The 68,961-nt window shown below is 34.3% G+C and overlaps 6 protein-coding genes and 1 pseudogene across 8 annotated transcripts; 3 read left to right on the top strand and 4 right to left on the bottom strand.

Annotated features, from left to right (window-relative positions):
- The first annotated feature begins 11,404 nt into the window (after positions 1-11,404).
- LOC132055432 (protein NRT1/ PTR FAMILY 1.1-like) lies at positions 11,405-15,613 on the top strand. Its single transcript, XM_059447241.1, has 3 exons — positions 11,405-11,763; positions 12,064-12,281; positions 14,088-15,613. Exons 1-3 carry the CDS (start codon positions 11,619-11,621, stop codon positions 15,552-15,554), a joined length of 1,830 nt encoding a protein of 609 aa, XP_059303224.1. The 5' UTR covers positions 11,405-11,618; the 3' UTR covers positions 15,555-15,613.
- Positions 15,614-16,023: 410 nt separating this feature from the next.
- LOC132055431 (probable CoA ligase CCL8) lies at positions 16,024-23,580 on the bottom strand (annotated as a pseudogene).
- Positions 23,581-24,828: 1,248 nt separating this feature from the next.
- LOC132058081 (protein PLANT CADMIUM RESISTANCE 8-like) lies at positions 24,829-26,566 on the bottom strand. The gene is made up of 4 exons (XM_059450645.1): positions 26,355-26,566; positions 25,879-25,950; positions 25,571-25,783; positions 24,829-25,171 (listed from the first exon to the last, which is right to left on the bottom strand). Exons 1-4 carry the CDS (start codon positions 26,497-26,499, stop codon positions 25,089-25,091), a joined length of 513 nt encoding a protein of 170 aa, XP_059306628.1. The 5' UTR covers positions 26,500-26,566; the 3' UTR covers positions 24,829-25,088.
- A 594-nt stretch (positions 26,567-27,160) lies between these two features.
- LOC132055430 (cytochrome c-type biogenesis CcmH-like mitochondrial protein) lies at positions 27,161-30,430 on the bottom strand. Of its 3 annotated transcripts, none has more exons than XM_059447239.1 (4): positions 30,335-30,430; positions 29,441-29,592; positions 27,635-27,766; positions 27,161-27,540 (listed from the first exon to the last, which is right to left on the bottom strand). In XM_059447239.1, the coding sequence occupies exons 2-4, from the start codon at positions 29,582-29,584 to the stop codon at positions 27,340-27,342; spliced, it is 477 nt and encodes a 158-aa protein (XP_059303222.1). In that variant the 5' UTR covers positions 29,585-29,592; positions 30,335-30,430; the 3' UTR covers positions 27,161-27,339. The 3 variants fall into 3 exon arrangements, with proteins under 3 accessions (XP_059303222.1, XP_059303223.1, XP_059303221.1); XM_059447240.1 differs by having other exon boundaries at positions 29,441-29,610; positions 30,335-30,402; XM_059447238.1 differs by lacking the exon at positions 30,335-30,430 and having other exon boundaries at positions 29,441-30,269.
- A 17,419-nt stretch (positions 30,431-47,849) lies between these two features.
- Positions 47,850-57,940, top strand: LOC132055428 (homeobox-leucine zipper protein GLABRA 2). The gene is given in 12 exon segments (XM_059447235.1): positions 47,850-48,073; positions 48,075-48,107; positions 48,898-49,196; positions 49,869-49,986; positions 50,196-50,393; positions 51,498-51,881; positions 52,631-52,735; positions 53,345-53,554; positions 54,715-54,889; positions 54,980-55,254; positions 57,161-57,247; positions 57,349-57,940. Coding segments are annotated over 12 exon segments (2,322 nt in total). The 5' UTR covers positions 47,850-48,019; the 3' UTR covers positions 57,733-57,940.
- Positions 57,941-59,725: 1,785 nt separating this feature from the next.
- Positions 59,726-60,549, bottom strand: LOC132055429 (small ribosomal subunit protein uS17c). The gene has a single exon (XM_059447236.1). It carries the CDS (start codon positions 60,473-60,475, stop codon positions 59,999-60,001), a length of 477 nt encoding a protein of 158 aa, XP_059303219.1. The 5' UTR covers positions 60,476-60,549; the 3' UTR covers positions 59,726-59,998.
- A 1,746-nt stretch (positions 60,550-62,295) lies between these two features.
- On the top strand, positions 62,296-65,159 carry LOC132055186 (peroxidase 29-like). The gene is made up of 6 exons (XM_059446893.1): positions 62,296-62,389; positions 62,749-62,924; positions 63,484-63,672; positions 63,834-64,103; positions 64,191-64,606; positions 65,105-65,159. Exons 1-6 carry the CDS (start codon positions 62,296-62,298, stop codon positions 65,157-65,159), a joined length of 1,200 nt encoding a protein of 399 aa, XP_059302876.1.
- Positions 65,160-68,961: the final 3,802 nt, after the last annotated feature.

Genomic DNA, 68,961 nt, shown 5'->3' with positions numbered 1-68,961 from the left:
AATGTGAAATAAAAAGTCAATAGTACTAAAGCAAATAATTTAAAGTCGAAAATATAACTTAAATTCAAAAGAATCCAAAAGAATTTTTTTTAACATAATACTCTTATGCCAAATTTCAACATTACATAAGTAAGTTCCAACGTAACATAAGTAAATACTCCTATAATTCAAAAGAAAGGGAAAAATATAAGTCTATAACACATTCACAACAAAATTCTACTTAATAACGTCACTCATTGTATGCCAAGTTTGTTAATGACTCATTCTTTCTAATATTAAGAGATGTAGTTTCCAAAATTAGAATAATAATATTTATTATGCTAAATGAATAAAATAAATAAAATAAAAAATACGAGCAATTACATGGAACCACAAAAGTAAAGGTTGGGAATGAGAAGAAAGGAAATGAAATATAAATAATATAAAAAGAAAAATATATTTATAAAAATAATTAAAAAGTAAAAATAAAAAATTAATTAATTAATAGAAATAAAAAATAAATTAGAAAAGCAAAGAAAAAAAATAAATTAGAAAAGCAAAGAAATTAAAAAAAAAAAAATATAAATTAAAATAAAATAAAAAAAAAATAAAATAAAATAAAAAAAAAATAAAAAAAAAGTAACTGTAATTACGGGGGTGTAATTACACACCAATTCTCGGCCCCCTTGAGAATTGGAGAGTGTAATTACACCTGTCAATTACACCGAATTCCCACCTAATCGTGTAATTACGATCAAACAAACAAAGCAACCGTGTAATTACACCAATTACATCCGATTCAATTACTGGCGTGGCTTTCCAAATAGGCCCTAACTGTGCATTTCTTACACTAGAGAACTTGGTCAACAATAAAAACTAATACTTCCTCCGTTCACTTTTACTTATCTCGATAGCCAGATTATATGGACTTTGATCAATATTTTAATCTAAAGCCTGGACCGCTAACAGAGCATACTTACTAATTTTGTTCAAAGATATACTACTAATTGTTCTATTGACACTTACAAACGATCCAGTGTTGAATTTATGGGTTCCGTAACAATTTATGACACGTAACTTGGAATTTGACATGTTCATTAAAAAAGTGAGCTTATAAGGCGTGCGTTTGTGCCATATTTTTATGCAGAAGTTTTTTGAAAAGAAAAGGTTTCATTATTTTTAAAAAAAATGGTGTTTATTCAATTGTTCTGTCAAGTTGATTTTTTTTATAAAAGAAAGTTGGATAAGCTATTAACGTGTTTACAAACGAGTTCGACGTCGACTAGCTTTGTGAACTAACTCAACTTGAGCTAGGACATTATCATAAAATGATTTAACTTTGATCGATACGTTTGAACATACGCATCATAAAATGCATGAGAATGAGAATATTGCTTCCTTTAGATGTTTCTGCGTCAATTGGTCAGTTAAATGGCCATAAACTATGGGTCATGAATTATTGGAGTTCTCACAATTATTTTGTGAGGAACAATTTCAGCTTGACAGTTGAACTACTTATTTTTCAACTTAATTAGACAACTGAGCAGATTTCACACGTCGTTTTCTACATATCCATTTTTTATGACTTGTAGAAGACTTGCCAAAAGCATCCTTATAAATTAAAATTTGACAAATCATTTCATTACCGCAAAGTAATTTCATTTTGTCCGCTTCTATATGGTTCTATATGCTTGATTTTTCTAGCAAAATGTCCACCATCATTTTATAATGACGTTGACAGGGCCCTCCTTTAATCATCGAAAAATTCCAACTTGAAAAAAGAGTGAGAAGGTGATAAACTGCTGTTTTTTATCCTTATAAAGTTCCATACATTTAATATATAAGTAGTTTTTCCTTTTCATTTTGGTAATTGAAGAAACTTCTTTGATTAAAGTGGTTCGCCACCAATTCGTTATTCAGTGGTAGATAAGTTTCTTAAGCCAAAAATTCAACTGTATTGATGCACAGCAGATGATATTAGCAACATTTAATAAGGTATTCAGACATAAGGTAAAATGTTAAAATGAAAGGGTAATTGTAAGACACGACCACGTGTCCCGCCAACCAAGAATTTCTTTATTCTCCTCAAATGTGGGTGTCATGTGACTAAAGTGATGATTAATTAACTTACATAAATAATAATTGCACTCGTTATTCCTATAGGCTATAACGTTAGCTTCTGATATGATTATTATATTCCATAATGATGAATGAGTTTGAGCGCTGTATGATATGTAGTATGGTTATAAATGGAATCTATAAATTGATGCTTACGGTATTTCACAAATTTGTACTTTATTTCAATTTCAACTTATTAGAGAAAACTCGAAGTTAAAATAATTAAGTCCCTCACGTTACTTTCTTCACCACGATTGGAGTAGTAAACATAACAGTCAAGAAGTTCCCATTTCATTCATGCATTGTCCGAATGAGAAGTGAAAGAAAGAAAAATCGTTCCAGTTTCTCAAGTTCCAAGGAAACTACAGAATACAGATGACAACACAAGTCACCACTCATCAGTTGTCAAGTCAAATGTCACCTCTGAATAAACCTAACATATATTATCAATGTGTCACGCTTCTTCCATATCTACTACTGTTGATAGTTGGTACAAGATAAATTAGGAGTCCTCTATTAGAAAGAATAAGAAGAAATATTTCCCTAACGTTCTTTTAATACGAAAATGGCATGAGTTGAGTTTAAACAGGAAGTATGATAAGTAAGAATCAATATAATTAGCAGTGAAATTATAGAGGTGGAAGGGGGTTTGGGCCAAAAAATATATCATACTGTAAAAAAATCTTTATAATACATGTATACTTATGTAGTAATAGTAGATATTGAATCTAACAATTCTTTTTATCTGTACAACTATTAATTGAACTGACCCCAATTTGTTTAAGCTTGAGACGTTGTTATAATAATATTATAATCTAATGGTTATAAAAAGGAATTATTTTTTCTAGAATTATTTCGTATGGTTTACTATTTTTTGAGAAGAAAGGTTCTAGTTTAGACTAACCCATACGTCATTATTCATGCAGAGACATTTTATTATTTTACTCATTACTGGGGTATTAAGAGTTCTCTTTATTTTGTCACACCATCAAAAAACATCATTACAAAAGTTTGATAAAATTTAATTTTCTTGTAAATCATCGACGCCAACTGTGTTATACTTTTAGAGGTAAACAGCGGAATATTAGAGAAAAACATAAGTTAAGTATCTTTAATTAGCAGATAAAAAGTTAAATGTATAAAGATTAATTTCAAAAGGTGAGTTGACTGAATTAGAACATAAACAACTTCCACAACCATTTTATTAGAACATGAACATGATCATGATGTAAAAAGAGGTGACCGTTTCTACGTAGTTGGCGTAGCAGATACAAAATTAAATGCTTAAGGGTGTGTTCGGTATGAAGGAAAACATTTTTCAATTTTTTCATGTTCGTTTGGTCAAAATTTTCAAAAAACAAGTTCCTTAAAAATGAAAAAAATGACTTTTTTAATCAAAATGGGAAAAACAAGTCCACAATTGACCACTAACTACCCTATCACCACGCAACCCAACCCCAACAATTCTCACAACCCCACGCACCACTATCCACGCAACCCCCCCACCCCCACCCCACCCTAATTTTTTTTAAGTTTTTAAATTTATTCACCCCTCTCCCGCGTCCCTCCCCGCGCCCCCCAAATATTATATTTTATTAAAAAAAGGTTTAAAAAGATTTTTTTGTTTGGTTTTTTTAAGTCACCCACCGCACGACACCCCCTCCAAAAAAAATTAATTTTTTTTAAAAGAAAAAGTTTTGAAAAGTTTTTTTTATTTTATTTTGATTTTCTACAACACCCCACCTCCCCTCCCCCTTACCCCCTCCCGAATTTTCTACTTCATATTTAATTTTACCCTTAATTTCTTTATTATAAAAATGAAAAATTTGCATGGTTAAATTTGTTGTGGTGTGGGGTGTTTGGGGGGGGGGGGTGGATAAGAAAAAAATTTCCATTTTTTATAAAAGTTAAATAATATATATGAAATAGAAAATTTGGGAGGGGGTAGGCGGGTGTGGGTGGGATTTGGTTGGGGGTGGAGGGTGGGTGGTGGGTGTGGTATAGTGGTGGGGCATGAGTAGTATTTTTTGAAAAATGTTTTCTACGTACCAACCAACCAAATATGAGAAAATAAATAATAAATTCACTTATTTTTCACTATCTAACCGAACGTGAGAAAATAAGTACAAATTCACTTATGTTTTCAAAAACACATTTCTAGGAAAACATTTTCCTTCATACCGAACACACCCTAAAGCGTAATTTCAAAAGGTAAATTGACTGCACATAGAAAATTAAATGTTTTAAGACTAATTTCAAAGGGTAAGTAGACTGCATTAGACGATAAACAACATCTCCAACCATTTTATTAGAACATGAACATATGTAAACAGAGCTAACTGTTTTGTACGTAATCGGTGTAGCAGGTAGAAAATTAAATGATTAAAGCTTAATTTCAAAAGGAGAGTTGACTGAATTTTGAATTATAAAAATTCCTTAATCACGTGTCCAACTCACCAGGTCAAAATAATGATGATTAACTATTGTAAGATCCTTTTAGAACACAATCATCTTTAAAATGCCTTTATATAATGATAATATTTTAAGCTTAATCTCAAGGACCCCGTTTCTTTTCCCACGAGAGGAAGTGTAATTTTCGTGGTGACTCTACGGCAATTACTTATTGAACTGAAATTGACTGAAGAGGAAAACTAAAACAAAAGAAGAATGCGTTTGAGACATGCATATTATTTGCAAATCAATTGTTATTTTCCAATTTGTTTGTAATTTTATTCATTATTTCAATTTTAATTTAAAATGAATAATTTATGACTATCGAATTCTCACCTACTCTACGTGCTACGTGAGAGTTGGATTGATATAATTAACATAAAAGTGCTGACAGAAAAAATAATTTTCCTATATATTTTAATTTACGCCTCTTACTTTTTTTACTCTGTTTTTTCTAAAAAAATATTTCTTATAATTTAAACCTCTTACCTTTTTTTACTCTTCTTAAAAAAAAATAAAAAAAAATTCTTACATTTAGTACTAATTTTTTAACTCCAACATTCTAAATTACATATTTAAGGACTATTTGGTATATTCGATACATTTTTATAAGACCACAAAATTTAATTCTTTTTCCTTGTACTCACTGTCAATTTAAAGTGTGTCATTTGCCATCCACGTTAGGAGCATTATTTCTCTAGTTACTCATTTGAGTAAATGGATGAATGTGGACATAAGTTCCTTTGAAATTTTCATAACCACTGTTCATTACTCCTACACGTTGATGGCTAGTAATAGTCACTTTATTTGCTTTGTAACCTTCTAGTCATTATTCTCCATTAACTCAATATTCATGCATATTCTTCTTGTAACCTCTAAATAATAATTCTTCCATTTATCTACCTCCTTTACTATCCTATTCATATCAAATTAATTCAAGGATGATTTTCCTAGCTATAAATAGTTAGTCCTCCTTAACTTGTGGGGTGTAGAGAAAAATATATATTTTGGAGAGTTAGTAAAAAGTGAGGAAAATAAAAGAGAGTTTATTAGTTGAAGAAAGGTGTTCTTCTTTTTTGTGAAGCTTTGGACTCAACATTTTTGTCGCAGTTTGTTGAGTTGTATGACGTGATCGGTCATTGTATCTGGAGGGGACAAGTCGAAAGATTAACGCTGGACCGGTAGATTTCTTTGCGGTGGGCTTGAATCTCCTTAAAGAAAGCGAGATATCCGCGCCTGCATCGAAGATATTTTTATTTCTTCATTTTATTTTTCAATTGTAATTGTAATTTCATTGTATTATCACCAACAATTTTAAGGAGATTCAAATGGCTACAATTGAAAAATCCGATGATGTCAAAGTGGGAGATCTTAATAAGCCATTTCGGTTCAACGATGCTAGATTTTAAGAGATGGAAGGGTAAAAACTTTTCTACTTAAGTCTTCTCAATGTTTCTTATGTGTTAGCGAGAAGAATCCAAATAAAGTAGACAACTCTTCCATGAATGATGAAGAACTTATTTTCTTCAAGAAAAAATTAAAAAAAGTACGATGAAGATTCATACAAGTGTCGGTATTAATTACTTAATTGTCTATCAGATAATTTTTATGATTATTATGATAGAACTTGCTCTACTGCAAAGAAAATTTGGAAAGCGTTGCAGAGTAAATATGACAGGAGGCTAGAGCGAAAAAATATCTGCTAGTAGATTTTTTGTTTCCAAATAATGGACAACAAATCGATGGTAGATTAAGCTCAAGACTTTATAATGATTGTTGGAGAGCTTAGGTCCGAGGAGATCAAAATTGGAGATAACCTTGTTGTTTGTGGCATAATAGATAAACTTCCACCTTCGTGGAAGGAATTTCAAAAACTATGCGCGCACTCAAAAGGAAACCTCTCTTGAGACGTTGATTATGCGAATCCGCACGGAGGAAGAGGCAAAGGGCCAAGATGCACTTTTGCAAACGGAAGAGAACTTACAACCCGTCACAAATAAGGTAAATTTAATTACTTCAAATAATGTCGCTCCTAATGCTAACAAAAATACCTACATGAAGCCTAAGAAGAAAATATTCAAGAAAAATAATGGTGTAGACCTCCCAAGAAAAATAATGGTGGTAACAACCAAGCACAAAATCAATAAGCACAAATGGAGGACCATGCTTTGTCTGCAAGAGTGGGCATATTGCTCGATTTTGCAAGTTTCGAAACGTGGTCCTACACCCGAGGCGAATGTTATTTTTAAGAGCCACTTGTGGCGGTGATAACGAACATAAATATAGTTGAAAATGTTGATGGGTGGTGGGCTGATTGTGCAAACCATCATGTCTGCTATAACAAAGATTGGTTCAAAGTGTATACTCCGTTTGAGGAGCAAACCATCATGCTTGGTGATTCTCACACTACTCAAGTGCTTTGGAAAGGGAGATGTCGGAGTTGAGCTTTACCTCGGGAAGGGTGTCAACTTTAAAAGATGTACTTATACTCCTTCCATGAGAAAAATTTGATGTCACTGTTTTCTTCTTAATAAAGCAAAGCTTCAAAAAAATTATTGAGTACGATCAATATGTAATAGTGAAAAAAGGTATTTTTGTGGGAAAGGTATGCTTGTGATGGGATGTTTAAGTTGAATGTTAAGATGAATAAAGTTACTAGTCAATTTTTACATGCTTTCTTCCACTAATTTTTGGCATGCTCGTTTGTGTCATATTAATAATCGTTATGTGGGAATCATGAGTAGTTTAGGATTAATCCCAATGATTAAAAAGGATTTTGAAAAATGTGAAGCTTGTAGTAAAGCCAAAATCACAAAAAGGCCTCATTTTCAAGTTGACAGAAAAACCGAATTATTAGAGTTAATTCATACGATATTTGTGAACTTGGAGGAATTTTAACTTTAAGTGGAGAAAATAGATATTTTATTACTTTTATTGATGATTTTTCTAAGTATACATATGTTTTCTTGATGAAAAATAAAAGTGATGCTTTTGAAAATTTTAAAATTTATCTCCATGAAGTTGAAAATCGATTTGGTAGAAAAATAAAAAAAGAATTAGAAGTGATAGAGGCCGTGAATATGAGTCTAATGAGTTTAATTCTTTTGTTAGATCATTGGGAATAATTCATGAAACTACTCCACCTTATTCTCCTGCGTCTAATGGTGTAGCGGAGAGAAAAAATAGAACTTTGGTTGAGTTGACTAATGTCATGCTTATTGAGTCTAGTTCACCTCTAAATTTTTGGAGGTGAAGCTATTTTAACTACTTGTTATGTGTTGAATCGTGTGCCTCATAAAAAGACAAAATTAACGCCATTTGAATTGTGGAAAGGTCGAAAACCAAATTTGGGATATCTAAGAGTTTGGGGTTATGTCTAGCTTATGTAAGGCTAATGGATCCCAAAATAAGTAAATTGGGTAAAAAAGTTACTACTTGTGCTTTTCTTGGTTATGTTTCAAATAGTACAGCCTATAGATTTTTTAGTCTTGAAGATAATATAATAATAGAATCGAGGTGATGTTATTTTTCATGAAAATAAATTTTCATTTGATTCTAAAAATAGTGGGGGTCATAGGACTAACGAAAATATTTTGTCACTACCTAGTTCTTCTACTTACATTTTGAAAAATAAAAAAAAGTGATGATTTTGAGTTAAGAAGAAGTAAAAGAGCTAGAATAGAAAAATATTTTGATCTTTGATTTTTATGTTTTTAATGTTGGAAATGACCCTCTCGGTTTACGAAAGCTTTATCTTCACATGATGCTATTTTTTTGGAAAGAGGTTTGTAAATGATGAAATGGCATCACTTATTCCAATAAAACTTGGAAGTTAGTTGATTTACCACCGGGTTGTAAAACAATTGGGTGTAAATGGGTCCTTAGAAAAAAAGTTAAAACCGGATGGCTCTGTTGATAAATATAAGGCTAGACTAGTTGCTAAAGGTTTTAAACAACCAGAAGGCCTAGAATTTTTTTATACTTTTTCTCCGGTAACTAGAATTACATCCATAAGGCTTTTAATTGCTATTCTTTGCAATTTTTGATTTGCATATTCACCAAATGGATGTAAAAACTGCTTTTTTAAATGGGGACCTAAATGAGAAAATTTATATGGAACAACCCGAAGGTTTTATTGAAGCAAGCCAAGAAAACCAAGTGTGTAAACTTACCAAATCCCTAAATGGCTTGAAACAGGCACCAAAGCAATGTCATGAGAAATTTGATTCCTGCATGATTGAAAATGGTTTTAAAACAAACGAGTGTGATAAGTGCATCTATCATAAGTCTTGGAATAATTCACGTATTATTGTTTGCCTCTATGTTGATGATTTATTGATCTTTGGCTCTAACATGAATAGTATTGGTGAAACTAAAAATATTCTTAGAAGCCATTTTGACATGAAAGATCTTGGTGAGGCAAATTTAATTCTTGGAATAAAAATTACTAAAACATGTGATGGAATATTCCTTGACCAGTCACATTATGTTGAGAAAATTTTGAAAAAATATAACTTTCTTGATTGCAAGCATGTTGTAACTCCTTCGATTCAAGTATTCACTTGTTTCTGTTCAAAGTGAAAATGATGTGATAAATCAAAAAGAATATGCTAGCTTAATTGGAAGTTTGAGATATGTGACCGATTGCACTAGGCACGATATTGCGTATGCAGTGGAGTACTTAGCGCAGCTTTACAAGCAAACCGTGTAATGAACATTGGCATGCCATAACGAGAGTTATGAAATATTTAGTTGGTACAAAAACCTATGGCTTGTTTTATAAAAAATATCACTGCTTTGTATTTGAAGGCTTTTTACGATGCAGATTGGAACACTTTATCCGGTGATTCTGTTCTACCACGGTTATATTTTTACGTTGGCAGGTGGTGCTATTTGTTGGAAATCAAAAAAGCAAACTATTATTGTTAACTCTACCATGGAGAAATTTGAACTAATTGCTTTAACTTCAGCTAGTAAAGAAGCGAATTGGTTAAGAGATTTATTATTTCAAATTCCTTATTTTGAAAAATCAATTCCTCTTATTTTAATTCATTGTGATAGCACCGCTGCAATTGGTAGAGTTCAAAACCATTATTATAACGGTAAATCCAGACCTATAAGGAGAAAACACGAGATCCTGTGAGATCATATTTGACAAGTGGTACCATTAACGTTGATTATGTCAAATCTTGTGATAATCTTGCAGATCCACTAACCAAGGCCTTGGCAAGAGAAAAGGTCTGGAGCACATCGAGGGGGATGGGATTGAAGCCCATAAATTCATGAGTCGTATATGAGGAAACCCAACCTGGGGACTAGAGATCCTATAACTAGGTTCAATGGGAAAAATATGGGAAAAACGAATCATATGATGACTTTTTGAGAAAATGCACTATTTTATTTATTCCCTCCCTATGGTGTGGGTGCATTATTCTGTAATTGTGGAGGTTGAGTTTATAAACTCTTAATGAAATTCTCGTAGCTTGTATGAGTGGGGTGTTAAGTTACGAAGCACCCTTGTGATTTCACCTATGTGAGTGTGTGAAGTAGGCCGCTTACGAGAGTTGGGCTCTTTCTCAAAAGCACTCGTGCCGTAATGTCTTTGGGCCGTGAAAGCTCATGTCAACACCTTGATTATTATGTGTGAGCAATAATTCTTTTCCCTTAAGCGGTCATAGTTCAAGTCCGAGACCACTACGGCTGTGGAGTAAAGATTATTGTTTTACTAATTGGAGGTTCAATGCAGAGCACACCTTCATTATGCATAATAATCTACCTTCAGCTGGTAAACTCTCTTATATTAATATTAAAATGAGTGGGGGATTGAAGGACATTTATAGCATTTTAATATTATTAAAGTGTGTCATTTGCTTCCTTGTCCACTATCTTTGCATTGACCATCCACGTTAGGAGCATTATTTCTCTAGTTACTCATTTGAGTAAATGGATGAATGTGGACATAAGTTCCTTTGAAATTTTCATAACCACTGTTCATTACTCCTACACGTTGATGGCTAGTAATAGTCACTTTATTTCCTTTGTAACCTTCTAGTCATTATTCTCCATTAACTTAATATTCATGCACATTCTTCTTGTAACCTCTAAATAATAATTCTTCCATTTATCTACCTCTTTTACGGTCCTATTCATATCAAATTAATTCAAGGATGATTTTTCTAGCTATAAATAGTTAGTCATCCTTAACTTGTGGGGTGTAGAGAAAAATATATATTTTGGAGAGTTAGTAAAAAGTGAGGAAAATAAAAGAGAGTTTATTAGTTGAAGAAAGGTGTTCTTCTTTTTGGTGGAGCTTTGGATTCAACATCTTGTCCAGAGTTTGTTGAGTTGTACGACGTGATCGGGTCATTGTATCCTGGAGGGACAAGTCGGAAAAGATGCTATCACGGACAGAGATTTGCAAGTGGGCTTGAATCTCTCTTAAAGAGAAGCGAGATATCCGCGCCCTCCAAGATATTTTTATTTCTTCATTTTATTTTTCAATTGTAATTGTAATTTCATTGTATTATCACCAACAATTTTAAGGAGATTCAAATGGTAGGAAGCGTTTTTCTTCGAATGGGCCTTATGCGGCGCGAATCCTAATATAGTCGGGGGTGAGAAAAAAAAAATTAAACTAATACATATAAAATGAAATGGAGAGACTAATTTTAATCCACAAAAAAATTAATTTTTTAAACTAAAAAAGGAGGGAGTAATTTTTAGTGGGACCAGTATCCCATAGTGATGGTCCACTGGAAAGAGGATGCAACCTTTCACACGTAATCACAAACGAAATCCCCTTTACCAGCCTGTCTGGACCAAGACACAGACCAAAATTATTTCACTCTCATTCATATTTTTGTTATGTATAAATAGGAAGAGATATGGGAAAAAGTGATGATGAGTCATTACTTTTCTTGCATTTGCACAAAAGCAACTGCATCCACCTCCCATCATGCTTGTCTGACTGTAGATCCACCTTTCAAATTCTTCCTTTTTTAATCTTTCACTTCAGCCAAACACTCTCTACTTCTTCTTCTTCTTCATTCTTTGCTTAATCTAAGTAGTTAATGGAACAAGAGATGACAGAGCTACTTTCTTTAGATCATTCAACTAAAATGGAGGATTCAGAGAAGCAAACTTCTCCTCATTCTTCTTCAATTCCAATTAAAAGTAGAAAAAAAGGTGGCCTAATTACCATGCCTTTTATTATAGGTAAGTCTCTTTTTTGGTTTGCTTCTTTCTTTTTTAGTTAATTGTCAAAAACACATCTGAACTCCATTTTTTCGCGAGTTTTACACCCCAATTATCAGTTGTTCTTTTTTTTCTTATCTGAACTATCACGGTATCACCATCTATATGTTAAAACACACCTCGAGTTAGGCACGTATTAAAACACACTTCGTCTAGTTGATGATAGTTCAGGTAGAAAAAAGAAACAATCGATAGTTGGCTCATGTGTGTTTTGGATGTGCAACTAATTAAGTTTATTTTTGTTTGTGTTAATTGTTGCAGCAAATGAGGCACTGGAGAAAGTGGCGAGCTATGGGCTATTACCAAATATGACATTTTATCTAATGAGAGAATACAAGATGGAGATAACTAGTGCTCAAAATTTACTGTTTTTCTGGTCAGCAGCTACTAATTTCTTGCCTTTAGTTGGAGCTTTTGTTGCTGATTCATATCTAGGTCGATTCCTTGCCATTGGCGTTGGGTCCATCTTCAGTTTCCTGGTAATTAGCTTAATTTAAATATCATCTGTTAATTACTTAGTTCCCGTTTGGCCATAGATTTTGATGCTGAAACTTAAACATTTGAGTTTTTGAAGTTCTGATATTTGGAACTTGAAGTTGTGTTTAGACGTGCATTTTACTTGAAAAAAATTGAAGTTTTGTGGGGGAGTGAAATTTCTCCCAAAAACTGGCCACTTTCCAAATCTGATCAAATTCCATGGCCAAACGGATATTTGAAGATAAATTTGATCCAAAATTTATGGCCAAATGCTAGCTTAATTAGTGATTTAGAGTTTCGGATTTCATCTTGTTCTTGTCATTTGGGTCGAGGGAGAGCTTGATCTGATAGCGACCCACTCATTTTTTATTTAATTATTGGTGTTTACTTTGATATTTGTGAACATTTACGAGTACATCTAAGTGTTAACTTTTATGTTAGCCTAATAGTTAATACGTTTATCAGTTAAAGACACTTCCTTTTTTGGGTTTAACACTTTAACCTTAAGCGGTGGTTATGAGACCGATGTTAAGTTTGGCAAGTGCTTTTTTAAAAAAATATTATGGCACCACCGTTTGTCTACTTTAATTAAAATAAAAATTTAGAAGATGTGTAAGTTTTGTCACTTAGACTGACATTTTTTCGTTTTTTCTCTTCGTGTCTTTTTCTACTGTGAATGGAATTTATTATATTTCCGAAGAAAGTGCTAATACTTACTACTACTGCAGAACCTCTTAATCCTGACAACATATTATAGTTTTCAGCTTTGGTTGTTACAGTCGGAGGATCCAATGCAGTATAAACTTTTGAAAATTACCGTCCTTACTATTCTAATTTGCTGCTACGAATATTCAATTTTTAGGTAACAACAACTAATTTACTCACCATTCTTTCTTTTAATTTGTAAAGGGGAGACTTGAGCAATGGTAAAGTTGTCTGTGTGTGACTATAGATTACAACAACTAATTTACGTTCTATTCTTTTAATTAGTAATTGGGAGACTTGGAGAAATGGTATAGTTGTCTGTGCGTGACCTATAGGTCACGGGTTCGAGTCGTGAAATCCACTGGTGTTTGCGTCAGAGTAGACTGCTTATATTACACCCCTTGGGGTCAGTGGCGGAGCCAGGATTTCCGTCGAGGAATTCAAAATATAAAAAAGTAAACATACGAAAAGCCTAAGGAGGTTCAACATCTAGTATATATACATAAAAAATAATTTTAACGTTATAAAAACAGTGTTTTTTTCCGCCGAGGGGGTTCGGATGAACACCTCGGCAGGGCATAGTGTGGCTCCGCCATTGCTTGGGGTGCGGCCCTTTCCCCACCCTGAGTAAATGCAGAATGCTTTATGAGTAAATGCAGAATGCTTTATGAGTAAATGCAGAATGCTTTATGCAACAAACTGCCTTTTTAGTAAAATTCTATTGCTGTAAAAGCCAATTTACTTACCGTATCTTAGGCTATAACTACGAATTCTATGTTATTTATGCAGCATTGTAACTTCTTCTCTTTTTGTTAACTACTCTACTGTTAGCAAAATGAAAAGATGTGGCCACCCATACGCAGAGGCTGATCCCAAACCTTCTAAAACTTTATGTTCTCACCACGTAACTCAATGTACTTTTGCAATTGTGGGTTTAGATATTTAATGTCTGATGAAATTTTAGTGATTTTTCTCGAGGCGAACGTGAAATATGGGTTCAATTGAACCTGTTGATGATACATTATATTCGGCTATGCCTGTAAGACAAGATGATTGTAGTTAACTTGCCAACTTTTAACACTTAATTGTCCTCTTTGTCGCAGGGAAACACTGTGTTGTGGTTAACAGCAATGATTCCGAAAGCAAGGCCTCCGCCTTGCAATCAATTAGGAGGACAGGTTTGTAGATCTGCAACGACATCACAATACGTGCTTTTGGTTTTCTCATTTCTGCTCATGTCAATCGGTGCTGGTGGTATAAGGCCGTGTTCTTTGGCCTTTGGTGCTAACCAGTTTGACAAGGGAGATAATCCCAACAAGCAAAGGGTGTTGGAGAGCTTCTTTGCCTGGTATTATACTTCATCCATAGTTTCTGTTCTGATTGCCCTGACGGGTATCGTTTACCTTCAAGACAGAATGGGCTGGAAAATAGGTTTTGGAGTTCCAGCAATCCTTATGTTCTTATCTGCGCTGTTTTTCTTCCTTGCTTCTCCGTTTTATATCAAGCAAAAGGTTCGCTCAAACTTGTTTGCCAGCTTTGTACAAGTAATTGTGGTTGCCTACAAGAATAGGAAACTCCCATACCCCAATCAGAACTCTGATTACCATCACAAGAATGGTTCAGGACCTCAAGTGCCAACAGATAAATTGAGATTCTTAAACAAAGCTTGCATCATTAAGAGCCCTGAAGATGTTAAGCCAAATGGAGTTGCAGTTAATGCATGGAACCTTTGCACGGTGGAGCAAGTTGAGGAGCTTAAAGCTCTCATTAGGGTCATACCGTTATGGTCGACGGGGATCATGTTATCGATAAACTTGAGCCAAAGTTCATTCCCTCTACTACAAGCTCAATCCATGGATAGACATCTAACCAAAGGATTTCAAATTCCAGCTGGCTCATTCGGGATGTTTTTGATGATCGCGTTAACACTTTGGGTTTTACTCTATGACCGTGTGATCCTTCCGTTGGCATCAAAGATCAGAGGAAGACCAGTTCGTGTAAAGCCTATAGTCAGAATGGGAATTGGGATATTCATGTCTTGCATGTCCATGTTAGTCTCTGGTATTGTGGAACATGTTCGACGAAGAAGAGCAATCAATCAAGGGCTCTTGAACAACCCGCAGGGGGTGGTGGAGATGTCAGCAATGTGGCTCATACTACAAAACAGTTTAAACGGGATAGCAGAGGCATTCAGCGCGATCGGATCCACAGAGTTCTACTATTCCGAGCTCCCAAGGAGTATGTCAAGTCTTGCATCTGCTCTTTTTGGACTGGGAATGGCAGTGGCAAATCTTTTAGCAAGTGTGATTTTGAGTGCTGTGGATAAGTACACCAAAGGAGAGGGGAAAGAAAGTTGGGTTTCAAGCAGTATCAACCAGGGTCACTATGAGTATTACTACTGGCTTCTTGCTGTATTGACAGCTTTTAATCTGCTTTATTTTGTGGCTTGTTGCTGGCAATATGGACCCTCTGCTGATATTGACATAACTAAGAGAATGTTAGAGGTTAGTGATGATGATGATGATGTGTCACAGGAGAATGTATCTCGACGTGAATTGAATTCGCGCTAGGCGACTTGTTACTTTGTCTATACATAGTAGTATTTATACAGAATCATATATTTACCCACTGCTATTAGATTTTTAACTAGTATATTATATTGTTAACTTTGCCTCATGACTCTCTTCCAAAGCTCCTTGAAAAAGATAATTAAAATATAAATTCAGATCCATATGTCATTATCGTATGCCTATTTAAGTCCCCATAATAATTTTTTAAAATACGTGGCGAGGTCCATGGATTCTCTAATTTCTACATACATTAGTGCTTTCCTAAATGAAGAATCATCACATCAGAGTTACCCTCCAATATTATGATTAAGTAAAATTTAACCTCATACCTGGACTATTGTTTTTACAAAATAATTTGACTGAGAAATGAGTTTTACTGAAAAAGACAAGTGGCTGCTGATAATTTAACGCCACCATAGAACATTTATTTACCTTCCAGTATTCTACTCTCGAGCTCTATGTACTCCAATATTATGATTAAGTAAAATTTAACCTCATACCTAGACTATTGTTTTTACAAAATAATTTGACTGAGAAATGAGTTTTACTGAAAAAGATAAGTGGCTGCTGATAATTTAACGCCACCATAGAACATTTATTTACCTTCCAGTATTCTATTCTCGAGCTCTATGTGGACCATTTAAGCTTATCTTGGATCATCAGCCAGCTTTCTCTTCAGCTCCTTTTTATTTACCTACAATAACGGGAAAAGAAGATCAAAAGAGTACAGACCTGAAATGAGTCTCTTAAAGAACTTGTGAATACACACAAACCCGGAGCATGCACCAAATTATGTTAATTGACCCAAGTTTAATGATAAAATGAGGTAATAATATATATTTATTAACTACGGTTAAGTGATAAAGCTTATGAAAAAGACATGAATCATGCACTTTTTGGTTTGATGCATGCACCGGATTTGGAGGTTAGCAAGGATTCGGACAACTCACCTTGCCCATAGCATTGCGAGGCAGCGAGTCCCACACAAACAGACGACTAGGTATCTGTAACATACATTGAATGGCAAAAATTAGTTTAGCAGGCATATCTTGACTCCTATACTACCATTATCTTGCAAAAGAACCGACTCACAAAACAATATCAACAGAATAAGAACACAAAAGTCCTTATCCCTGGAACAGTAGCAGAGCACAGTGGGAGAATTAAGGACCTTGCCTGCCATATGGCAAGTGAACTTAGCAATTACTTGCAATTATGTGTCCAAGATACAAGTGAGTTCTTGCATAAGGATTTTGTGACAAACTCCTTCACCTAAAATATGGAAGAAACTAATTTTTAAGCTCAGAAAATAACTTCAGAAAACAAGGAGAAATACCTTATAAGGGGCAAGTCTCTCTTTTGCCCAATCTGAAAGTTCTTGCAAGCTTAGTGCAGTTTTTAATTCCTCATCTCGCTTTCTTTTGAGCTCAGTGTCAGGAACAACAATTGCACACACCACTTCACCATAGTCTTTGTCAGGTAATCCTAACACACAGCATTCTGATATAGCTGGATGCTGTGGAAAAGAAATGTCTTTACTCAGAATCAATATGTTGGCAGTGATAATCTTTTTCTCAGACAGGTATTTCCAAGGAGAAAAGTCTAACGCAATGGAATTCCGAAGGGAATTTTATATTATAGATGGACAAACAGCTACCTCCAACAGAACTGCTTCAATTTCCAATGCTGATAACTTGTATCCACCGACCTTCATAATATCAGCATTGGTCCCTGAAAAAACAAAAGAATGAACCTTTTCAAAACAATGAACCTCTTCTCGTCCAATCAATACAGTTCAAAAGTCGAAAGATATTATTATGCCGAAGCTTTATGGATTGGAAAAAATTCGTTGATAGACAGTTAAATCTACCGATCTTCAGAAATCTTAATGCTTCCATGTTGAAGAAATCTACCGATCTTCAAAGATATTTGTTACAGAAAAGTCGACTGTATACTTTGAAGATATAATTGACAGGCCTCACTTCCCTCGGGTACTTCTCGGTTAGTAAAAAAGGAGTTCTTTGACAGACCCCTCTTTGCACTCTTCTTTTGGTTTCTTGAATTAACAAATACACAATTAGAAAATGAAGAAACTATCAAAGTGTTGTAATTTCTGAAAGATTTAGTGGAAGTTCCGAAATGGTGCATGGAAGCAATACTTTTCCAGTTTGAGACGATCTTCAATTAATATAGATTACCAAATCAAAGAAATTGAAGCATCAAAGGTGTCACTTCCAGTGATTTTAACCTCAGCTGTTTGAGTAAGAAGTCATGGAAAGAATTATTCTCAGAAAGAGATGAAAGGGGAAAGAGGCAAGAATATGCCTTCTGAAAAGTTTCCATAACCTCTTGTAAATAATGATACTATTTATCCAATTTAAACAAGTATACCATGCAAAGAATATCTAGATGAACTTACGTCCCAAAATGATGTAATATCCATCTTCATCCACTGTAACAGCATCTCCAGTCTTGAAGAACCCATCATCAGTAAATGATTGCTTGGTTACCTAGTAATCCAGATGGGTGAGATATTTTCAAATACCAAAAAATGACATTGATGGCATCAATTTCGTAAGGAAAAGGCTAATTAGCCTTGCATGCCAACATAAAATGTGTGCTTGACAAGCTCCATGAGGCGATACACAGAGATAGATAGATAGATAGATAGATAGATAGAGAGAGAGAGAGAGAGAGAGAGAGATGCTAGATGGTGGTTCACAGAAGAAGCATATAAGAAAAAGTCAAGTACCAATTGGTGCAGAAAAGAGTACAAAAACCAGGAATTGGTATTACCAACTTATGGTGATTACCTCAGGTAGTTTCCAATATTCTTTGAACAACGAAGGACTCTTAATGCAAAGCTCCCCTACTCCTGTTTTGTCACTACCAGTCTCCTCATCCAAAAGGATCTTCGCCTGTTAGAAACCAGGAAATGACATAATAGTTGAAGTTAATTCACCAAGGAAACTGTTCTAACAATAAGAAGTTGGATAACGCAATAGATAAACTCTGTATGAACTTTGGCAATATGTTAGATGTTGATTACCATAAATGAAAGAACTCACTAACCTGGACGCCTGAAAAGGGCTTGCCAACAGTACCTCCTTTGCGTTTGCCTCTAATGGGGTTAGATATTGCCATCACAAACTAGAGACAATCGGCCATCCACAAAAAGATTGGAAATGAATTAATAAGCAATAAAGTAGTGAGCAGCCTACAGATCAAATTAAGTGGGGCTATGAGGGGGAAAGTACCTCTGTCATGCCATAACGTTCTAATAACCGATGCGATGTAATTGTTTCCCACTGCTGCATGATGGGCAAAGGAAGTGCAGAGGAGCCACACATCTGGAAGCACAAATCAATTATTCAGTCATTTTCGAGAATTGGAATAACAGTGGGATCACATTCTGCAATTCAAAAACACGCCAAAGAGGGAAATAAATAACAAAGGCCAATTCTACTCATTACACGATGGGGTCCTAACTATGTTTTATACGATCTGTCCAAAGACTTAACAGTGGAGGGGAAACAGATCTTCTTACCAAAAGACGCAAGTGCCTTGCTGCTGAAGCAGAAGCTGCTTTCAGTTCTGGATCCATTGCTTCATAACCTTGTATTAATCGTGTATACATCGTAGGAACCTATTTGATGAGAGAATTTAAGATTTAAAAAATAAACAGCCTACATTACATATCAATGGGGGACCCGAGGGTGGGTGAGGAGGAGGATCTGAAAAATCAAAGTTGTTACTAGACACCATGATGTTAGTGAATCCAAGCCGGGTGTATAACATGTATCCTAGGGTCCTAGCTATGACTGCAAAATAGAAGCTTTCATTGTAAAAGTCTATAAATCGCGGAAAGAGGAAAAAGGAGAAAATGGCATGCTGTTCAGGGTCAAGTGCATGGCAAGCAACTATGGAAACCAGTCCGTAAATGATCTTCCGTGGCAAGGTTAAGAACGAATGCTCATGTATAAGCATTGTACCACGTATGTAACATGTCAAGTCGTGGGAAGTATATTTCGTTATCCTTTTTATCAATGTACCTATATTTCATCGTTGAGTCAGAACAACTTACTCCAGTGAACACTGTTATGGCATTATCTGTTTTAGTCCCATCTGTAGGATAAGATTCACGCCATCTCTGCCAAATCCCTCTCACGCTGAATTTTGGCATAAAGTCGACCTTAAATAAATAAAAGAAAACACAGATGTAGTAGCACAAAAATCCTGCCCAAATAGTATGCTGCTGGAGAAACAGTTTGATGTTGTGAAATCTGTTTTAATAATTACCTTGGAACCGGCATAAAGAGGGGCAAGCAAAGAATTGAAGAGTCCATGCACATGTAAGGTACAAGTTAAGGACCAGATAAATACAGGACTTTCCATCACATTATTTATATCCCATTAGATAAATAAAAATGCAAAAGAGTGGAACACCAACAGAAATCGCTGGGGAAAAAATAATGCAACTGAGGATATGATGAAGTGGCAGACAGTGAAGAAATGTGTCCTTGGACGTGTATTCCCATGCCTCTGCTAACATTTGGACCTGAAACAGTATAAAACAGGAATAATAAACTTCCAGAAATCTGAAACCTGAAATTCGCAAGGCTGACTTTCTAGTAACTAATAACTCCAACCAAGAGAACCTTCAGCCAACCAAGTTATTGGTAGTTGAAAAGAAAAGGTTTACCATTATAAACTCTTTTTCATTACTAATTTTAGTCACTAATGCCTCTGATTATAAACTCTTTTTCATAACTAATTTTAGTAACTAATATTTCTAATTATAAACTCTTTTTCATAATTAATCTGAGGTGGTAACACGTGTTTACTATAGCCAATTGTATAATCTACCAGCCACAACCAATATCTCCACTACACATGACATCTACTGGGCCTTAATTCATAGCATATCAAGTTGCCAACAGAACATGAAAGCAAAATGTTACAAAGAAGTAGATGAATGAAGCAGATTAAATATATCCACAGTTAGACCGTATATCAATATAAAGTGTCACCAAATACCTACATGAAGTATCACTGTTGGCAGGGAGATTAATAACGAACCACCATGCACACACAACGTAAAAAGCATTTTTGTCACAAGTTCCAGATAGGATCCCCAGAATATAGAACATTAATCTAGAACAGACAAGAACCTGAGCTAATATTCCTTTGTGTGTATGGACTACTCCTTTCGGTTTCCCTGTTGTACCGCTGGTGTACAAGATCATAGCTGGATCCTCACCTGCAAGGTAACATTACACAACAAGGAACGGGACTGTCGGTGAGTCCTAGAAATCTAAATACAGAAATAATCAACCTTATAGAGAGACAAAGACAGTCCTTTTATCTCACCAGAGTTTCTCATTTCCGGCAAATCTCTAGGACCATCAGACACCACATCTTTTGCATGGTCATGATTAGTCGATAAATGGATATCAGGAATAGGAGGAATAAGAGACAAACAGGCACCAGTTTTAACTGCAATTGTATTCATAAGTTCTTGGTGGTCTTCAGTACTCAGAATTACCAAGATGTCCTACAAGTCCAATTTGCCCAAGGATTTTAGTAAATCATGAAACAAAAGTATAAATGGCCAGAGGACCTCGTGTTATAGTAATATGATGCAGATGGAAGGAAATATTCAGCCTGATTGAAGATGGCCTAATTGTATAAGGTTAGAAGAAAAACCAGAAGACTAATGCAAGCTATATTATTTATGTTGAGTATGACAAAAAGGAAACACATCATTTCTTGCAAGTCGCAGAAAAAGTGAGCAGCAATGATAGAAAAGATAAGATTCATGGACAAACCGAGTCATTCATCACATGTAGCAGTTCGGTTTCCGGGTAGCTTAGCGCAAGAGGGACTGCAACACCTCCACTAAGCCAAGTCCCTAGTATTCCAGCAACAAACTCAGCACAGGGTTTGGCTACAATTCATACTCTTGCTCCATCAAGATCTACATTTCTTTTTGTGCCTTTGCCCTAAAAAGGAAGAAGCATTTGAATAGTAAGGCAATACACAAAAGGACAAATATCTAGTAACAGTGACTTGGAAAAATAATCAAGTTCAAATATTTCAGAAGACTTGAAAGCATTCTCCTTTCAAGACACAGTCATCTAATTGACGAAGACTAAAAGGCAGCCACGGTTATATGTAAAAACTCACAACTTTGGGATCTAGGTTGCTTAATAAGTCCGATATCCTCCTTGCGGATAATATCAGTTGAAGGTAAGTGTAGCTCTTCTCATCAGCTCGTATTGCAATATCCTCCTGGGAATCAGGTCCCTTGCTGGCAACTTCTTTCACCACCTCCATATAGCTACTAATATTTGAAGCTGTAATATGAAAGCAGGAAATCAAAAAGCAAAGAAAAGGAAAGAAACATGCTTCAACGTTATGCAAAATTATCATATCTATCAGCTAATTCTTAACTTTCTGAAGTACAAAAGAATAGGAGAGTGTGTAGCACCCAAGGGAATCCTGGGTCAACGGAGTATGTTGTGTGTGATATTCAGCAAACAATACATATGTTACCCCAAGAATGCAGAATATTTGTCGTAGATGCAAATATCCATCAACTTCGGTTAAGAGATTAAATAGAATAAGAATGCAAATAGAAAATGTCTAACCTAATAGAATTGTTACACTAATATCTTCATAATATTTAATAAGAGTAAATGAGTCTATAAAGTAGACATTAAAATTTGAAAGGAGTTAATACATACTATATCTCTTTCCGTGTTTCTGATTCATTTACTAGTTAGCAGAATCAGTCATTCCATAGAAAGATTACAAGTCTTTAGCAATTAGCACCCCTCCCCGTATAACAAAGCTCCAATCATAAGCAAGTAGGCATCAGCTATATGAATCCTCGCTCACCATGTCGTTCTATTTAAGCTCATCTTACACCAATATTATACGAAATAAAAATAAATAAATTAATAAAATGGTTGAAGTTTCCTATATTTTCTACTGACATATAGAAACAAAAAATAAAAAGATACTCCCTCTGTCCCAATTTATGTGATACACTTTTCTTTTTAGTATGTCCCAAAAAGAATGATACATTTCCTTATTTGACAATAATTTATTTTAAACTTTACCTTTTACGGTTAACGAGATGATCTATAATCACACAAATATCTTTGACATATTTTAGATCATAAGATTCAAAAGTCTTCCTTATTTCTTAAACTTTATGCCCAGTCAAACTATATCACATAACTTGGGACGAAGGGAGTAGTAATAATAATACGTGACAGAAACTCAGTTGCCAAGATTGCTTGAGCAAAAAGTTGGCTTATTGATTGAAAAAAAAAAGAAGTCATAAGACAGTAGAGGGCTAGAACATCAATTCACAACCCGCTTCTCCCTGCCCTTAAATGTCAACAAATTCATATCACTGAATCAAATACATGGAAACCGTTTTGATTGGGCGATCACATATACATAGAAACACAGAGAGGAAGAAAATAAGGAAATTGAAAAGCTTCAATGAAGAACCATAACTTACCGGAAGAGAAAACCCGAGATTGGGAGGAGCGAAAGGTAGGGTATTTAGGAGAAGAAAAACAATAAGGAATAGATGTTGTATTGAAAGAGCGATAGCAAGCGAAGCGAAATGGAGAGTAATTGAACAGAGGAATAGGGTAACGGAAGTGGTTGAGTAATTTAAATGAGCTCATGTTTTTAGTTAGGCAAGTTTTTACATACTACAAGCAAACAACGCAACAGGCTAAAAATGTGATCAATTTATGGCCATCCAACTGTTTTTATTACAATCACCGCACCTGGCGGCCCTCTAACCCTTTGGCTGTGTAAATTCAGTACCGCCTGTTTCAGGTTTCCGGTGATCTGAAAAATCTCAGCAATTTTTGTACGTTGAAGAAAACAGAGGGAAAACGGGATCATAAAGTGGTTACTGCTGAATATGGTTAACTGCTGTTTGAACTCTCAACAACCAGAGAAATACTTAGAGTGTGTTTGGTATGTTTTCCTACAAAATGTTTTCTCGAAAAAGAAGTGAATTTCTTACTTATTTCTAGCGTTTGTTAAGCAAGCAAAAAAATAAAAAATACTATTCTAATATCATTTATTTGTAATCTAACAAAACACAATGGGGTGGCATGGAGAGGGGAGTAGCGGTTCCGGGGTGGGGGGCATGGCCATCTCAACAAGATTGGCGGCAAAAAGCCAAACCTGAGAGAGGGGGCCTAAATTTTTCTGGAAAAAAAAAAATTGTGATATATAGTTTTATTTGAAGTCAACTTTTATAACTTTTTTAGATGCGAAGTCGTTAAATACTGTTTTATAATCGTTAAGAACAATGTAAAGTTGTTAACAATTTTTTCAAATCAATTTGTTCTAACAAAATTCAACTGACAATATAGCTAATCAATTACATGACTAATAAAAAATTCTCGTTTTTTATTTAAAAAAATTGTGTACTTCCTCTGTCTCAATTTATGTGACACAATTTGGATTTCGAAAGTCAAACTTCCTTATTTTTATCGTGAATTCGACATATAATCTGTAAGTTTTTTGAAAAACAATTTGCATATTTAGAAACTACATAAAAAATACTATAAGTCACAGTAATTTTTGAAACAAATTAGCCATAAAACAAAACTTAATAAAAAAATGGGGCCCGAAAGCCATTGCCTTAGTGGCTTTGGCCTTGAGCCGGCTTTGTGGGGTGGGGGGGGGGGGATTGGATGTGCGGGGAGGAGACAATAAACTTAGAATGTCACTTATGAAACTTGTTTTTCCTATTTCTATTATGGAAGTCATTTACTCATTTTTAAGGATATTGGTTTCTTAGGAAAAATGTTTTTTTGACCAACCAAACATGAAAAGATTGAACAACATTTTTCAGAAAATGTTTTCCTCTATACCAAAAAATGTTTTCCTCCGTACCAAACACACCCTTGGCACTAATATTTTTTATTTCTCCATTTTACCCTTTTCGGAGACATCTTTTTTCTCTTTCTTTTATTTTTGTCATTTCCTTTTTTTTTTCCCCCTTCAAATAACCACCACTAAATGTACAAGAGAACAATTTAATGGTTAAATCATAGTTAGAATTTTGCACGAATTGCTGAATTTTAATCCATGTTGACTATGTAAATAAGAACTTCATTGTGTTGAATAGAGAAGATAGTTGCATCTATTCCATTTCATTCTTTTTTTGTTATAAATTGTGGAAGGGTAATATGTATTTCGCGTATGTCCTATACAGCTATACTCGTTGAACAAATAAACTAAGTCAACTTTTTATTTTCCATACAATGGGGTCACTATTTAAGACCATAATATTTGTAAGAAACGAACAAGGCCAAGAGGCAATTCTTTCGAGTAAAATGAATAATACAATTGAAATGGAACAATATTACATACACAATACCCGGGTGCTTGAATTGAAGGATGTAAACTTCAACATGGAGTTTGGTAACAAGGAGTAAAAACTAAAAAGTACAAGCTCAACTTAAACAATAACACAAATCACTCTTCAATTTACTTGGACATGGATTGTACTGAGGGAGCTTGATCTATTTGCTGGTTCCCATATCGCTGTTGAGCAAGTATGCCATTCCAACCTGCAGTAAGTTTTACAAACCCATGTTAACAAATTGCTTGATTTGCTTCTCTTTAAAATGTTACTCTAATAAGCACAGAGGTGAATTAGGGCGAGTTTTGTGAGTTCAACTAAATCCATTATTTTGGCTTTGAATCATGTATACTTGTGCAAAAAAGAATTAAAATGCACACATACAACCTATGTTGTTTGTACTCTCTGGAAATATTCTGGAACCCGTGTCAGATTCTCCAAAAATGCACTACTTTTGGAGAATCACACTCACCCGACGACATTTCTGAAGAGTCCGAGTAACATAACATATAACGAAATTAGCCCCATTCTGAACTCACCGACTCTGGTTGGTTCTTGAATTTGCCTGTGACTAAGCAAAATCATAATAGGAAAGACGATTTCATACCTAGAGCTGGATCGAGCCCTCTAATACGAAGCTCTCTGAACTCTTGACAAAGTGAACAACATGGACAAAATATGTGAGAAACTACATCTGAATAGGGAGCTTCCACCAAATTGTATCTTCTCCTCAGCTTTGTTCTATACTTGGAGCCCATGACCCATTGAGAGCAAAGAGCAGGCATCATCAAGAGGTACATGAATGACCCCAATGGACAAGCTGCAACCAACATCCAAAAATCATAAAGAATTAAACATATTTCTTTTACAAAGCAAATTGTATACATTTCAAATTAAATTAGCGAATTAACCTACTCATTTCTCCTGCGTCTTGAACTTCAGCTATCTGTCCGAACGTCACACAAGGTAAAAATGATGTCATGGTAGCTGCACAAACAACAATGTTTAATACTAATAGTATTGCTAGAAAGGAGGATCAACTGATTCATAAAAATACAACAACTACGCATCCATCCCAAATAAGTGGATCGACTATATGAATCTTCACCAATCATGTTTCCTCATTTTTAAAGATATATTAAGATTTTTTTTTTTTTTTTTGTAAGAAGTGCTACATAATAGCTCCGTATGTGTTTGCTCATATTGCCGGTCCCAAGCCTGATAAAGGAGGAGGATCATGGTAGGCTGACAGAGGGACAAATAGCAGAAAACTAATCAATTTATGATAAATCTTACGCGACAAAATACGTTGAAGTTCTAGATAATACACCACATGAGAAGACATGATTGACACTAAGATTATGATTGAACAGGAGACAAAGTCTATATACCATTAGTTTGGTCCAAGTGACAATCAAATAAGCCAGTGCTCCATGGAGCTCCTGTTGGTGTATGTACTCCTTGGTATGAAGCAGCCGGCACACCGGCGACTGGCTGAGGTGTTTCAATTTCGTCAGAGGAATCAACTCTTCCCATTGTGTCTAAAGCTTTGGTGTCTGAGTAGGAAGAAGAGAAATGAGGTCGTTTCTTATATGTATATGAAGGATTTGGTCATATACTTGATAAGCAAGGAGCGTACGTAGACTTTGAAAAGCTAATCAATTAGACACTTACAAATCTGCTGCAGTCAACGGTTTTTTAATTAAAGATTTACTTAATTAATCACAGAATTGGACAAAAGGGTTCAATCGTAGTGAATTCAAATCAAAACTGAAGTATTATAAGCTTGATTCCAAGCCAAGTTGGCTAAGGTGTTCACATGGCACTAGCCGATATTTGTGCCAAATTGCAAAGTCATTGGTAGAATATCCCAGCCTGTATCTATATGAGAAAGTCAATGGTCCTCTCTTTGCTCATTTTTCTTAGAGATGGACAAGAAGATGCAGCTACTTCTTTTTTCAACTTCTTTGTAGCACTCCATAGTGTGAATGTGATAGTTGAAAGTTTCAACACTATCGAGAGATTGCGACTAAAAGCTAGTTATACAAAAGTCAGCTTTTGATAGAGGAAAGGAATGTAACTAACTGTATAATATATACTAAGATGCTCTTATCAGTTATCACAATATCACGTAAGCATCATTATTACATTGAAGTCAACTCATAACCAAATTGCACTTTTTGTACAATAAGATGTAGATCACTTATATCAGAGTATACCCTTAAGAAAATTGTATAATCACGATGATGTATGACTAATTCAAACACGCCAATGCAAAATGACATGGATAGGATGGCTTCTTGACTAGCTGACAACTTAATATATTCTAGCAGATAAAATAGAATGCAAGGAAGCGATGACAGGTAAAAGAAGTTTTCATTGCTGAAGCCATCTTCTCCACCAACTCAAGGAAGATGTTCCCCCAGGAGGTGGCGTGAGGACATCGAGCATTGTTTCTTTCTCCTTTGGTGTTAATGGAATTCCTCGAACGAGATTCAAAGCCATAATGTGCACATTGGTCTTCTGTCTGTGCTTCTTGTAAGCCCACAAACCTCCAGCAGCACCAGCAACTAGTAGCTGCGTCAAAAAAATTAAACAACTTCAGTACTTCTGTCTATTAATATAATCTTTGAAAGAGCAAGGCAGAGGTAGATAGCAAACTTTAACTGACCGGAGAGAGCCATAAAGTAGCCGTTTGCATATCAAATTTTGGGGCATAAAGTACTGTTTCACCAAAATCATCCTCAAGCTTCGTGTAGATCTCCTTATCAGACTTCCCAGCTTTAATTTCATCCCGAATTAGCTAAAAAAGATGACCCAAGTCAAAAATCACACCCAAAAGTTGGAATAACTAGGCATGGATTCAAGAACAGTCCAAAGAACATATATATAACTCCTCAATTATTTAGTTGTTTTAATTTGGATAAGTAGAATAAACATACAAATTCCAAAGAAGAGTATCTGATCAGATAAATGAAAAATACCTAGAGCCACATGATGCAAAACAAAGAGGACTTGTGGCATATCTCCTAAAGGGAGAATGCAATACCATTATGCTAAAGTGTGATAATCAAGGCAATCGGTAAGTTGGTCAAGAAGACAGTAGAATTACGACATAACACTCTAAACCTAATACAAAAAGGAGATATCAACCATAAAACTCAGGAAGTCATGGTTCTTGCTCTGGGATTAACTCTTTATCCATCAAAAGCAAGTCCCGCAAACAAAAAATACTAACCTACCATGCAGAAGACATATTTTGTGTTTGGCTCCTTGTTATCACCCTCTATGTCAAAGAGATGGTAAATGCAGATTTAGAAGCTCACAAACAAAATAGTTCCTTGACAATCCAGAATAGAGCTTCTTCTTTTTTTAAAAAGGACAATCCAGAAAATAGCATATCCAATAGGTTCAAGAAACCAGACCCATAGAAGAGGTCAATTACGATATAGACCAACTGAAAAAGTTTGGTTTACTCATTATGAGAGCAAAGGGGAAAGAACTAGTTCAAGGGGGGAAAATAAGTGCCAGTAATATGGAAAACCTCTTATTTTCTTAAATGTAAAAGGAAAAACTCAATGCCTTCAAAAAGATAATATCATGGGCAGCTTGTTTGTTTACCTCAGCCATATTTAAGTCACATAACAATGTAAACTCACAACCATTTATGTGTTGGAGAGATTGATTATTCTGTGTCGAAGAAATTTACAAAGCACATGTTGCAATAGGTGAATTTGAAAGGCATTCTACTGCAACTGCAAGTACGTGCAAAACAATGATCAAAAGAGTTGTATTTGATAACGAATTGGGTATTCCGATCAAATGCATGACTACTTAAAGTGGGGATTCACAGAAAATACTAGAATGGCTCATTATTGCCAAATAATGGTCTACTTCTTCACATCCACTGTGCAATGTAGTTATTGATTTTTTTATCAGGAAAAAGAATATAAGTAATCAACAAACTGCTAAGTAAAAATACTTTCTTTATATCTGCAAAGCAGTTTCCCAAGACAATTGTTATTTAGAAACTTAGAGACCAAATTACATAGAGAGACATACCCCTACAAAATGATATTAACATATACTAACTATCTTCGACAACGCTATTTAAATAGACGAATTTTGTCTCAAATTATAGATCTGCTTCCTCCAGTTGGATCACTTATTACTTCCAGTTATTAAAACCAGACCTTACATGTTTTCCTTGTGCTCTATCTGATCAGCCATCTATTATATGAGCCTTTCTGGGAATGCTTTATTATCATTGAAATAAGGCCTTAAAATCTCAACCCCGAAAAGAACGAAAATGTGGAAACTAGTCAACAAAGAACCAAACTTTTTAAGTATTTGACAGATACAGGTCTAAATGGAGTAACATGGTTAGCGAGGATTAGACATCAACTAGCTTAGCATTAGGAGTTGTCGTTGTGGAAACTAGTGATGCAAATGCGGGAGATGTAAGAGTAAGATATACCTTCCTGAGGAGTATGGCAATGTCAGCTTGAGAATCTTCAATGGATTGACTGCCACACTCTGTACACCTGACATTATGGCTGATATTTCTTGCTCTCGCCTCTACCACCCTCTCTTTCTTCACCGGATCCTCTTCCCCCTCCATAGATAGTCCTCAGATATGTAACCAAGCTTTCCGCTCAACAACAAAGTTTCCCAAACAAGCTGAAAACAAGAGATGGAGTAACCAAATAAGAACTTAATCCAAAAAATCTAACACCTAATTTTCACCAAGACATTTTATCGATAACTAATCGTAATACATAAATTATAATGCAAAGCTTAGAAATACATGTCCTATTTACTCTTTGTTTAAAAATAACACATAAGAGTTATGCTGATCATGTTAATTGTTTTAATTTGTGTATTACTAATCACACAACATGAAACTTTATGTGAGTATCAAAATTCTTTGTGCGGGCAACAAAAATGACAACTAAATAATTGATTGTATAATACTAAACTTTATGCAAGTATCAAAAAGGGTAACCAAATAATGCATTACTAATACTAAATTTTCACCTAGACATTTTATCGAACAACTCACTTGCACAACGCCCGGCTACACCAAAACCACACAGCTACGCACAAATAGTTTTTTTAGGGTAGCAAGCAAGCATGTAATAGCAAAAGTAGCAAGATGTAACAACTAACAACCATCGGATTTCACTATATTTCAGTCAAGAAAATTTTCAGACTCTAAACATAGATTATGTAACTTAGCATTGCAAAAAAAGAAAGAAAAAAAAATTGCAGCATAACCTTGACAAAAATATCAATAAGGGGAAGCAAAATTTAGAAATAAATCGAAAGACACACCAAGTTTGAAGCTTTTACTAAATAAAACAGCAGATACCTGTGATGGAGAAGTGCAATGGCGAAGCTGAAATGAACGTGGTCTTTAATGTTTGGGCCAAATATGATACCAATAAGGTCTTAAAACCCAATAACCATTTTTTTGTGCGGATTACCCTTCAAAGGCACTGGTCTTTAATCTTTGTCTCTCAAATTGGGGATATTGAATTTTTGTTTTTCGCTTAGTACCCGAAGTTGTGGGTTAGAACTCTAACTCAGTTAAAAAAAAAATTGTAAGCAGAGGTTTGGATAAAAATATAAAAAATAAAAAAAAAGGTAGAGATTTGGATTCACAAGGTAAGATAGAGTTTGAAACTTTACCTGAGGCCTAACTTTGACCCGAATAGACTTAACTTTACTACGATCTGCCTTGTGATTTTTTTTTAACTGAACCGAGGTTCGAACGCCAAACCTCATATTAGGCGAAGGGAAAAAATTAAAGGGCAATTCGGAATGCCCTTATTTTGGGCGTGGTATTTAATTTTTACCTATCAAAATGAAAGTATTTAACTTTTTTTTAAGCCCTTCGCCTAAAATCTCGGATGTTCTGGTTCGAACCACGCTGTGTGAAAATTAAAAAAAAAATCGTTAGGTATTTTGGTACACACTTACCCCATCAGCATAGTTTGCCCGCAAAATTCTACCTTAAGGCGAGTTTGCAGGGCAAATTATGCTGATGATATTAGGAGTTTGCCTACAAACTATGCCTTAAGGTAGAGTTTTGCAGGAAAACTATGCCTTAGCAAATCCTACCTTAAGGTAGAATTTTGGGCAAAACTTCAAAATACCTTCAGGCAAAATTCTGCCTTAAGGAAGAGTTGCGAAGGTAAAATTCTCATGCGATTTGCGAATTCAAACCTACGCCGATTTTTTTTTTTTTTTTTTTTGGGAAAACTTAAAGAAATATGTTCAACCCAAAACTCCTGCAGATATTGCCAGAGATAAAAATTAAAGACCACTAGTCTTAGGGACAAAAATTAAAGACCACCCAAAAGAAGGACAATCCGTGAAAAAAAATGAAAATTAAAGACCAGAGCCTTTGAAGGATAATCGTGCAAATGACCCAACTCTAACCCCTGTCCAGTGAAGTGGGCAATATTCAAGACTCTATCGGGCTCAGACTAAGCCTACATTAGGAAGTATGGGCCTATACGGTATCTTTGGCCCAAATTATCCAGCCCAACACTTTAGTTCCGAAAAACCCGAAAGGCTAGAATTACCCTTAGGCGTCTAGTGGATACTGTAAAAAGAAGACGAAGAAATGAAGAATGGAAACAGCTAACAATAGTTGTGTTGGGCTTCATTGATTTAGTCTAAATATTCGATACGAATAAGTTTTTACTCTAATATTAAATATTCTTTCCTTCCGTTCAAAATAAGTGTCCTTTTTAGTTAAGCAAATTTGATTCGTAATAAGTATATTTTACTTTAGAAAATCGAGAACACAGTAAATATCTTTTCCAAATCTAACATTTGTCCAATCGATGGTCTAAAAAGTCTAACGAGAGGTAAAGGGTAATTGAAGAAGAGATAAAAGATAATTTAATTATATCAATGATATCAAATAATTTTTTTTCAATAAATTTGTCAAAATCTTTGACAATATTTATTGTGATAGGAGGGAGTACTAACTAGCCTGTCACCGCCAAAGGATTTGGTGCACCGGACGGCCAATTTCTTCGGGTTCGAATTCGAGTATTTAAAAAATGGCAGAGGGAGCGTTTTCCTCCAAAATGGGGCCTACGCAGCGCGAATCCGGATATAGTGGAACTTCATGCAAAGACGGACATAAACAAAAAAAAAAAACTAACTAGCCTGTCAAACGTTAAAGAGTATATGTACTACTAGCTAGCCCCAAATTCATGGTTAAAATGTTTGTTCTGTGTAGCAAAACTAGTACTTATACAAAACCCTTCTATACTAAATTTCTTTCTCAATATCTCGTCCGTTTTTGGAGAGTTGGATTATGACCATAATAAATTCAATAAGTCAGGTCTGGATTCAGGACATGTTTTCATCCTGAAATAAACTAGTACTATGTGCCAAGAAGAGAGAGAAACTAAACTCTATATATGTTACCAACACATGTCGCAATGGAGTGATAAGTACTCCTATCCTTAATTAGAGGTTTCAAGTTCAAGCCTTATGAAATCGACTTTATTTGTGACCGCTTTACCCATTGTGAATTTGTAGGACTTCCCGACACAAATTAGGATTTAATCGAATCCTAATATTACGAATACCGAACACTGAGTTGAAAGAATATAAGAGTCCACCAAACAAAGATAGAGAACCAGGTTTTCTATCTATTCCTTTGAGTACGACACAAAGTAAAAAACATAGAATATTTACGTGGAAAACTACTTGTTCAAGGGATTAAAAATCATGACCCAATGCAGTAGGATTTGCTCAAACTTCACTATAAACGAGCAACTTCATATTACAACCTAAGAATTAAACTCTTAATTTTTCTCCCTTACAATAACTATATTGCAAGACCTTTACAATAATTCTATTGCAAAGAAAACACTTTGACTAAATCTAGCCAAGTGAACAAACTCAGAATGGTTGATAATCTGTCTTACTATTACACTTCTTGAAAGCTGTGCAGGGATACAAGATAAAGAACAAATGACAAAGACTCAACAAACCTAAGGACTTAAGACATCTTCTCAGGATCGGGAACTGGCCTTCTTTATTGTTGCGCCTTTGTTTTTCGAGAGCACTTAGAGATGCGCACTTTCACTTGAGAAGAGAAAGTGGTTTTCGCATTCGCGAGTGATAGGATTTCACAGAATACGTTGTTTATATAGGTGGAGCAAGTTGATGTGAAAGGGACGTTACATTGTCCACTAGCAAACTACAACTGTCTTTCTGCATCGCTGCCACTTGCGTCAGATATGTCACGAAGCTTTTAATACCGGGAGTTGACCACGCATCCGGCTAGTGGAACCTAATCCCATTTAGTCACTCTAAATGCATATTTGGTTCCTCGGATCAATTTGTCAAATCATCAAAACATGAAATAGCATAACTTATCATGAGTGAATTAAAAAAAAAAAAAATATATATATATATATATATACGTTGAAAGGTTTTTGGGCACAGTTCAATAAGGGAGAAGAGACAAATATAAGTGGGAAAATTGGTAAAATAGGCTACGAATTTGTCAACATAATAAGCTGATTTAACAAGCAATGGCCACGTTAAAAGAAAGCCTCTTTTTACTGTGTTTTTTGGGGCCCTTTCTTTAATGCTTATCTCTCTTGTCTTCGACTGCGCAAACGAACAATATCATGAGACCTTTTGTTTTCTTACACTTTATTTTGGTTTCATTATTATCAGCTTTAGTGCCTTTATTTCTCCTCAACATTTTTTTTGTGATAGTTACTTTTCACCTGTCTTCCAAAACTAACATTCCCCACTCTTTTCCATCTACTTTTTCCTCAGCTAACCTTCTTCCCTAAGTCAATATATATTGCATGTATATTCTTCATAAATGCACGTCTTTTTCTCTTCAGTGAATTTTTCCACCAAACAATGTGTGGTGAACATATAGAAGACATAAATGAATCATCCGTAATCTCCATCCTCCTACATAGTAGTACTACATATATGAAGTAGTATGAATGAGTCACACGTGCCATTCTAATGTGTGGTGAGAGAAATTCTCAACCAAATCTTGGGTTCAAGTTAATAAAATGAGTAACTCTCTAGCTAAATATTAACTGCATTAGATAAAATAGGAGAAGACTCATAAACAATTCCTCTATGAGCGGATTTACTCGACACAAATTAAAAAACTTCGGACACCGGAAAATTAAGCTGAAAAAAAATCACACATATCATGCATAATTCGTTTAATCATATTCGACCCAGACGGTAACTGCTTTTTTTTTTTTTTTTTTTTTTTTTTTTGATATTTTTCATCTTATGTTCGATACCTATATTGGAATCCTGACTAATTATCTGAATTTGTGCCGGAAAGAACTCCTTATCAAAAACAATTCATTTGTAGAGCTCGAATTCAAAACCAATATCTTTATGTGGCAGGGCGGCCTAGAGTTTGGTTGATGCAATTTGGTAGCATTTAATCCTTACTCAAAGCAAGAGAATAATGATTTGCAACCCATGATAACCTAAAAAGATCTTCCTTTCCAATATCTTTGCATCATCATTTCTCCAACTTTATAATGTCTCTAGCTTTAACTGAAAAAAAACACCAATTGCTGATCATTTACTCGTAGAAAAGGCTCCAAGAGTCGAAAACCTTGGTTCACAAGAAAGTAAAAACCATGATACTTGGATTGACACTTGAAACTAAAGCAAACAAACCATCAAATGTACGTAAACGACCAGTCCCATTAAACACAAAAGAACAAAAAACAAAGTAAATTTAAGCACCTTTACAAGATTAGTATCAATTCTCATTCTTCATTGCAATCATTTTCAGGCTATACTCAACTTTTAGGTCGGTGAAGTTAAGATTAACTTTGACATTGGACAAAATATTTACCAAACTCTTTAGGTGGGTTGTAAATGTGCTGACGAATGGGAATAGATATTTCGTGAAATTAGTTGAGGTATATCGAAGTTGACCCAGAAACCATGATCAAAGACGGAGCTAGAATTTTGAGTTTATGAATTCTGAATTCTAGAAAACGCAACTTATTGGATTCTTAATAATTTATTTATCCATATTTAAAAATTCAAAAGCATAAATACATAATTTTGGCCAAAGCTATAGGGTTCTGCCGAATTCCCATAGGCAAAGTTGTAGCTCCGCACCTCAGCCCTGACCACGATTTTCTATTAACCGTATCCGTTATATCACACAAAATCGAAAATAAAGTTTAAAATAATCTTGAGAATTAGGGAATCTTGAAAGATTACTAAGAATTTTTTTAGATATTATATTCAATTGGATCTTGAGACAATGACAAAGTTGGCAATAACGTACCATCAAGCACCGGCAACCGCACGTCAGTTAAAATAAATCATGCACACTATTCCGTTACGAACATGAAAAGGTAGTTGTGCCGACAAATCAAAAGAAAATCTTGTGTTTTTTTTTTTTTTTCCAATGTCCACTAAATAAACTTGAGGCCTACACTTAACACGATTTGGGATTTTAATACATTCTTATAGTACTCATCTGATTAATTAAACAAAGCGAATTTAAACAAATTATAAATATTACAATTATTTTAACTTTAAAAATTCAGTTTATACCCCAATTTTCATAGAGGTTGTTAAAATTTGACAAAAGAGTACACTAATGTCAGTCTGATAGTTCAAAGAATTACTGCTAGAAAATAAGTTAATTCTTATACAACTAACCAAAGCAGTAGGACCCAAGAGCAATTTAATAACCATATCATCTATCAAAACAGGCGTGGAAATAGAATGCTTGCCTGTGATTTTCATCTGTATGCTCAAAATTTTTAAAATGGTAAATACACGGTTAAGAAGTCGGCTATCAACATCTACTATATATACATAATAAAATAATTTTAACTTTGAAAATACAATGTAATTTTTCGCCGAGGGGGTTCAGATGAACCACCTGGAGCTAACATGGCTCTGGCCCTGCATGGTAGGGTGGATGAGATTTATCAAGTCAGGATTTCACTAGGAAAAATCAAAATATAAAGAGTTTCTACAAAAAAATTATGTATCTACAGAGTATAATTTTTTAGCAAAGAGGTCTCAATTTCTTAGATAAATAAAGGTGGATCCGCCACTGCCTCCACCATACTCAACCAAATGTTTTGAATTTAAAACCTGAAAATGGAGAAATTTCTGATAGAAAATGTTTTCCTTTAAAAAAAACTTTACGTTACTCAAACTCAGATTAATGACAGTAATTTCTGAATAGCAAAATGGTTGTAAAAAAATAGAACTTACTAACTATATCCATATGGCTCGGGAGAAAAATTATGAAGACGCAAACAAGTGATTGCCAAGGTCACGTGTCTATTATGATTGATGAGTGAGGACCCATTGATTGGAACTTGCATCCATACGCTTCTTGTTCTTGTTTTCAGGTTAAAATTTGCAGAGTAGGCCACCACCCCATAACTCTTCATGGTTTCAAACACAATATTTATATTAATTTACAAAAAAATAATGTACACATATAAATTTGGGGGTTCATTTGAACCATAAGGCTACATATAGTTATAGCTTATTATTCTTAAAATGTGTATTGTCTTTTTCCACGAAATAAGATTTTTTTTACACTCAATGTAATAAAATAATTTTTCGCATCTCTTACGCGGTTATTTTTAGTATCTCATACGTGTAAAAAAAAATAAAAATCTCTTATAAAATATCCATAAAAAAAATTATAAAATACCAAATAACCATTTCTCCCGCTTTTTTCTCCATCCCTCGCGGAAATATGCTTTAAAATTAGTCACATATGTGACGTTTGATCTATAGTCACTGAAGTGTCACATGTCACGACCCAGCCCCCGTGCCGCGACACATTCGGCCCTATTTGGACACCCAAACGGACTCATATCATATCATCATAATTTATCCTGATATCATATTCCTCATTTTTTAAAAATGTATTTAAAATAAATGCCAACTTAAGCTGTCACATACAAAATGTCATATCGAGATCGCAAGAGCTATAACGTACATTGCCGAACATATATACACATATGTAAACGTATGGGCCACTATGGCTCCTGACCAAACGGACCGCATTAAGATACAAATTACATACAAAACAAACACACATAGACCCTCGACCCACATATATGACTACAAAGCTCTACGACTCATAACAAAGACATATGATGGACAGTGGCCCCGCCGTACCAGATAGTCCAAATGTACTCCAAGATATACATGGGCAAAAGATATATACCAACAGATCTTCCTGATCAAGAGCAATCTAAGATAAGCAGAAAGGAAGCCCACACCGAGGATCACTCAACGCATATCCGACTGGCACGAAACGAAACAAGTTAGGGGTCAAAAGAGCAGCATCAAAGATATAAAGACAAGTATACGTAAATCCAAATCCAAATGAACAAGAGACAGAGAAAATATCAAATCAAGTATCAAAATCAGACCGAAATCATATATGTATAATGCAATCAAAATCACGATAACGCTTCGTGAACGGGCTACCACTCCGACGGGTGCCACAACACAAAGATACCTGCATGTTTCAAATCTCCATAATCCCCGAACATATCATATCATCATAACATATCACATCATCAGAGCAAATCATATGCCATATCACATCATAACGCCGTATACAAAGGAACCCGCCCTCTACGGCGAGGTCTCGAAAACCGCAACACAAAGATAACGTCGAATTTATCACGAAGCGCACGATCACAAAGCTTCTGCCCGGATTCGGCGAACGATATCACAATAACATGCACGAGTTTAGTAGTGAGAGACTAATGCAATTTACACGTAAAACATTTGTAAAGACGTAGTATGATCCTACGACGATAACTTAAAAACTAGTTTAAATAATCGTTAATATGGAATCTGTTTCGCAAAAGTATTTCTACAGTCGGACTTGTGATTCAAATACTTATTAGAACGTATTCGAGTTACTGTAACATCATTCCTTGATAACCATAATCATACGCAAAAGTTTCTTTTTAACATCATATCAAATAAGCCAACAGACGACGAGGGGACCCGGGCTAGTGGGCCCACCCTAGCCAAGTCGAGGTGGCCTACGTAATTTTTACGAACGTTTGATTCTATGGAAGCATCCACGAGAGTTTCGTAGCGCTCGAGTTCGCTTGGGAAATTTACTAAGTTTGATCATTTTCCAACGACATAAGAAATGTAGTTCAATTATGCCGAACGAATAGTACTCAAAAGTCAAACTCTTGCTTTAGTAATTGTCCCTAGACTCAAATTTAAACCTAGTACACCTAAGACATGCCAAAAGGAAGCGGGTTACTTTTACATGCTGTACTCACGCGCGTCTTACGCTCGCTAAACGCAAACCCCGTTTCGCATAATCTACAAATGGTCACATTTACTAATTGTGGGAGTTATAGATTTTAAGAATCTAACTTAATTCATATTTGTCTACCGAAATTTCAAAAGATTCCCCTATACATATAACATCCCCGAGACTTAGCTCGGCCCAATTTATCAACAACAACAACCCAGCAACCCAACAACATCAACAACTATCACAAAATGCATTATGACATAAATAGTTTCCTTTCTACATAGTTCAATAACTTCCATCCCAGCTTCGCGCTATCAAACTAATATCAACATTTTTCCATATCCATTAACTAATTCAAAAATATTCAATCATAATTCAATAACATTTCAAGCAATACCCGTGGGTTCAAGTATTCCCGCCAAATTTCATATTCTATCCGAAACTCCCACCAATGCGACAAAACTACTAAATCGTATTGTTTTCTTCCAATTTCAATAACAATAACCATAATTCACATTTACAACCTCATTCTCGCAATTATATAAAAATCATCTAAAATCTCAATTCTACAATAACATACATGCAACTTCAATACCGATTCAAATCGTTTAAAACCTTATTTACGTCATACATGTCATAACGATACAACTAACAAGCTAAATAAAATTTAATTCACCTCCCTCCTTCATCACTATGGCTCACGGCCATACTCACCCTTCACACACACACACGCCATGCACACACACACCACACTTCCATAATTCTCACCTACTTCTAATCATTATAACATGTAAACTTATTCCATAACACAAATGAATGAAATTCTTACCTTTTTCTTCAAATTTCAACTTGCCGCAAACGTGATTCTTTCGCTAAACTAATTATGCCACGGGAGAGCGTCTTTGGAAACTTGTTAATAATTCAAGAAAGACAAGATTTTTGGACGAAGCTAAAGGGCTTGGAATATTTTTTTTTCTCTTGTATTCTACCAACCCTCAACTCTCAACTCTCCCTTGTTTTTTTTTTCTTGAAATGTTCTATGGATGAACATGTATATAATACCCTCTCTATTAATAGCTCACATGCTAATCACATGATCAACTTAATGGCGTGGGTCCAAGGCTCATGGCCGCCACCCTCAAGGTTTTTGGCCTCAATTTTCTCTTATTTTCTTTGAGCCTAATTGATTATGGATTTTATTTGGTAATACGTAACTAATTTCCAAAATTTAATTTTGCCCTACTTTCTCCGACGCCTTTCGCGCCAATATTTTTCCATGAACAAACATAGACATATTAACTAAGATCAAAATATTGACTTATGACATACAAGTCACAATTATTTCAAAATTTCTCGAATAGGCGCTAAAACACTAGATATAACATCACATGCGGAGAATATTATTATGAATGTTTAAAGAAACCTATATTAAAATACTATTTCACCATTACCTTGTCATACGTGCATGACAACATATGAAATTAAAAAAAAAAAAAAAAAAAAAACTAGTCTCCCACGTGTGGCATTGTATTGAATTCCAAGTTCAATTTGCTATGTTAAACTAAAATGGGAGATTCACAATTAATTACATTTTCTGAACCATTCATATTCGATATCATCAAAGCAAACGTGATAATAAATGAGAGAGCTAATCTATATTATTTTAAAAGCATGAAGGCCTCAGAAATGTTAATAGAACTTTTTGTCCTTTATTAAAAGACTATACAATAGATAAAATTGTCATTTACTTTTTTCCTAATATTTAGACTTTGAAATTAAATTTAAAAAATTCCTATTAAATCGATTCCTAATTTGATCTATGTAAGTTCTACTATTAGGAATTAAAGTCAATTTAAGATTTACCTTATACAGATTTTATCCTCATTTGAATGTCCTATAGAATGTAGAAATAAAAATAAAAACAAAATTCATGTAGTAATCACTAATCGTTACTAATTCACTGAAAGTTTGATCAATGCTATTTTAGGCCATTTAATCACTACATCATGACGAAGAAAATTGAACTGGAGGCCAAACAGGATATATATTATTAGTGGATTAATTTGTTATTAATGCGAGAAATTTGTTTTTTGTTAATTATATCCATCATATTCAGAAACTATTATATTTCCTCTAAAATTTATCTTAATTATAATTCAGACATATTATTTTTATTTTCGTGTACCGATTAATATAAGGTAAACGCGCGATGTACGTATCTAGAGTATCATATTTGTACTTGCAATGTGTAATATCTATATATGGTGCATTTCCAAGATGAATATCAATATCATCAACAATAGCTTTGATCATCATAGATCAATTAGAGTGACTAAAAGAAACATACTCCACGAACATTGTGTATGCAGAGATAATAGGACCACCAATATTTGTAGCTGGGGTAGGGTACATTCACCCTTGATTAAATGTCTCGATTTTGAGCCTTGGGTTTGAACAAAATTCTCAAAATTTAATGAACAATGCTAACGAGCAACAAAATGGATGCGCTAAGACGCGACGGTTGTCACGCAATCAGCATGTCTTTGTTTCTTTCCTTATCTTACTTAGTAAAATAATCTTTTGCATGACCACATGCTCACCTTTTTTGTGGGTAACACTTATAACCCCTATAATAAGCCTTACAAATCGTAGAACTTGACAGTGTAAGTCTTCTAATGTGTGAGTTTTACGGGGACACCTAGTGAAAAATAAAATATAAATAAAGAGATAATAGGTGAGGTGTAACCACATAACATATTATAAATATCTACAATTACATAATATACCATATAGCTTAGATGAATTATTTATCTTTACAGGTTTAGAAGATATTCAATTTTTTTAACTTGAGTATTTTGATTATATTTAATAACATCAAAGTTTGTCATTTATATAAAATTTGAATTCATTTTAACGCCAAATACAAGTTTACTATTAATTGACGTATATGCACGCAGTAAAGGCTTCAGGACAACAAACTTACCAAGACAATAAATTAAACATACTGTAAGGGCCGAATTGCAGGCGAGCTAGATGCTGAATGAACTTTCTATGTTTGTTTATTTATATCGAAAAACACAAGTAAAATTTAGCCCAACAATATTTCATTAATAACTAATAAAAGCCGAAAAACAAAAAGTAAACAAAAGTCAAATTGATTAGTCCTAACATATCAAGAATTTTGCAACAACATCACTAAAATGAAAAGCTTTTATTCGTGAGAGCTACCTGTCACCGCTAATTGATATTGATGACATTTACACGCAACATACATCGCTGGTCAAACTAGTCCTCAAATAAGGGTGCCACACGCTTATTTTGTTCAGCCTTATTAATGTCACATAAATTCAGGTCAACAATCAGAGATGTTTAACACTAATTTGAAGAGATTTAGGCTATAAAACGAACCACATGGAATGGGGAGAAAGAAAATGAAGTATCCAACAAGTACTGCGTTATTTAGAAACGAGGTAACTACTTATCTAAACATCACACCTATTTTAAAAATAACGACCTTACCAACAAATGGCGTGAAGATACGTTTGCGTTCTCAAGTATACTGAAAGGGTAGCGATTTACAATTAGCTATCGATCAAAGATGCGACTTCAGAGAACCAATCGTCAAATGGATCATTAGACAAAGGATATCAAAACATACCTAACGCTGCAATGAAACTTAACACATGTCGATCTACTAAATGTCCTGGATTAATTATTCGTACAAGACCCGAATCAAGGTGATCTATCCAAGGACCAGATCTAAGTCAGCAACTGGTTTTTTATAGTCCCAACCAATTGACAGTTTTTCTGGGCATCTGGCCGATTTAGGTTGCAAATAGTGGGTGAAACGCCATCAATCCTGTAGCCAGTCGTGTTCTCCCTAAATCATTATACGCAAAGCAGCTGACCCACATCTGTAAGTGTGCTAATCGTTTCTAAAATGGTCGAATAAGTTTGAGGTATAAATACTTAGCCAACAGTGCCCAACACAAAGCTCAAGCTTCCGATCATTCCGTAACTACAGTTTTATAAGCCTATAAGGAAGTCAGCCGAAAATCGACAATTTTTTGGGGACAGTGTCCCCCGCATACCGATCAAGCCAGTAAACGTTTATAAACATCGAGGAAGAAACGAGCAGCCTCAAAGAACCTGGGCTCACCAATCAACCGGACACCGGAGATCCTAAGTTTGTTACATTTTATAGTTTTAATTTTGTCACTTAATTGATAGTAACTGATCTAGACATAAGTCGATCGACGATCCTTCTACTCACTGTTTCTACATGGCGCGTATTCTTACGAGACTATCTCATTACGCCATCCTAATCGAACTCGCTAAATTATATCTGCGTTTTTCTAACCCTTCTGCTTTCAACATCCCACCGGGACTAACGACCATTACTATTCCCCCTTGTTCAAAGTTATCAACGTCTGTACTACAACTTTCTTTTCGTCAGATCCGAACAACTTTCCTTATCTTCTGCACCCTTGCACTTTACATCATCGAAGTGATTATCTTTCGACTCCACTACAACTTTAGCAAGGAAAATTCAAATTACTTACATAAATGGAAAGCTAATGTATTAAAGACTATCATACACAATCTCAACGACTTAACTCCGTTCACACTGTCAATCTTAGGAAAACCCTTTTTCGATAACTCTTAAAGGCTATTCTTCCGTAGCTCGTTTCTACGGTTTAGCCGAATTTTCCTTCACTAATCAGAATTATACTCCGAATTTAACTTAAAACCCTTGATTTCTAACATACATCTTGACAGATCAAACTCACATCATATTTACTGTGGTTATTCTATTTAACTAAATAATCAGACTTACCAGTCTCCGCCGAAATTGCGAATGCATCATATCTACTCAAAACTTACTTACTAGTTAACCAATTGCTATATTTATGTCTTCTTATTCGCTCCTAATACTAAAGTGAAGCATAAGGTTATTTCTAACTCTCTACTATCCGACGTTATTCCCATGATCGCATACTATCTTTCCGAACCATGCAGCATGGGATCACACTTAGAATGCTTTCACCTCATTGCCTTAAAATGAAAAATCGGGAACAACTAACACCAAACTCAGTTATACAATTTTTCCAAAATCATACGTACTATACACATCCGGGTAAACACTTAATCACATAACCGGCAGGGAACTGTCATATCTTTATCTCTTAATAATATTTCCTTCTCGTAGTAACTTACTACCATCGTACTCTCTAACTCTGATCTGACTAAACTTAAACAAACTAAAACTATTCCCAGAGATTTGATATCGTCTGCTCCTGGTTTTCATGCCGTACACGATCCATTTTATTCACGGGCATAGTTCGTACGGTACCGTTATCCGAAAAAATCATAACACTTTTAATCATAGGTAATTTTCCCATGTGCTCTTTTTCTATACAAAACCAAGGCGATCAATCCGTGCCTCGCTCGTGACTAAAATCATACCATTGCCCCACGGGGTTCTGCATTAGAGTTGTCAGCCGCGACCATACCTCGCGGCTACATCTCAAGATGCCTCTTAAGTCCCTAACACTGCTAAAGCATGCAACGGTTTGCCGAAGGTCCGTATTACTGACGTAGCTGGGACTTTCTGTCACTTCGTCAGTTTTGAGAGTTTTGTAGTCGCTAAATTTCGGATCGAGACATATTACCTCCAGCATTCGTATCATCGATGTATTGCTTTTTAGAGACAGAACAATTTTTCTTTATACCCAAAACACACATCCATGCCTAAACGATACACCCCATGGTGCCTCTTATCACACTTGTTGCTCAGGATTCTGTAACCTCTCTCGTGCCTATTGTCCTCTCCCCCGACCGAGAGCTCGGTGCCCGAAACTTTGCTTCGGCCGGTCCTGACTTTTCCGATCATATTCGGGACTAGAACGTGGTGCACCGGCCAAAGAGATGTAGGCTGGTCCACGCACCTTCCTCGCGGGGAAAACTATCGCTTTCCCCCCTCTCAATTTCGGGATTCTCCATGCATTCGCATTGCATCTCTAGTTTCATCGATTTCTACGCTATCTCTTCCCGTTTTCTATCTCTCTTCCTCGTCCTCAAATCTCTTCCAACATAATAATATTACCGCATTCCCTACTTACGTACGTTATTATTATTTCACTTTCACTTCATGATACAACTACCCCTTTCTGCATACGTACTTTATTCCACTTTCTCAATATCATCTCAAGTCTATCTATTGTCATACACTTCAAAATTATACTTAAATGGTAATTTATCTCTACTTTGACTCATACTGCGCATTCGTGTAAAGTACGTAATTCAATAGAAGAGAAGGTTATTTATCGTCGAAGCTGTGGTATCTATCCGAGTAGAAAAAAATACACCAATGTTCAGAATAATCGTTTACATGTGCTACTTAAATACACATATATGAGGAAACCCACCACATGTTTACAGACTTCTAGGATACTTTAACCAGCGCTTCATACCAAGTTTTGTCACGGCCCCAACCATAGTTCGGGCGTAATATCACTTACCCTGCGTTCATTGTATGTAATCGAGCGAACCAACTGCCTACCAGATCAATACGTGATATCAAAACATACTAAATGTGAGTAAACGCAATACACGCCGTATCTACTAAACGTTCGAACGGATAAAAGAAAGTAAGTACGAAATAATTAAATTTAGGCGAAGAGTATAAATACGTAGTTAACACTTCTGCTTAACACAAAAGTTTCAAATCAACGTTCCAACTATAGCTCCATGCACATCTGGCGAAGTACCTAAAACTGACACCGTATGCTTCCCCCGTATACTCGAACTCCGTTCAAAGCTAAAATATTATAACAAAACGATAAGGCCCCGAAAGAATCAAATGCTCACTATCCTAACGGAGCATCGAGATCCTAACGAAATAGCCGCATCACCTCAGAATTACCGTATCACGCGGCATGCAGTCTCCATTGCGATTAAGACATTTGAATCAGACGGTATTTAAAGCAACTCAGTAAAGAACCGTAAGTACGAAATCGGGAATCGAACCGATAACCGAATAAAGAAGTAGAGATATGAATACTCGTTCGCATCCGTATCCTCGTTTTCCCGGACACACGGACTCCGGCTCAATAATAAATGACAAACCATGACCTCGTCGTTGGGCACGTTAGTTCACGGCTCGTCTACATACGTATACACCATAACGCGCTCAGAAAATACAAGCTGCTTTCGGGAAAATATGCGTGCTCCTGCTAAAATGAAGAAAGTTCAACATTCAACAATTATTATTAGAAGAACTAAGACCCCCGAATAATGAACATTACTGAATCGAGACATATATTCCTGTAATAACCGATTGCTTTAATTCGAAGCCTTAATCAAGCTTTGCCACACTGTTTTCAGACTGAGACCTGGCATAAAACACTTAGGCTCATTTGGGACATGCTCGAGTTCACAACGTTCTAACGAAAGTCGAATCTAACATGGTAACCAAGAGAATGTAGGTTCTACAACTATTCATGGAACTAAAGCACAACTATAACTCGAGGCAAATCGTAATAATTAATAAACTCACTGTAAGCGAGAATTATCAACATTCCCAAACGTAGAGTTAGCTCACATACCTTAAATTCTCAGGATTCGAGCGTAGAGCAACGTTTCCTCGTCAACCCTTTCAACTTTAATCTATAGCACACAAGTCAAAGGGATTCCATTCAATAATATCTACGGTCATCTAAATATTTTATCAAACACTCCTCAAGGGTGTCAAGCATACACCTTCATTAACGGTGTTTCCTCCACCCAATTCTATTTTACTACTTCTGGTGCGATTCTACAATCTCATTTCTGTATTTAATAACACCATTCTTCATCACCCATATGATTACAACAATTCTAAGTCAACAATCCAAAACCCATTTACTAATCTCCCAAGTTAAACTCATCAATTCACAACTACAACGATTAGAGAGTGTAAGACACTTTTCAGTTCAATCCTCTGAATTCGAGTTCTAGTATTTCTTTGCTTAACAATGATGTCTCTAATCGAATATCTAATGATTTGGAAGTGGCTTTAAATTGCTGGTGGTATTGGGACTTATCTTAACCTAGAATCACTAACTTACCCGAGGGCCTCAAGCTTCGGTGACTTCGTTTCTCTATTTCCTCAAGATGATTTTTCGTATCAGGTGCGTGGTGTTAGTGAATTCAAACCTCGTTTCAAATATAAGAGAAACGCGAAAATTTGGTACTTCCTTACTCAAAAGCTCACCCATGCTTGTCAGTTTGCCGCACGTCTAACGCGCAATTACTCGTACTGTCGAGAGCGTTTGCGCTCGTTCGCTTTTACTGCGTCAACGGGCACCACTGTGCGACGTTGTACAACTTTGGAATTGGCCGTCACGCTGTAGATACCATAACTTCGTTCCAATCTCGCTTCGCTCGATCTTTATATGATGGAAAGGTTTTCACGTACTGCAATTTTCTATTAAGCGCGCTTTTCAAATTCCCAACTAATCATGCATATATTGCCTCTATGAGCTTTCACTTTTGCAAAAAAACGTTGAGACCTTCTAAATTTCGTTTTACTCTCCTAATACGAGTCGTATCTTAGTATGAGGGCCCGAGATGTTACAATATATTAATTAAGCTGCATGATGGAGTTGGTAAATGAACGTGTAAAAAAATACATATTTTGATGTAAACACTCAGATTAATTTTATTGAAATGCGACCTTAAATATATAAAAATAGTTAAGAGTCAACTACCATTCATATTCATGCGTGGCTAAAGGAAGGAGGTTCATCATTGTGCCCAACAATCTTGTACATTATGTTGCCCATTTTCAGCATAAAGACACAGTTCAATTAAACTAGTAGATAAAACAGTTGTAACAGTTCACATTAACTCTGGGGGAAGCTTTAAGTTCAATCTTATAACCCACAGAGCATTGTAGTGAAATAAATATGATCTTTTCATTTTTATTAGAGGTTTAGGATTTAAGCTCTTGAAATTAAAAAAAAATTGTTAAAAAATATTTTCTTTTTAAATGAGTCTTATGTAGTTCAAATCCACATTAGATGAGACTCAAATAGAGATGCCGGAGACCAGGGAAATTTTCAAAAATATACAATCCAACAAAAAATATTACGTCACGTAGCCCACTAAACAATATCATACAACATTATACTTAAGGAGCAGTATACTTAATGTATCAACCTTGTATGAAAGTGTATAATAGTGTAAAAAAACGTATTTAAAAATAACAAACCCAGTGTAATCTCACAAGTGGGTCTAAAGAGTGTAAAAACGGTATTTATGCACAAATATGGGTTAAACCGGGTTACAACCTCAAACTATGAGCTACGTGGCGTAAATAATTTCTCCCAGTCGACACACAGTGTAATTAAATCATAAGTTTCAACCTAATAAAAAGTTAGGAGTAGTTGAAGGCCAAAATCATGACTCTCCACCGTATCTAACAGTCAACTCCTACCAGCCCCCAGCCCTTCTACCCCCCACCCCCATCCCTCTCAGTTCCTTCATTTGTTTGTTTGTTTTATATCCTTTAATTCATTTAGACCCCACTATATTTCTCTCTCTCTCTCTCTCTCACTCCTTTTCTTCTCCATTACACATACAGTCCTACACTCAAAAAACTCACAAACAGAAAAAGAAAAAAAAAATCAACAGTCATTTTACATTTATGTATCTCAATCTATCTCCTTCACCATAATCCAATTCCTCAAAAACACTGCCATGGGAGTTGTTGACATGTCGAATAATCATCCTCCTTCTCATGAGACCAAAGATTTTTTTCCCCTCTCCCGCTCTTTCTCTCAGTCTCGTGAGTTATTTTCTGCTTTATTCATAAATTTAACCTTTTATTTTTCCTTCTCAATCCTGTTTCTATCAAATTAGTACGTGCAGTAGTGGCAGACGCAGGATTTTCACGAGGAAATTCATTATTTATTATATATACATAAAAAAAAATGACCTTATACATGTGTTTGCCAATTTATTTTATGAATTATTAAAAATTTTTTTGGATTTTCGCGAAGAAATTTATTATTTATTCTATATACATAAAAAAAAGATGACCTTATACATGTGTGTTTCTGAATTATTTTTATCGATTAATTTTTTATTTGGATTTTCATGAAGAAATTCATTATTTATTTATTATGTCCATAAAAAAATTGACCTCATACATGTAGTGTGATTTCAAGCGACAGATGAATCTCTTCTGCCTCTCTAGCTCCGTTGTTGAGTATATGTGTTTCCGAACTTGTTTTCTTGATTAATTTTTTTATTTGGATTTTTACGAAGAAATTCATCATTTATTATATATAGATAAAAAGGAAATTTGTGTGATTTTCAAGTGACGGATAGAATCTCTTCCGCCTCTCTAACTCCGTCCTGACTACTGTTTATGATTTGTTTTATTGATTAATTTTTCTTGGATTTTCACGAAGAAATTCATTATTTATTATATATACATAAAAAGAAATTGACCTTATATATATATATATAGTGTGTGTGATTTTCGAGCGATAGATGAATCTCTTTAGCGTCTCTAGCTTAGCTCCTTTCTGATTTTGTTTTATTTATTAATTTTTTATTTTGAATTTTTGAAGGCTGGAATTTTCCGAGATGGCGGTGGAGCGGGGAGTAGTGCCGGAAACATGGAGACAACGGAGGAGGTTGATGACGGAAGTTTGGCGGCCAGCAAAGGCGGGCGGCCAAGAGAAGAAACGACGGTGGAGATTAGCAGCGAGAATTCGGAACCAATGAAATCATCACGTGGTTCAGATGATGATTTTGAGCATGACGATACTTGCAACGAAGACGAAGATGATCCCAACAACAGTAACAAGAAGAAGAAAAGAAAGAAATATCACAGACACACTGCTCAACAAATCAGAGAAATGGAGGCGTAAATTTCTATATAACTCTTCTCGCTGGTTTTAGCTTTTTAGTCTTAATTTTCACCGCTAGAAAATCGCTAATTTCTGACGAATATTCCTCCCAATTTCTTTCTCATATTAATTAGATTAACAGTCAAACACAAATTAAATGAATGATCAGCTGTTGGTTGGAATCAGTTGTGTCTTAATAAAAAAAATTCAGTGTGTATAAATGAAAGAAGGAAGAATTAAACACAAGAAATGATAAAGGCTTTGGAAAAATTAGCTGCATGGACTAGGGGACTATGCGATGAATTAATGACTATTAAAACGTGCATGGTATCAATTAATGATAGGGTAGTTTTGAGTTTATCATCGTTGGAGAACAAATTTTCTCTTAAAATCGGATATATTCCAAATTTACAGATACAGCTCAAGAATAGAAAATCCTAAATTTCTGATTATGCATCAGCCAATGGGCGAGGGCGGAGCTACAATTGTGCTTACTGGTTCGAAACCCAATGGTTTTGACCAAATTTTTGTATTTAAGAAAACATTTATTAATATACATACGTGTAACAGAATTCAATAACTGCATTTTTTAGAATTCAGAATCTATAAATTCAAAATTTCCGTATCTATGGAATGTTTCTCCTTTTCTATTTCCTGCAAAAGAAATACTCATGAAAATTATTTGGCAGCTTATTCAAAGAGTCGCCCCATCCAGATGAGAAGCAAAGGCAGCAACTCAGCAAGCAATTAGGCCTTCATCCAAGGCAAGTTAAATTCTGGTTTCAAAATCGGCGAACTCAAATAAAGGTAATTTTTATATATATTATACATTTTTATTAAAATTCAGTACTCGAATAGTGAGGATCGCAGCAGTGAATCTTTCTTAGATATGACTATAAATGTTCACAGTCCGTACGTATACCCCATGGAAAATGTATTTTTTGTCCTGAGTCAAGTGTTGTCCTGGTCTTAATAATTGGTGTAAATTTTGAAAAATGGGAAATTAATCTTTGCAGGCAATACAGGAGCGCCATGAAAACTCATTGTTAAAAGCTGAAATTGAAAAACTTCGTGAAGAAAATAAGGGATTAAGGGAGACCTCAAAGAATCCTTCTTGTCCTAATTGTGGGTTTGCTAGCTCTAGCAATGATGCTCCTGTTGTTCCTGCTGAAGAACAACAATTACGAATCGAAAATGCCAGACTTAGAACTGAGGTAATTTCAACACAATTCGTTATTTTTAAAGAGCCAATTTATTTTATTTGATTGACATGTTTATGTTAAATTGTGTTATCAATTACCATTTCATCTAAAAATTTAACTTGTTCAAGTGAGCTAGCTTATTTTTAACTATCCGAAAATAATCAAATTTACTCATTTACTTTTAAAAATAGTAACATTTCACCTTTCGTTATACTTCTCGAACAAATTTATCATAAACTTTTATTCAAATATACCCTTGACCTAAAGTAGCCAAGAATAGGGGTAAACAATTAGGGGTCGTTTGGTAGTTGGTTAGAGTTATGCAGGTATTAGTAATACATGAATTAGTTATGAGGGAATCTATGTATTATTTTATGTAGGTATTAGTTATGCAGGGCTTAGTTATTCATGTATTAGCTATTCCACATTTTGCCCTGCATAAAATAATACGTAGATTTCCTCATAACTTATACATATATTAGTTATACGGGTTTCTAAATTATAAACCAAACACCGTACTAATTTTATACATGAATAACACACCTCATAACTAGCTAGCAAACACGGTATTACTTATGCAGAATTTTAATAAATGAAAAACTTACTCCTAACCAGCTACCAAACGACCCCTAAGGGTAAATTTGGCCATTTTCTCAAAGTACAGGAGGGATTTACTCTCTTAAGTATATTTATTTCTTATATTTTGTTCATCATATATTTTTTCACATCAAATCCTTGAGATGACTTATTTTAACGGTCTTCTAAAATAGTTGAGCTGCAACTCTTGATATAAAAATCCAAATAAAAGATTGGTCAAATTTTCTTATAATATATGCTAAAAATAATTAACAAAATTATATGTATATCACATAAAAATTGTCAGAGACATGACATTTGCCCAAGTTTTTATTTGGATACTAAAGACATGCAAATATTCTTATTTTTTTTTACTTTTCTAGTGACAATTAGATTTGAATTTAAAACTTTTACTTGCTTTGATACCATATTTATAAATTGTGTGATCATGTCATATAAAATTTAAAATTTTAGAGATAGTTACACATTTCAATAGTTCGAACATGTATAAATATTACGGTTCTAATTTTGGATATGCAGGTTGAAAAGCTTAGGGCAGCTATGGGAAAATACCCACTTGGTTCATCACCGAACAGCTCCTCATGTTCAGGAGGAAATGATGAAGAAAATAGAAGCGCTTTAAATTTTTACACCGGCATTTTTGGGCTTGAAAAATCAAGGATTATGCATGTTGTTAATCAAGCAATGGAACAACTTAAAAAGATGGGAACTAGTGGAGAACCACTGTGGATCAGAAGCTTTGAGACTGGAAGAGAAATACTTAATTATGACGAATACATGAAAGAGTTTCCTATGGAAAAATCTGGAGACGTAAAACCTAAGAGAATGTGTATTGAAGCCTCCAGAGAGACAGGAATAGTATTCATGGAGCTCCCCCGACTTGTTCAGACTTTTATGGACGTGGTAAGATCAACTATTCCCACTTCACTTATTTCATGACGAGTTTAATTTTTATATATTGATATTGTAAAAAAGTTTTGCGCGATCACTCAATCAGGCTATCTAAATGCTACGATAGACCTGTTACAATGAGTTAATGCGTTTAATTTATATAAACTGATAGAATTAAAAAAATTAAAATATCATGCCATCAAAAAGATATCTACAAGTACCATCCATCAAAATTGGGATCTATAATCTTGGAAATAATGTGTGTTACCTGCTACATAAGTAATAATCATGACCTGGTAATATAAAAATTTATTTACACTGTACGTCGTTGTATATTGTTAAACTCTAAGTTAATTTACATAGATAGTATACATTTTGCACTAGATTTTCAGTTTCATACACCATTAGTGTAAATGATATTTTACAATATTAGATCATCCAAATGATATCTACAGGTAACTCTGTTAAAATTTAAGATTTAAAATCTTAAAATAAGATATATTAGGTGCTACAACATATGAAACTAAAATGACCTGATGATATAAAAATTATTTACACCAATAACGTATGTTACTAATTAAAACTCTTTACACCATCTCAGTGTATAAGTTAAATTCTTTATCTACGATAGACGTCTTCTTCATTTAGGGTAAGGATAGATAAAAATAGAAAAACAAAAAGGGTTTCAAAATGTGTAAACCTTGAAGTCCAAATTAAATAATGATAGTTGATGTTAAACTTATTTTGTCTTATTGGTGCAGAACCAATGGAAAGAAATGTTCCCATCCATGATCTCAAAGGCAGCAACAGTAGACGTGATATGTAATGGTGAAGGTGTTAATAACTGGAATGGTGCGGTTCAGCTAGTAAGTTAGCTTTTTTGTACATGTTGCTCTTTCTTTTAATTTTCCTCCTCCGTTGTTTTGGATTTTAAACCTGCATACTACTAGCAGTGAGGAGAAAGGATTTTCGCCATGCAATTTCAAAAAATAAATAAAGCAAAACACACTGAGAAGTCAAAAAAATTCAACACATAATATACTCCCATAAAAATATTGACCTTACATACCGTCAGACTTCTCTCAGAACAAAACATACTGTATCATAACATTTCATTATAACAATCAAAGTTTTTTAGAATCGATTTTCATATTACGTAATATTATATGTTCTCTATAACATATATAATCTCACTAGCAACCAAAAAATATCTTGACAAACAATGCCGTTATAAGAGATTTGTCTATACACAATATATTTTTCGAGAAATTTAGATGAACTCTAGCTCTACCGTCCCACTCGCTCCGCTAATGACTACTACAGTAGTACCTTTTTTTTTTTTTTTTTTTTTTTTTTTTACCATCCTCCCCCTCACCCCATAAAATGATACTAAGAAAAAAAGAAAAGGACGTTGTGAAAGGAAGATAATTAAGGATTTTGTCAGTGTGTTCTTAATGACATTTTTGGGTACACAGATGTTTGCAGAGGTGCAGATGCTAACGCCAGTAGTGGGGACGAGGGAAGTGTATTTTGTGAGATATTGCAAGCAAATCAGTGCAGGACAGTGGGGGATTGTGGACGTTTCTGTGGACAAGGTTGAGGACAACATTGACACTTCTCTCGTGAAATGCAGAAAATTACCCTCCGGCTGCATTCTCCAAGAACAATCCAATGCCCACTGCAAGGTACGTAACCCTAATTATATACCGTGTCTCTTTCTTTTTATCATAACTGTACTAGCTGGAATGGTCTGTCCATGTACTCTCCATACTTCCCCAGGCTACTTCCGATATTCATCGCAAATTCCAAATATTATTTGTTTTCTACTCACTATCCAGTGTCTTTTTTGGGGCTGGATAAAATTCACAGGCTGTCATTTCTCTGTCATAGTTGAAAAATAGTCAGATAGTTGACTTTGCAATCTCACATATAAAAATCCAAAATATTGTCATGAAGTTTATCTGTGGATTTCCAAACTCCATGATAGTGAATTTTTCAATTACGTACATGGCTGAAAAGTGGCAAGCCTATGCTATTACAACTTTGGGTTGTGACTAATCCGGATCTGTAATGCGTAACACCCATTAAAAGGGTAAGTGCTCCACCTTTTTTTATTCTCAAAATTGATATCTCTGGCTAGTTAAGAATAGAGGCATCCTATCAATCCCACCGTAATCATTGGTGTCGCAAATTCCAAATAACATAAAGGAAATCAACTAATTATCGTTGGTCTTGCACGAATTTATCTATAGAAATTAAGCTTTGCTTTTATGAATTTGGTGATGTCACAACTTACACAATACCAGGAGGGCTCGCAGTGGCATCTCCTTGTTTTCAGAGCTGATCAGTAATCATTGCAATTGGTGTTTGACAGTATATGCTAGATTTTCTGCACATAACGCTATAGGGTCTTACGTCCTAAGTATTGCCGAATTTTTGTCGAACATTTTTGTAAACTTCTAGCAACAAATTTTGGGCATGCTAATTTAAAGAGATACTGAAAACCACACGTAATCCACGTAATAAAAAGAAAGTGGGAGATTTTAATATTTTATCTGTTCTAATTACACTCTTTTATTTTTTTCATCAGTCCAAAAAGAGGGAGTTAAGTTTTATGATTGACAAATTGGCAAGTAGAATTTTATAGGAAATAGCCAAAAACTAAAAATAAGAAGACGAGTGGAGCTGTGCTACATATATTTATACAAGAATTTAACTTATATACACCAACAGTCTAAAGATTCTTATTTTTCAAGTTAATAATCCCACCTATTACAAACAGTTATCTTTTATACGGTAGTGATAAAAATGATTAAACTCTAAAGCTAATTGCTCTCTTGTTCAGGTAACGTGGGTGGAACATTTGGAGTGCCAAAAAAGCATAGTTGACTCTCTGTACCGTGTTATTGTCAACAGTGGTCAAGCTTTTGGAGCAAGACGCTGGATGGCTACTCTCCAGGAGCAATGTGAGCGCCTCCTCTTCTTCATGGCCACCAACATTCCCACCAGGGACACAACTGGTAATAAATTATCACTTCGTGTGTTACATGATCGATTAATATGATAAAATACAAATTGATTTGAAAACTATATACGTAAACGAATATCAGGTGTTGCGACACTTGCTGGTAGAAAAAGTATACTGACATTGGCACAAAGAATGACTTGGAGTTTCTACCGCATGGTTGGAGCTTCTAGTTATAATACATGGAACAAGGTCCCAAGCAAAACTGGCCAAGAGGATATTAGGGTGGCCTCTAGGAAGAACTTAACAGATCCTGGTGAACCCCTAGGTGTGATTCTCTCTGCGGTTTCATCCATTTGGTTGCCAGTTTGTCGCAACATACTATTTGATTTCTTGAAAGATGAAAACCGTCGACATGAGGTTAGTGAGTTCAACCATACAATATTCCATATATATTCACGTCCAAATTTACTTCTCAACTATACAAACTATCTTGAATCTACCAACCCTTAATATCTTAACATTAACAAATCGTCTCGCATTTGCCCTGCCCTTTTATTGAGGAAGCTCCAGTGTAGAGTAAGTGAATTCCACGTCCAAATAATTCGAAAAAAGTGTCCAAATTTACACCTCTTCTTTTTACTGTAGTTTAAGTTACCTTTCATTACTTTTAGTTGAAGCTCTGTTCGAATTAAAGACAAATGCGAAACGATTTGCTAAGGGATGTATGAAAGTCCGAAAGTATAACGGGTCAAATTAAGTACTTCTATTAGAGGATATTTTATTTTATCTTTTTTTGTTAGAAAAAAAGGGAGTTAACTGAGATTTTGACATTTTTAATGCCTTTTATCTAGGGCAAAAAACATTTATGTACATACTAAGAGGTTATATTTACGGAATATAACGATACTTTTCAGTTTACAAAATATATCAATAGATTTGTTACAAAATCTATACAAATCAGGTAAATTAAAAAGAACTAAATAAAACACATTAAATAAGGTAAGGAGATTGCTTTCATTATTTAATCCAATTTTCTCTCTCCAATCAAAATTAAAATATGTTGTTACCTGATTTTCTTCATGCTCCCTTATTTCATCCACTTTTATCTCCCCATTCAAAATTAAGAGATATTATTCTCTAATTTTCTTCAACTTTTATTCAAAAAGTCAATACTAATCGATAGTTTTTATATACATATATATATATATATATATATATATATATATATATTATATATATATATATATATATATGTATAATTTTTATATACTATATAAATTTGTTATAATTTTTGTATATGAAATATGTATTAAAATTATGTGTATGTTGATTATGATAAAGTGCATATAAATTGTATAAAATTTAATCAAAGTATGTATAAATTTTGAGAAAATATGTATAATAAATTTGTAATTGATACAAATCAGATTCCATACAAAGTTCACACACCAGAAAATAAATTTGTGTAAATTTTTGTATGCAATATGTATAAATGTATAAATTCATTATAATTTTTATGTATGAAATATGTATAAAAGTTGTATGTATATTTTGATTATATATATATATGTACATATAAATTGTACAAATCTAATCAAAGTATGTATAGATTATGAGAATGTATATATAAATTGATTAAGTTTTTTTGATTGATAATAAATTTGTAATTGACAAATCGTATTCCAAAGTTCACACACCGTATAATTTTCAACATTTTTAGATTAATTTATATCAAATTTATTCGCATTCCATACACACTATACCATATATATCTAAAAAATGATAGATATAATGTATATACACATTTCATTCATATATATAGTTTTTTCAACATTTATATCTAAAAAATGATTATATAGCGAGGTTCCATACACATTTCATTTCAAACACACAATGATCGCACATATCTCAAAATGATACAAATCAATTTTTATATACAATTAACACACATGTCGGTAATAAAAAAAATTGTAATATTAGTTTGAAAATTTATATTATGAGAGAAGATGAATTTTAGTAATATTAGAAATGGTTATATTATGAGAGGGAGGGAGAGAGAGAGAGAGAGAGAGAGAGAGAATCTTTAAAAAAAGGAGAAGAAGTTGATTGGTAAATTATCCTATAATTAAGTTAACATTTAAAATCGTATTCTTTTCCTTAAAAATGCCCAAAATCGTGGGTATCTCATTAAGTCCAAATGGTATTCTATTTGGTATACTTTGTAATTTTATTGGTATGTTTTGTAAATAAGAAAAAATATCTTTATGTTTTGTAATATAGAGTCTTAAGTAGTATTATTAAGTCATTTTCCCTTTTATCTAAGTGGGATATCATGTCAAATGGAGCTCCCGTGCAATCCATAGCAAATTTAGCCAAAGGTCAAGACAAAGGAAATGCAGTCTCAATCCAAGTGAGTACCTCTCAGCGAAGTTTATATTTGGTCTATATATCTCCATCTTCCTTTTCCCTTCTTCTAATTGGAAATTTGGCTCTATGAACTCTACTAATCAGGCAGTGAAATTAAGAGAAAACAACATGTGGATCCTCCAAGATACTAGCACCAATGCTTATGAATCTGCAGTTGTCTATGCCCCAGTCGACATAGCAGGCATGCAATCTGTTATAACAGGCTGTGACTCGAGCAATATTGCTGTGTTACCTTCGGGTTTCTCAATCCTCTCTGATGGCCTAGAGTCTAGGCCTTTTTTTATCACTTCTAGACCAGAGGACAGAAGTTCAGAAGGAGGATCCTTGCTAACAGTCGCCTTTCAAATTCTAGCTAGCAATTCTCCAACAGCAAAACTTTCTAAGGAATTTGTTGAATCCATCAACAACCTTTTATCGTGTACATTGCACAAGATCAAGACAAGTTTCCAATGTGACAATGGATACTAATTCTTGTAGGTGAGATAGAAAGATGCTAATTTCATTATACAGATAATATAGTTCTTCTCCTTTAACCTTTTCATTTGAATAGACTGATGAAAAGGATTCAGAGACAGTGGGTTCTTCCCCGTTATTGTAATTCCCCGCCCATCCAGATAGTAAAGGAAACTTGTTCAAACACAAAAATTTACATACTATAAGAATTTTCGTCGATTCATGTGTAATTTTCTTTCCTTTTCTTTGTGCTTTATGTTCTCTGTGCAGTGAATTTAAAAATTAACATGTATATTTTTTCTTCTTTTTAGTAATGGCTTAGAATCAGCCAAATTAAAGTAAACTGGACACATAAGAAATGAAGGGCACCTACAGCATTTTGCCAAAATAAAGTATATTTAGAAAGTACTAAAACGTCAACCAACTAATAAACAAACAACTTTTACACTAAATCAGGCAGTGAAGCTACAAGCTCAACAACAAGGCATCGATTTACCCATTTTTAAACATCAATGTAATTCAAAATATGGATTCCCTGGTTCGCACTCTGAAACTGGGCCCAAAACAGGATTTTTGAGGTGCATTCTTAAGGGAATTTTTTTTCTTTCATCATTGGAGTTCAGGGCTTTCCAATAAGTCTCAGGCATATCAAATTTTTTTTTGAGAAGATAGTAAGTACACAAGGGGTAAGCTAGCTTCATTGATAGGTCTGTTTCCTCTTAAATAATATGCAGATTGTGATTATTATGCATGCTTTATTATCCAGGTCCAGAATATGAGAGATAAATGATGATATGCCCATTGATGAGCTTCCTATTTCACCTGTTGCTAAGGTATTGACGATGCAAAGGGAAAATAAATTGGGAAAATAAATTCTCTCTCACAGGCACAAAGATGAATAGCATTTATGGATATGAATCTGATAAAAGATCTAGCTAAAGTGGCGAAGCTTCTTGCCAGCGGTAGAGCAAAAAGTTGATCAAAATATCCTAATATATGTAAAGCAATCACTATAAGAAAATGTTTCCTAGATCGTCTTGCCTCTAATAATAGCAGACTTATCCTTCTATTCAAGTAAAACATGTCTATGCAGTTTTCTTTGGCAACAAAGACACTTTTACAATGCCAACCTCTCCTCCAAGACAAAGGGAAACCTAATCCATGAATATTATTTCCCAATTGCAAGGAGAAAATCTCAAAGATTTGATAATTTTCTAAGCGTCGTTCTGAGTTTCCACAGATTATACATATTGGGTTTCATATGTTTCAATCCTACAGTCAGGGAAATAACAAAGGCGAAAGTAACCTTCAGAAGCACATTTTCAGAATATCGTCACTAATACCATCTGTTAGTGGCAGGACATAGATGTTAACAAGGTTGGTCAAATAATTCATTGGTTGTACATTTGCACAACCCCAACCAATACAAAAGCAAAAATGACACTGCAAGACAACAGATCTAAGTTGAACTCTGTTATAACTAGAATTAGATTAGTAGATGGCCATCAAAAGTTTTGAAATTCTTACACCACCATAAAAACACTCATTTCCTCAATCTATCATGTTCATCATTCTACACGAATCACAAGAAGTATGCATCTAATTATTGAGTTAGAACTCCACTACACTGCCAGTACAAGGAAGAAGCAAAATACTATATTCCCAAGTGAAACTAATTTAAAGTTTTTGACTTTGCAGATTAATGAGCTCTGTTATTTGGAAATTCACAAAAAACACTTCATCCACATCAATGTTGAAGTATCAGCCCCATCAATTTTGAAAGTGAAGACTTACTAAAATACGGTTCAATTGTGGGTCGGGTCTTATCAAGTCGGGTTCACAGATAAAGAGATAAAATTAGCTATTACTACAAAAGCATCAATCAGAATTGAAAGACAATAAACTCATCATCTAAAATAATCCATTAAAGTACATTAGTTATTCAAAGTTTTTGACTTTGCAGATTCACGACTGTAATTTGAAACTCGTAAAAAGCACTTCAGCTACATCAATAGCAAAGTATCAACCCCAACAATTTTGCAAGTGAAAGCTTACTACAATACGGTTCAATTCCGGGTCGGGTCTTATCAATGCGTACATTCAGGTTCAAAGACAAAGAGATCAATTACCGTACTACTACAAAAGCAGAAATCATAATTGAAGGCTAAAAATCACTCAATAAAAATACACCATTATCATTAAATCACAACAATAACCCAACAGACAAAAAAAAGAAACTGAATACAAGATTAATTTAAAAGTGTCCAAGAAAGCTCTCACTTTAACTCTGTTGCAGAGATTCAAGTGGAAGCCCAAGTTCTTGATTATTCTCTTCCTCCTTAACCTTAGGCTGGTTTCTTGGAGGCACAGGTACAGCAATAAAAGCCTTAGTCTTGCTAATAGGTGCACTACTTTCAAGCTGAACATAATCCCCAACTTGAAACTGATTCAAAGGGTCATGTGCTTGGTACTTCTTCTTCTTCCTAACTCTACGCTTATACTTGGGATGAGGAGCAAGACGAGTAACTTCAACAGAAACAGTTTTGTCATTTGTGGAGCAAACGACCCGACCCTGCAGTGATCTCATGGCCCGAATTGGTGGCAAGAAAGTTAAGGGAGTTGATGGGTTTGGTGAAGTGATGGTGGGTTTTGAGAGACGAGAAAGAGAAGAGGAGTTTCCATTGAGGAAAGGGGTGGAAATGGTGAGGGATTTGAATTGGGAAAGAGGAAGTTGAAGGAGAGGAGATGTTAGAGACATTGGTGAAGAGAAGCTTTGTGTTTGGATAACATCAACACAAAGATATGAGGGATTGCAGGAGGATACCCTTCTTATGTTATCTCTTTCTTGTTTTCTTATTCTTTTTAAATTTTTTAGGTTAATTACATTTGACACCCCTATAATATTGATTCAATTTTGGAGACATCCCTTACATTATAAGATCAAACATTATGGGTAATATTCGTAACTAAATAGATTAAAATTAAAAATAAAATAGAAATCCAGGGACAAATTACGAAGCCACTTGAGGACGGAGTTTCAATTGAATGCTTTTGTTAAAATTTTATATTGTAAATAAAACAAAAATGAATTTGTTTTGTTATCTTTGAACTGTTGAATTCCTTCGTATAAGATTTTTTTTTTTTTTTTTTTTTTGGTTATATTTGAACTATTGAATTTTCTTATATGCGATAACTTTTTTTTTTGTTTTGTTTTGTTTTGTTATATTTAAATTGTTGAATTTCGTAAAGCCAAGTTTAGTTCCAAGTGTGATGGATATTATGTTGTATTAGAAGTCTATTCAAGTGGTGACTATAAGCTTGTTGATGTAGAAGACAGGTGTCGTCCTATCAATGGTCTAGTTGAGGCATTCAACACGACCTATGCAACTCGTTGAATTCTTTTGGTGTATAAGAAAAATTATAGTGACCGCAAAGGGTGTTCAAAAGTGATTTATATTATAGATTCAAATTTCAACTATGTACACAATCTATTATTTTCTTAAATGCTATTGTACAAATTCCTGGCTCCACTAATGCATCCGTCATCACTCATCATCTACATTTGCATGCTTAGAGCATACATCCAAGGATTGTAAATGAAAGACAAATCCAAGGATGAAGCTAAGCTGAGGAAAAGGGTTCGAATTAAATTCGTTTATTCAAAAATTATAAGTACTGTGTAAATAGAACAAAAATGAAATTTTATATATATATATATATATATATATATATATATATATATATATATATATATATATATATATATATATATTTGGTTTTAAATTTTCTTGATATAAGATAATTTGTTTTGGTTTTTGTTATATTTAAACGAATGAATTTCCTAGAACCAAGTTTAATTTCAAATGTGATGGATCTTATGTTGTATTAGAACTTAGAAGTCTATTTAAGTGGAAATTATAAGCTTATTAAAGATTGCAGATACTTGCTAGAGACCACCAAAGCAAATATTATAAGCATATGGAGAGAGGCAAGCAGTTGTGCGGATTTCTTGGCAAATTAAGGTCATAAACATGAAGAGGAGCTGCTAGTTTGGGCAGACACAATTAAAGACATGGACTTTTTGTTCCTTGCTGATTTAAGCAATGAAGCTTACGAACAGTTTTAATTATTGTTTTTAGTATTTTCTGATGTATAAAAAAAATATATAAGCTTATTAATGTAGAGAGCATACGGAGTCGGTCCTATAGATGGTCTAGTTGAGGCATTTAACACGACCAATGCAACTTGTTGAATTCTTTTGGTATGTAAGAAAAATGGAAAGGGCCAAACATACACACACATGGACTATCGAAAAAGGTTAAATATATTCTTCATCAACCTATTTTGCTGAAGAGATCTCCCTGATTACCTTTATTGCTTAACAGTTAACACAGAGTTAAAAAAGAAAAATCCACGTGAGATTTTATTACTCGTTCAATTTTAAACTCTTACCCCAATTAGACAAATCCACTCATCTGGTTTTCTGACTTACCCGACCCAAATACTAACCTGCCCGAAAAACATAAAAATCTCGTCGGAAAAATCATTTTAGGCCATTTTACACGAGGCACCTGAGTTATGGATATTTTTGGCATCCGTCATCACTCATCATCTACAACCGCACGTTTAGAACTTGTGAATATTTTTGGCAGCTTTGCTAAATACAAGATGTGTAATTGAGCAACTACCTTCCTGCCTCCATATACCTTTGTAACGCATCTCCTTAATATAAATGTGACCCGTATCTCTAAAAAGCCTTAATTGCACTAACCTTAATAACAAGTCAAAATCAGTTACTTCATCAGTCCAGGTGGTAAAAGCACAAACTATAGCATGCATGCCTTTTGACACTTATCTTAAAATTCCTAAAGAATTTACTGTTATTTATAGAACTACAAATTCTTTTCTACATTCTATTACACACTAGTCACTTTCATTCTTCTATTGTTTTAAGTATAAGAGAATTGTTGTTGAAGATGACAGGTTTAAAGGGGATTTCGGTTCTTGTTTTTCTTTGTTGTTTATTTTCAGTTATTGTAGGGGATCATGAAGAAGAAAAAATTCCAGGACTTGAGCTTAATTTTTATAGGAACAGTTGTCCAAATGCAGAACAATTTGTGAAAGATGAAGTGAGTAGGAGTACGCTGATAGATCCTACTACAGCTGCAGCCCTTCTAAGACTTGCTTTCCATGACTGCCAAGTAGATGTACTTCTCTCATTTCCCTCTTTAGCAATTAGCAACTCATCATCAATTTATGTGGCATGTTTTGACCAGGCACAGAATTTAAGAAACAACAATAGATTTTTAAAATTTGTGGTCTAAAAGAAGTCGCATTTGTGCGGCTATAAATCATCTCATTAAGTGTAAAGCTAAGAATTTTGAAAGTTAATTTGCCTAAACATAGAAAGGTATGTTCTTTTTGGGACAGACTAAAAAAGAAAATGTGTCACATAAATTGGAACAGAGCTAATCTGTGGATAATCACATCTCAAGAGTTTGAAGCCACCTCCGTCAACTAGCAGCACAGTTCTGAATTTGACCACTATGAATTAGTAGCATAATTTGGAACCGTCATACCTGTGTGTAACGTTCTATTGACGATTCTATTGACGCTCCACAAGGGAAAATGAAAGCTTCTGAAATTTCTATCAGAACATACTTTTGTCTAAGACATATATATTTCAGTTATAGAAAAATATGAATAGCTTTATGATGCTAAGTTGTTTTTACCCCTGTATTTTGTTGATGCCTTTTTTTTGGGCAGGGTTGTGATGCTTCAGTACTTTTAAGTTTTTCAAATGGTTTGATGACTGAAACAGAATCAGAAATGAACTTTGGATTGCGCAAACTCCACATAATCAATGGAATAAAGAGTTCTTTGGAGAGAATTTGTCCTCAAACAGTTTCTTGTTCTGATATTATTCAGTTAGCAGCACGTGATGCTGTACATCTGGTATATATATTGGCTATCTTTTCTTGTTTCTTTGTTTTTAAAATGAGATTTATCGATGGAGCTAAAAGTTGCTATAATACGAGTGAGTGCTTAGCATCACTAATTTGGCCATGCTGTTGTGCTTAATTTTGTGTTAGTTCACAATGAAGCTTTGTTTTCAGTCAGGAGGACCCTTTATAGATGTTTTTACTGGACGAAAAGACGGTACATTGGCAAGCAAGGAGAGAGCTGACAAAGAGCTTCCACCTGCAGACATTTCTGTAGATAAATTCATTGAAATTTTCCAGGAGAAGAACATCACTCTCCAAGAAGGAGTAGCCCTTATTGGTAAACAATCTGCTTTCTCTGCTTCATTTTATACGACACTTCTTTCTTTTTATCCTGTTTCGGAAAAATTTACACATTTCTATATTGGGCATAAAAACGTCACAGTAATACCATATGTTCTAAGAGTACTTTTGTTACATGCTAAAAGTCCTTATTTCCTTCTTAAATTCCGTGTTCAGTCAAATACATAGACCGAAATTTTAGTTATATGGAGCAATTCTGATGCAGGGGCACACACTCTAGGCATAGGACATTGTCGGAACTTTGAGAGGAGGTTGCAGCCTCCAGGGGATCCTACATTGTCAGCCGGATTCAAACTTACTTTACTTATGATTTGCAGCAATCCTTTTTTGTCTAATATCACTTTCGAAACAAATGATTTAACTACTTTTGCGTTTGATAATCGCTATTTCACTGATATCCTTAATGGAAGAGGACTACTCAAGATTGATTCTGATATTTCGAGAGATCAAAGAACAAAGCCTCATGTCCTCAGATTTGCAAGCGATCAAAAGCAGTTTTTTAGAAGCTTTACATCAGGATTCTTAAAACTCTCGAACCATAAAGTTTTATTGGGAAAACAAGGAGAAATTCGTAAGGACTGCAGGTTTGTGAATAATTGAACAAGTTGTATATCACGCTCGTCTTGTCACCAGAGTTTCAACAATCAATAAACTACAACTGACATGTGTAGTACTAGCTTGTAGGACAAAGCTTTTAAGTTTTCTTTCTGTATCCAAATGTGATAAAAAAGAAAAAAGACGAAATCTTTGTTTATGTCGACTTTCACTTTATCTTTGAATAGATGTGTTCTGTTTAGTCTTTTTCATCTGTTTGTATCTCACAGTAGTTTCAGTTTACTCAGCAATTCAAGTTACTGAATTAACAGTGCAGTACTGAACTGTAGTTAATGCAAGTCTTATAAATATTTCCTGTTGATGGCTACATGTAAGAGCCTTGCTGGACCTTTCTGCATGCATAGCCTTGCTGGACCTTTCTGCATGCATAGCCTTCTGACCAACCTCACAATTAATAAAAGTAATCGAATAAGGAATCTCAGAGAATGAGCAGAGCTCTAAAATAAAGCAAGTCCTCACTTTAACAGGGTTTGGTCAACTGAACTGCTGGTTGATGCAAGTCCAATGACAGAACCACCTTAGTTTGGATCCCCTTTGGTAGATTTCTCTCTTTATGGCCGTTCAAAGTCCGTTTGTTCTTTCGATCATAACGTAATTACGTAAACATGGCCAACTTGAAGTGGCTAAAAGAAATTGAATTACAAGCTAAAGAATGAATCTAATTAATATATTTAATAATTTCAGGATATCTGTAATAAGTAATACACATTACCATAGATCACAAAGTTGTTCGCTGATTAGAACTGGGAGTTTCCTAAACCTATAGGAGTATGAATTTCCTAAATATACAAGGAAAAAATTTTCTAAGACATGATTAACAGATTCCAATAACCAAACTCTTTTATCTCACAAATTGGTGGACCTAAATCTTACATTTGTCACACTTGTGAGGCATAAAATAAAATTTATGCCGAAGGAGCCAAGTATTAATAAAAGAAACTAAAAATAAGAAGGCAAAGATTCTACAGTAGAACTCTTTTTTTTTTTTGTACTTCTTATAATTCAACGCACAGTCATATGAAAATGCAGAAGAAACATCGACTAACGTGAAAATATTATACCTAAATTTTCATATTTGTACAAACAACGGGTGCGTTAGCTTTTAAAAAAGAACGGAAAAAAAAAAAAGAAAGAAAGAAGAAGAACAAGTTAAAATAAATTGACACAGAGATTATTTTATATTTTTTGACACATAAATTACTTGGTATTTGAATCTATTGTGAATTTAGAACCTCGTAATAATCATGTCCTTAGTGTAAACAATATTGAGGGTTTAAGTCATTTTACGAAGAAAAAAGTGTTTAACTGTACATTTTAACTTTTTTTTTAACACTTGTTTTTTTATCCAAAATACGCATATATATATATATATATATATATATATATATAGCTAAGTCAAACGCATGGTCTCTAACTTGACAATTTTGTTAACAAAATCAAATTAAAGCGAAGTGTAAGTTTTTGGTTTCAGAATAGGCATTGATCCATGAAGTTTTTTTTTTTTTTTTACTAACTGTATAAAAGTTTTAAATTCCTGCTTTCTTTGATTTTTATTTCTGCAAAAGATAAATGTTTTATCCCAAAACAGTTGTCCTTCGCGGTATGTTGATGGACCAAATTGACGACTACTCTACAATGCTTGTTGAACTGGAGTTCTGGAGTTCCTGAATTTCCATTATAGCATGTAAACCTCTTACCAAATTTTAACACGCATCTCGTTCGACAAAGCCAATGAAAGACATCCTTCGACAAACCGCAAATTCGACAACCGTTTTTGTTACTCAATTAATAGTTATTATCGCAGAAAATCAATTTTTATGTTGAAGAAATTGAAATCAAGAAGAAAGATACTTTATGGGATAATAACTATTAGTTGAGTGACCATATGATAAATCAACCCCAGATATATCGTGATTTGTGATCTTCCCTTTTCTTCAATTTCAATTACGACTAATTAATTTGTTTTCTTTTTCAGTTTGTGATTTGGGTTGTTCGTGTAACAATCACCTAATATCCAACTTCATATACGTGAAAAGGGGAAAAACCAACTATGATATTCTTTCAAGGATGTATTCTCATGCTTTTGGATAAGTAAAATTTCCAGCAGACATTGGTTCCCATATGCGCCAATTAGAATTAGTAACAACTTAAAAGCAAACTGAGGTCCATTAAAACAATAAACTCTTGTTATCTTACATGAATCTTGTATAAAAAATAATACCTAATACTACCAATACATACATAGTAGTACTAATTGGATAATCAAATAATTCTCTTACCATAATTTAAAAAATATAACTACTACTATACTATTTCGTAACCTGACATGATTTATTTTTTAGTCGTACGACACCGCAAACAACCAACAGAAGGAAAATCGAGGCTGCAATACCAATAATATCAAGTATATCGTCAGAAATCCAACTGAATTTGCTTGAGTGGTCACCATGTTGCTGGGAACCTGAAGTGGTAATTGAAGGAGACCCATCTTCACTTATCTTAGAAAGAGCAATACTATTCTCCAAAAGCGTCACCGTAAGCACCTCTTTTCTCGGGTCTTTAGTTAAAGGAGTTGAAGGAGCAATAATAGGTGATACGAGTAGTAATTTTCTGGCGGTCGAGAGGCTGGTGATGGAAGATAAAATTAAAGTAGCAATAGTATCATGATTATTGACATCACAACAAGAGATGAGGAAATCACTTGGGCCATTTAGTCGTCACTAACACACAATCACCCACAAAGTAAATAAAGAAGAAAAATAACACGAGAGTTTTCCACAATGAAAGAGAAGAAGTATATAGATCTCAAGTAGTCCCAAACATATATGAGAAAGGTTTTCCAATCCTACAAGGATAATATATTTTTGTTTCTCAAATCTATTAGAACAATGATCAGCTGCTACTTAAGAAGTTCATTACTGGGTAATTAGGAAATTTTGTTGCATCAACGAAAAAAAACAGAACTGATATAGTTATCTCTATGCTGTAACATGGAACCTCATATTCCAAAGCCAATATCTGAATTTTCCGTTACCGTTTTAAGTTGCATCAGCACATGTCATTTTAGTAGTATTAAATTAAGAAACTGCATTGCATATGTGTTAGAGAATACTTACAGTCCTACAGAATTAGACAAGGACTTAATTTATGTGCATTAATCATTAGTGTAATTTAATTTGTTATAACAAATTACTTATCATTTATTTTAGGTTATCAGTCAATCCTTGTTAAAAAGAGGGAAAGGGTGCAAATATACACCTCAACTTTGCGATTTAGAGCAAATATACCCGTTATTAAAAAAAAAGTGGTGAATATATACCCGTACAGTTACACAAATGATGCAAATATACCCTTTTCGCTGACAAATTTAAAAAAAAAAATCATTTAGCTTGTTTTTAATTAAAAAATGCCTCATAACTTTTAAAAAATAAGTCTACGCATTTTTTTCAGTAGACTTATTTTTTTAAAAGCCACTTGGTATTTTTTTTGGTTGGTCAGGTTTGGTTCCTTTAAAAAAAAAAAATATTAAACTTATTTTTTTTTAAGCCAAGGCGATACTTTTTGTAAACAAATCAAATAACCCCACGAGAAAAGAATTGCCTCGTTGCTTTAAGGAAATAAGTCTACTAAAAAATAATGGGTAGACTTATTTTCTTAAGCCACGTGACATTTTCTTAATATTAAAATAAGCTAAATGATTTTTTTTTTAAAATTGTCAATAAAAATGGTATCTTTGCACCATTTGTGCAACGACAGTGGTATATTTGTACCATTCGTGTAACAGCAGGGGTATATATGTATCACTTTTTAAACGAGGGGTATATTTGCTCTAATAGCAAAATTGAGGGATATATTTGCACCTTTCCCCTTAAAAAGATTTGTAATTACATTTTAAGTGAACTGATGGTATAAGTATATTTTGCACCACATAACATAAATATACAGAACAAACTGATGGAAGGTCACCTGAAAATGGCTTGGTGCAAGGAAACTTAAAATATTTTTCTCACTAGCTAAACATGAGAAAACAATTACTATATAGAAAGAAAATTTCATGAAAGACAGAAATCATTTTCCAAAAGTTAAATTCCGTCCTACCAAACAGTCAAAACACAAATATATATCTAGTTAGGCATTATCTATTCTCGATTAACTACTAGTATATGTGAAATCTTTTTCCGCTATATCCGATCATTAATTAAGAAGAAGAAGAAGAAAAAACTTTACTCAAATACTTTCTCCATTACATAATAAGAGGTGTTTTTATCTTTTCATTTTATTTTAAAATAAATGGTGTTTCACAAAATAAAAAAGGCACTAATTT

The sequence above is a fragment of the Lycium ferocissimum genome, chromosome 5, assembly GCF_029784015.1.
Source record: "Lycium ferocissimum isolate CSIRO_LF1 chromosome 5, AGI_CSIRO_Lferr_CH_V1, whole genome shotgun sequence".
Lineage (NCBI taxonomy): Eukaryota > Viridiplantae > Streptophyta > Magnoliopsida > Solanales > Solanaceae > Lycium > Lycium ferocissimum.
This window is presented reverse-complemented; position numbering and strand designations above follow the sequence as displayed.

Bases quoted from the DNA above. Each gene is read 5' to 3' on its own strand.
- LOC132055432 (XM_059447241.1), top strand. From the start codon at position 11,619: ATGGAACAAGAGATGACAGAGCTACTTTCTTTAGATCATTCAACTAAA. The intron at 11,764-12,063 runs GTAAGTCTCTTT...TAATTGTTGCAG, and splicing joins TACCATGCCTTTTATTATAG to CAAATGAGGCACTGGAGAAA. The intron at 12,282-14,087 runs GTAATTAGCTTA...TCTTTGTCGCAG, and splicing joins GGTCCATCTTCAGTTTCCTG to GGAAACACTGTGTTGTGGTT.
- LOC132058081 (XM_059450645.1), bottom strand. From the start codon at position 26,499: ATGGGAAGAGTTGATTCCTCTGACGAAATTGAAACACCTCAGCCAGTC. The intron at 25,951-26,354 runs GTATATAGACTT...TTGTTTGTGCAG, and splicing joins TCACTTGGACCAAACTAATG to CTACCATGACATCATTTTTA. The intron at 25,172-25,570 runs GTATGAAATCGT...AACTTACTGCAG, and splicing joins AGGGCTCGATCCAGCTCTAG to GTTGGAATGGCATACTTGCT.
- LOC132055430 (XM_059447239.1), bottom strand. From the start codon at position 29,584: ATGGAGGGGGAAGAGGATCCGGTGAAGAAAGAGAGGGTGGTAGAGGCG. The intron at 27,767-29,440 runs GTATATCTTACT...CATCTTTTTTAG, and splicing joins TTGCCATACTCCTCAGGAAG to CTAATTCGGGATGAAATTAA. The intron at 27,541-27,634 runs GTCAGTTAAAGT...TTTTTGACGCAG, and splicing joins CTACTTTATGGCTCTCTCCG to CTACTAGTTGCTGGTGCTGC.
- LOC132055429 (XM_059447236.1), bottom strand. From the start codon at position 60,475: ATGTCTCTAACATCTCCTCTCCTTCAACTTCCTCTTTCCCAATTCAAA.
- LOC132055186 (XM_059446893.1), top strand. From the start codon at position 62,296: ATGGATATTTTTGGCATCCGTCATCACTCATCATCTACAACCGCACGT. The intron at 62,390-62,748 runs GTAATTGAGCAA...GTTTATTTTCAG, and splicing joins CTTTGCTAAATACAAGATGT to TTATTGTAGGGGATCATGAA. The intron at 64,607-65,104 runs GTTTGTGAATAA...TCACTTTAACAG, and splicing joins GAAATTCGTAAGGACTGCAG to GGTTTGGTCAACTGAACTGC.